Below are 67,733 nucleotides of genomic sequence, written 5' to 3'. Positions count from 1 at the left end.
CCCTGGGGACACTGTACAGCCTCCTTAACCTCTCTGGGTCCTTCTTATCTGCTGAATTCATGCAACTGTGATGAGCAGTGGGAGAACATGCATGCTGGTGACATGTAAATCCTGACACAGGAAAGGGTCCAAGATCATACTGGAGAGAAAAGCACTGGTCTCAGACCCTAAGTTACAGTTTTGAGACCTGTCTTTGCCACTTACCTTTGAGTAAGTCAGCTGACTTCACTGGGTCTCCAGTTTATAACCTCTCAAATGACACAGGGATTGGTAGGGGGATACCTCGCAGGGGTTTTGCCCTCTGTGAGCCCAGTGCTTATCTGAGGGGTTTTTACTGAGTCCCTGGGAGTGGCTCCGGGGCTCAGCTGAGGAGACAGAATCAGGTGGGCGTTAGTGATGGACACAAGGCTAGCTGCTGGCGCCTCCAACAGACCTCGTGTGGTTGTCAGGAGCTCTGGACGACGGCTGAGGCCAACGGAGTCTTCTGCTTGGTGCCCAGGGTGATGCAGTGACAATGAGCGGGTGTTTTCCAGTCACTGGTCTCCGATGCCTGTCTAGGGTAAGTGGGTACTTCCAGGGGTCTCTGAGGCTAAGGCCTCAACCGCCTTCCCATCACAGGGTGGAAGGAGCCCTCTCCAGCCCCTTTTAGGCCTACCCTCATCTCTACTGGGCCTCCACTAACCTCTGGAAGCTTCCATCCCAGGTGTGGGTCCTGATGCTTTTACAACCTCAACTCCAGGGATCCTGAGCAGCTAAGACTCCCAGATGGATGTCCATGAGACCTGAGTGTGACTCTTAGGAGGAGCTTGAAGGGACCAGTGTCTATTAGGGAGCAGAGAGAGAGACTTAGGTTCAACACCTCCAGCTCTGACACTGGAAGTCTTGGACGTTCATTTCAACAACTGGGCTCAGGCCACAAACTTCACGGATATCTCGGAAGAGGCGAGTTAGGAAAGAAGCGCAGGAGGAGGATGGTTCTGTCGGGACTGCAACTGAGTGGGAGGGGCCGGGAGGGTGAAGTGCAGTGTGGATTGGGTATTCTGAACTTCTGTGACTGGCTTCTGCCCCTCTGCCAAGCAAAAGGGGCCTCCACTCGCTTGCTTGTGCCTCGCACTTGCCTTCTTGGCCTCCACCTCTCCCAACAAAAACAATTCCTCTGTAGGTGGGACTGTGGCGGAGGTCTCGGCTTCCTGGAGCCCTGCATCCCCACTGTTCTGTCTCCATGCTCTCCCCCGTGGGCAATGCCTTTGCTCCCTAAAGCTTTCTTCTCTTTCCCTTCCCTGCCGCCCACTCTTTGGCTCCCGTCCTGCTCTGCCTTTTCAAATCCCACGCTGCTCTCTCTCCTCTCCTCTCCCTCACCTGTCTCCCAGGTATTTTCGGCGGCCTGGCACGTGAGACGCTTTCTATCTCCCCAAAGTTCCCCACTAGGCTTCTTTCTGCTTGCCCGGCATTCCACTCCTTCGGCGACATCTGGCCGAAACCACACCCGCTGTAACGTGTTTTCCTCCCAGGGGAACTGGCAAGTGATTAGTGATGAGCTGTCCGCACAGGGGCCCTAAAACGCTCCCTGGAGAAGGCCTCGTGTCCCATCCTTGACCTTTTGCCCATTGCCATCTGGCTGGAATCCAGCTTCCCAGAGAGCCTTCCTGGTTCAACGCAGTGACCCTGGTGTTTCCCAAGAAGTCTAAAACCCAGTTCTCTTGCCCTGTGCATGAGGGTTCCCGACGCGTAACTCGCCCGGCCCCAGACCTTAGAGCCATGATCCAGGGCCCTAGGACCTGGGCATTCTCGCGCCAACGAGTGTTCCCCGGGGAGACCTGGGCTCCTTATTGGTCCACAGTCCTATCCGCTGTGCATGGCCCAAAAAGGTAATAAGTATGGCTGCCTTCATCATCTTGGTGAATCCCGGTTTCCCTTGCCTACATAGTTAGGGAAGAGGGGTGGAGAGTGGCTCCAAACCCAGACACTGGTGGTCAATGGAAGTCTCCATAATGGCCTCGTCATACAAGCATCCCTAAAGGGGTGACCCCTTGGAAGCTGCTCCTCCCTCCGTTAAGCTGACCCTGTTAAGTGCCCCAGTTTGGCCCCACCAGAGGTTAGCAGAAATAGGTGCCAAGGAAGCCCCTTCTGGTTCAGGAAGAGGTGCTGTGCTTTCAGGGATAAACCCCAGCACAGTTTTCACTGAGAGGTGGCAACAACAATGGTGGTGGTCAGGCAAAGCTGTGGCCTTGTTCGCGGTCGTGGGGTCCGTCTAGCCTACTTTAAACCTGCCCTTGGGTCTCTCAGGTCTTGGAATGTGCCAGCGCCTATGGCGTGTTGCCTGCTAACCCTCCTGCTTCCCTGTCCGGGCTCGTAGCCGCTCCCCTCTCCGCTTTGTGCTCCCTCCTCCTCGCTCCTCCTTGCTCGCCTCTCCCCCCCTGCTCCCCAGACTGCTGGATGGCCACGCAGGTGCGCGCCGCGCTTCCTCCCTCCTTCCTGACTTCGACTTCGACGAGACCATCGTTGGACTAAAACAATGCTCACGACTCCATCGTGCCAGCCTCGCCTGGCCCAGCGGCCTCCCGACAGCCCTGCTGGCCCCTGAACCACCATACCGCCGCGAGGCTTCTACAGACGAGTACATGCAGCGCGTACTTCCCAGTAACCTTGGCGAACAGGGCGTGCGACCGCGGGACCTGCGCGCCATCTACGAGGCCATCCCCTGTCGCCGGGCCATGAGAGAAGCGACCTGCTCAAAAAAGTTTTTTGTGGGCCAAGCAAGGCCTCCTGCTCTCGAGGTGATCCTCATCTCGGATGCCAACACCTTCGGCGGGAATAGCGCGCCGGCGCGCCGCGGGCTTTCTCCTTGTGGCCTGTTCCGCCGCATCCTCAGTCAACCCTTCGTGCCGGCGACGCGCTCGGTTCTTGCTGGCGTCTGCGGCCCTTCCACACGCACAAGCTGCGCGCGCTGCACCGCCAACATGTGCAGCACACAATGTGCTCAGCTACTACAGTGCCGCGAGGCGGCCCATGCACGGCGTGCACTTTCGAGCGCCTTTTCTACGTGGGGCGACGGCGCCACCGACTTCTGCCCCATGGGGCTGCTGGCGGGCTGCGAACGTGGCCTTCCCGCGCCGCGGCTACCCCCCATGCAAAACCGCCTTATCCAGGAGGGCGCAGAAGGCCGAACCCAGCTCCTTCCGCGCCATCGTGGTGCCCTGGGAAACGGCCACCGACGTGCGCCTCCAATTCTGGCAACAGGTTCTGGAAGAGCGTGCTGAGGACGGCGGCCTGCAGGGGGCGCGCCCAGGCGGGGTGGTGGTGGGGGACAGCGGGAAAGACAAACCTAGTTTTTATTACTCCCTTTCCCTCGCTCTCGCTTCGGTATGTCCCGTCCGGGAATCCCGGACTCGTCCACGGGGGGGCTGGGAGAGGGAGTTCGGAGCCGTCTCTGTCTATGCAGTTAACCCCAATCGGCTGCCTCTCTGCCCCCACCCCACCCCCACCCCGTCCCCGTTTCACTGCAACGTTAAATTTTCTGGAGTCCGGCCCCCACCGAGGTGGTTTGGTGCACATCCCTGGGAAGGCAGCTGGTGTTTCCAAGATCCTTGTCCTCGGAACTGAGAGGAAGCGGTTCCCACGGCTTTCACTGCTCCCCTGAACTGCGGAACCTTCCCATCTCCCTTTCTTTTCTTCTGTGAAGGGAACTCACGACCCCCAAAGCCTCTCCGACGCGCCGGGAGTCCCAGCTGGGAGAGAGATGAAGCTCTGCACCCACGACCTCAGGCCTAGATCTTGCTTCACCCTAGCGCGTCTTCACACACTTACAAAACAAACCTTTTTCTTCTGGCCTCCCTCCCCGCGCACAAATCCCCTTCTCCCACCCCACCCCCACCAGCATCCCCAAAGGGGTGGGGGGAAGCCAGAGGGAACAGTCGCCTCCTGGTGGTGGAATGAGGTAGCACACTGTCCGGCTCGGGTCCGTCCAGCCTGGGACCATCGCAGCGCGCGATGGTGTCTCTCCCTTCACCCCAACCTCTTCTATGCAAGCAAGAGACCAGGGACTTTACCAAAGTCCGCCCCTGCGGGGCTGGGCCCTCTGCGCCTCGCCTCCGTCCTCTCCCCCGTATGGAACAGAAAGCCATGATGTTTTTAAAAGCCGAGCCAGCGAAAGCCAAGCCCAAGCCCCTCCTCCCTCTTTGGTGTTCTAGAGCTATAAAGGTGGTGAAGGGGAAGAGCTGACTGAGATCTCTCGCGCCGCCGATGTCTGAAGGGTGAGGGTGAGGCGATTTTTCCCCTGGCCTGAGAGAGCCCCACATAAATGGGAGAGTTGGTCCCCCCCGTCTGGGACACAAAAAGCAAGCAACAAGCAAAAGTACAGGTTTGCACTTGGTCGTTGCCCAGCGTCAGGGGTCTAGTGCAGGGGGCACTTAGGACCAAAATGATGGGGAGAGACAGCTGCTCTGGGCAGAGCAGTAGAGGGTCAATAATAAGCAGGAGCCTTTCACTCTCTCTCTGGCCCCCTAGCCCTGCAGGGCAATCACCAAGGAGGTCATCAGAGTTTTATTCGATTTCGAAGTGGACATTTGCACCTGGAGACCCGATCCTGCATGGACTGGAGAGGGGGGATCCTCTGTGGACAAAGATCACCCCAAACTCTTTGGCTTCCAGTTCTTTCCCGTCCACAGCAGGCCTTTGGGTACATCCTCTCCCCAGAGCCCCCTTCCCACCAAAATGAGGGGAAGGGACAGACCCAGCTCCCAGGCCAAGAGGTGGGCACACCTAGTCCAGCCTTGACCACGGAACTGGCTTTGTACTGGAGCTCCAGAGGCTCGATGAAGGCTGTGCCTGGGTCGGGAGCTCAGAGAGCCGCAGGCTGTCAGCAGCTGGGCTGCACGTAGTTCCCTGGGAAGAATCCAGTCCCCTCTGAGCTGACGCCCTCACACCAGCCATCGGAGTAGCGGCGTGTGATGCAGATGATGGTCCCCTCAGTGAAGGAGAGCTCGTTGTCCTTCTGGCGGGTGTATGGGTACAGTGTCACCACTGCGGGATGGGAGGAAGGGTTTCCATGAGATGTGCCTCCCACCCTACCATGGGGATGCCGGGAAACATCTAAGGGGAATCCCGGCTGCGGGGAGTGGGGCTCCAAAGCTCTTAGGACCCTCTCCCCAGCTGGGTTTAGTAATACTCTGCCAGGTCAGCTGCCTGTCTTTCCAGCTTGATTCACCACTCCTGGATGAATATTTGGTCAGTTCATCAGAAAATAGGTGTGTGTGTAACAGGTTCATACCTTTGCAGGTTCTACAGTAGAAGCGGGGTGGGGAGCGGGGGCATCCCTAGTCCCAGGAGTCAGGTACCTTTCTCCAGGTAGGAAGCAGGAACCCAGCTAGGCTCTTCAGGGCCGAAGTCTGGTGGGGGCAGAAGTGGCAGCCCCAATTCATCTAGATCCCGGGGTGGAGGAGGGGGCAGATCCAGGGGCGGAGGCAACTCTGGTGCTGGGAGGGAAAAGGGAGAGCCCTGCAGATGTGGCACAGGGGACCCCCCTCCAATGGCCCCCCCCCGGAAACTGCTGTTCAGTCCGGGCTCTGGCATCTACCGATTTTCTGTAATCTTTCTCCAGCCCCGGCCCATCCTGACCTCTACCACGATGCTTCTAGATCTTCTCAGCAAAACACACAAATGTTGAGCAATGTGGGCTATTGAGGCACTGCCACTTTAGCTGGGTGACCCTCCTTGCCAGCCTCTAATTCCGGCTGTTAAATCAGTGTGTGAAGATCCTCTTAGGGTTGTTAAAGTTCAACAGTGCGAAAATGGATGAGAAGCTTGAACACAGAACCTGGCAGAAAGCAGGCGCTAAGTTGTTAGCCCACTTTGGCCCCTTCCTCTCCGGTTACCCCCTACCTGGGACGAGGCGGGCCAACAGGAGGGAGAGGGAGGTGAGAAAAGACCCCGCGATAGAGCCAGGAGAGGGCGGAGCTCCTTACCCGGCAGGGGCAGGGACACTTCCTCCAGCAGAGGGGGCGGCAGGAAGACCTCGGAGGCCGGTGGAGGGGGTGGGGCCGGGGGGCTGGGGAGAGGTGGGGGTGGGGGGGCTGCTGCCTGCCCCTTGGTCGTGGAGACCCCACCGACGCTTCGCCGCTGCTGAAAGACCAGAGAAAGCGGGACTCGGCTAGGTTGGGGGACACCTTCCCTAACTCAGCATCCCCCCCCACTGGCCCCGCCCCCTCAGTTGTGCGCCCCAGGCCTGTGATGAGAGTTCTCCCTACCCTAGCAGTCACCCTGACAGCTGGCAGGAGGCCCCCTCATTACCCCCCCCCAACTTGGACTCTTGGGGCTCACCCTGCCGAGGCCAGGGAAGAGGCAGAGGAGGCTGCTGAGAGTTTGCCCTCGGGCACCACGGGGAGCAGCACCGGCTCGGGGATCCGGGGTGGCCTCCTGAGGAGGGAGGGGAAGAAAGGCGCGGGGTGTCGTCATTTGGGGGAAAGAAGGCTTCGTAGAGCAGGGGTCAGGTGCGGGGAGGAGGAAGTTTGGCTTCTCTGCGTTGAGAGTGGGGGGAGGAAAGTTTCAGGATCGTGAGGTCTCACCCCAGGGTGGCGGAGGCCGGCGTGGCAGGCGCCTTGATGCTCTTTCGCGAGAGGGTCCCTGTCCGCGACAGCTGCGTGGTCAGATCCTGCGGCGGAGGAGGGGACTAGGCTGACGTCTATGACTCCCCCCGACCCCGCTCCCCCGGGTAGCCCCCGTGGTCCCACAAAGGAAACAAGGGAGGGGCGGGAGGGGCGGCAGAGAACTGGGAGGAAGAGAGCAGGGACAGCAAGTTCCCACTTCCACTCCCAGCCCCCTCTCCTACCCCCCCACCCCACAGTCTCCCACTCTGGCTGCCGCCAGGCCCCGGAGCCTCTGGTCCCCCAGCCGCAGGCGCTGCGGAAACCTGAAGCAGACACGGTCTGAAGGCCACTTCCTCTGCACCGCCTAGCAGCCGCACCTCGCCCCCAAAACATCTCCATGGCCAGCCTGGTGATCTCTAATTCTGATAGACCCCAACCCCAACGCGGGGCTGAGGAGGTGGGGGGATGGGGGAGAGGACCATCACACTTAGAAAGAGCCCACCTGCCATTTATTTTTTTTCCCAACCTGCCATTTTGATGGGCCTGCAGAACCGGCTCTGGACAGAGAGGGCCAGAGCTTTCCAAATGCGCAAATGGCCAGGCCAAGCCCACAGGCAAGGGAGCGTGTCTGTAACTGGTGGGGTGCCCCCTGCGTGGGGCACATGGGGAATGCTGTCTTCCGCTAACCTCCCCTGGGCACAAGACAAGAGGGACCCCAGTAGAGTCATAAAGAAGAGAAGCTGGGGAATGAGAACTTACTGGTGCCTGAAGGAGGGGATGGATGTTGCTGGACAGGAAGGGCTTCCAGGGATCAATTAGACCCAGGGGAGCTTTAATCTAATCTGGAAAGTTGGCAAAGGGGGAACTGAGGAAATGGGGCTGGGGGAGTGTCCTCTCCCACCTCTCAGGGAGAAGGAAATGGCAGTGTCTTGCTCCCCTGTCCTCACCAGGCCCCCTTTGAGTGGCTGCACCCCCATCTGTTCCCACACAAACAGCAAGCAGCTGGGGTGAGCGCTGAGTGTTGGTGACCTCAAACCTCCAGGACCAGAGGAAGTTTGCCCTTCTGCGGCTGGGGAGCCATTCTCATGCACACCCTGACACCCCTCCTCCCCCTCTTCCCCTTCACATGCACCCAGCCCCCACGGAAGGGGCTGCTCAGATGCACCCTCAGCAGATCACCCGAGGACATGGTCAAGGCCGGCTGTGGAGGGGGGAGGGGTCAGGAAGGACCTTCAAGGAGTGAGGCTTGGAGAGGAGGGGTCCGCTTAGGGTGATGGCTTCCGGGGAGTCAGGAAAGATGAGGGCGGCAGGTTGGGACACACACAGGGATGTACATGGGGAAGAGAAACTGGGGACCTGGGGTGAAAGGAGCCTTGAAAAGGAGACAACGGTGGGTTGTGGGAAGGAGGAGGGCCCCTCTCCCTACCTTGATCCCATGGCCAATATCATCCAGGCAGCCAAAGTTGAGGGGTCTCCTGTAGTAGGGCGTGAGGGGTGGGAGGCTGTCAGGGGCAATGACCTTCTGGCCAGGGGGCAGCCGCTGGACCGTGGCCAAGGTGCCGATCTCCCTTCGGGCCACCTTCTCCATGTGCATGTTCACCATCTGCCACGACAGGGTTTGAGGCAACAGTGGGCCAGGCTCTGTACCGCGCCCTTCCTCTGACCAGAGGAAGAGGATAGAGACTTTGGGATGGGAGATTAGGGGCCAGGGGAGGCTGTGAGGTCCAGAGAAAGAGTAAATGCTGTCCCGGGGTCACTTGGCGTTTGGGAAAAGAATTGCCAGGGGAGGATGGGGCCACTCTGGAGCAACTTCCTCGTGGAAGAGAATGAGGGTTATTATTAGCTGAGCAGGAACCAGAGGAAAAGAGAAAACACAGCTCCCTGGGGCTGTCGGGGCTGCACTGGGTTGGCTCTGAAGCGGAGGTGGATAACGTGGAGGGTGGCAGAGCCTGGTGGCCAGAGAGCCTGTCTCTCTGGCCGGGACAAAGCTGTGAATTCACCATCTCTTGGAATGTCACGTGGGGAGACTCGCAACCCGGAGAGGGTGGAACTCCGGTCTGCTGGGGCGAGAGGAAAAGGCCCCGCCCACAGTGAACACGCCAGGGATGTGCGGGCCAGGCCCCTGGGTTGGGGGACGGGTGCACGTGGTTTGATGGGGCAAGTCCTCAGCCAAGGATCCAGGAAGGAAGGACGAGGGTGTGTGTGCTCTCTAGATGGGTGGGGAGTGAGGGGGGGTGGGGGGCATGGCGCAGTGCCTTCAGGGCTGAAGATGACCTTGCCAGGCACACACACACACACACACACACACACACGCTCTGGGACGAGGACACTGATTAAGTCACTGCCTGTGTTTAGCGGGGAACAAGATCCATTTGCCTCTTTCCTGTTCCAGCAGCCTCCGCGGTTGTTAAATTCTACTGTATCAGGCAGGATAGAATTCAGATGGAAGTCAGAAAGGGAAAGGACTGCCTTCCAGGAGTTCCTAGTCTGGTAGGGCAGCAAGGCTCAGCACAGGGACATACCACTGAGATAAGGAGGCTCAAAACCCTTGGGAAGTGCAAGCATTTGGAGGAAGGCAGGAAAGAACTTTTTGCCCGAGAACATGACCGAGCAGAGCTGAAGGACGGGCGGCCAGGGCAAGAAGCCCTCTTCCAGCCCTCACCTGGCCCAGCGTGTTCACACGGGCTTCCACCTGCCGCAGCGAGGCCGCCTGCAGGTCCAGCATCCGCAGAGTGTGTCCCGCCAGACTGCCGACTTGGTAGGCCACACTGGCCAGTGCCTGGGTGGTAAAGGCCATGGTCTCCTCCAGCGCTTTCCGCTTGTCTGTGGCCTGAAATACACACAGCTCTGGTGGGAGGCCAGTCCGGCTCCCTAGATCGCTGGCTGGGTGGGAAGGATGGGAGAGGGAGAGCGTGGGGGCTGAACTGGGAGAAAGCGTTAACTCCAGATGTTTGACGTGGTTTCCCTGAGAGGGACCTGGGAACATTAGGAGGGCAAATCTGTTACCCTGAGGAATGGGGGGTGCCAGGGGAGGGAAAGATCTCCCTCCTCCAAGACTCAAGCTGCAGATTGACCCCACTACCTCCAGCAGACCTTTGGGAATAGAGGGTGAATAGTAGAAAGGAAAGAGGAAAGTGTACTTTCTTTTTTTTTTTTTTTTAAAGATTTTGTTTATTTATTTGACAGACAGATTACATGTAGGCAGAGAGGCAGGCAGAGAGAGAGGAGGAAGCAGGCTCCCCGCTGAGCAGAGAGCCCGATGCGGGGCTCGATCCCAGGACCCTGAGATCATGACCGGAGCCGAAGGCAGAGGCTTAACCCACTGAGCCACCCAGGCGCCCCGGAAAGCGTACTTTCAAACTTAAAAAACCAAACCAATCGATGGCAGCCCCCCCTATCCTCCCTGTCCCCCCTCTAACCACAATCCCCTCAGGAGTGAGGTCAATGAATCCATGCCTTTAAAAAGCCCCCCCAGAGGACTCTTGTGCTCCTGTCTTTCTCCAGTCTGCAGAGCAGTGTTTAGGAACCAATGGTCTAGTCCATTTTACCAGATTAGGAAATTGAGGCCCAGAGAAGAGTCACTTCATTCATTCCTTCCAGTAGCTTCCCAATACGCTGAGAATATAATCCAGACTTCCAGCCATGACCTGTATAGGGCTCCACAGGGCTGGCTCTCCTCTACCACTCCCTCTCATTCCCCTCCAGGCACTGTGGCCATTAGATTCCTGTTGTTGGATCAAGCTAAGATTGTTTCTACCTCAGGACCTTTGCACTTGCCGTACTTCTTTCTAGAAACCTTTATTATTAAGTCTCAGCTCCTCAGAGACACATTTCATCACCACCCTAAGATTCTCCTAGTCTACTTCTGTATTGACTCTCTACCATGTTTACCCTGTTCTCTTTTCCTCATAGAACTTAGCCACTACCTATTGGAAATTATCTATTTCTCCCCACAGACTAACACGTTAGCACTGGGAGGGCAGAGAAACCTATCTTACCCTGTATCCTACTCTGAAAGAGTACCCAAAACACAGACAATATTTAATAAATATGCATTTGTGAGTTAATTAATTAATTGAATATGAACCCACACACTTGCTGGGCCTCTCCTTACTGTACACCAGGCACTGTGCCAGATGCTGGCCAGAGTCACAGTGGCAGTCAGCGGTGGAAGGGTGGGCAGGGGGAATGGCTGAAGACAGAAGAAGTTTTTTTGTGTGTTTTGGTTTTTGTTTTTTCAGTTCCAGTTGAAACCATGGGGCTAGAGCAAAGCTCCTCTGGTCATTCGGTTCCCCAGGCAGCTTCCTCATCTCAGGTCGGATCATGGAGGTGCTGCCATTTAGCCTATAGCCTTCTCTAGGGGGTATAGGGGTGAGTCCAGGGCAAGTCTGGGCCAGTCCCACACATGGACAGGCAGGGCTGCCACCACATGTTCTCCTTGCGAAAGGCCCCTGGGTTCTCCCCCAAGACCTATCCTACAGAGAGCAGACCTGGAACCTCTCAGGGCAGGGTGCCTCCGAAGGAGCCTGAGCCAGGCTGGAGTCAAAGGGCAGGCCCAGAACCTTATGGGCAGCCCTTCCTCGCCTTTTCTGCTCCAACACCTGGATGCTCATTTGCATGTGATTTACATCTCATCAGCATATGTAAACAAGAACCTTGAAAAGGCAAAGAAATCAACCCAGGATGTTTAAAACCAGAAAGGAGAGCATGTCTTGTTCTAGCTCAAGATCTTTCTTTAGTAGGCGAGAGGACACGAAGGCCCCAGAACAGGCTAGAGACCACTCACTCCTCCTTTGGTCTGCACCCAGATTTCCCTAGCTCACCTCACCATCACTGTCCCTTGTTTGGCCTGCCATGTGGAGCTGTCAGCCCCAGACAGGAGAATGTCTGCTTGTCTGCTTGGGCCCAGCTACAGGAGGCTGGAGCCGGTGGGTACCTACTGACCCCCTGGTTTGGGGCTTGGCCCGGGGTTAGGTCAGGAGGTACAAAGGGTTGTGAGATCCATTGTCATGGCTCCCTGCTTATTTGCCATGCAAATTATCTTGTCTGTAAACTCAATGGACTCTGACTGTGAACTCTGTGAACCCCAGCCTGCCCTCCCCCATTCCCCATGGGTTTCCTGACACCTGGTTGGGGTGGAAGGAGGGGGTGGGGGGGGAGAGACGAAGGGCGTGGGAACCCAGGCCTTGTTTAAGGGTGGTGCTGAGAAGTCATCCAAACCCTTTGTAGGCATTTGCTCCCCAGACGGGGATCCTCAGAGAGGCCGGGAAAGGTAACTAAGGTCAATTAGTTAGCGTTCCACATGAAGGAAGCAGGAGCCCGGGGGCACTCTGACCTGCGTGTTTTTCCCAAGGGCTGCTTCGCCTCGCTAGAACTGACTTTTCATTATCCCTATGTGCCTTTCATCCTTCCGACGGAAGATGATGATGGTGATGATGATGATGGCAGTAAACGGTAATAGTTTCCATGCATCCTCCCGCCCCTCCCTAAGGGACAGGCACTGGGTTAAGTGCTTTAACACCTTCTCGAGTTTAACCCACGTGACCCCCCTGAGAAGGTGTAAGCATCAGAGGTGAGGGGCGACCCTCCTTGCCGTGGGTCCTGTAGTTGCTAGGAGGGACGAGTTGGCAACTGGACTCAGGTCTTTGGGGACCCCAAATCCTGCGTGCACAGAACCGCTTCTCTCCTTGTCCGTAGGAGAAGCCTGCTTTGCAGCAGCCCTGAGAACCTGGCAGGCTTACGAGCCAGGTCCATCTCATCCACGAGCGGGTCACTCAACATCTACACGAACAGCAGTTATTTAACTAGAGGTTTGGGGGCTGGGCTCCAGAGTCAGAGTTCTGGGTTCGAAATCCCAATTCCACCACCAGCTCAGAGACGTTGGGAAAGGGGAGGGGGTCTGAGTGAACTTCAGCTCCCTGGCTGTGGAGTGGGAGTGGTTCTCCCCTCTCAGGACTCGGGGGAAACACTATAAGAGGCCATCTGGGCAACATGCCTGCCCAAAGGAAGGGGGCACCAGAACATTCTCACTGGTATCATCACTGACTTTCTTTCATCTGTCATTTTCCCAGAAACACTTGCTACTTTCATTATTTTTTTCATGCTCTTACTGAGGCAGGAGGTCCCTGGGCATGCCAGTGCAAAGAAACTGTCCTTAAGTCCTAAGGCATGTCAGGGAAGGAGAAAGGTGGAGAGGAGAGAGAGCCTAGCTCCAGAAGTCAGCAGGCTGGGGCGCCTGGGTGCCTCAGTGGGTTAAGCCTCTGCCTTAGGCCTCAGGTTATGATCTCATGGTCCTGGGATCAAGCCCTGTATTGGGCTCTCTGCTCAGCAGGGGGCCTGCTTCCCCCTATCTCTCTGCCTACTGTGATCTCTCTCTCTGTGTCAAATAAATAAATAATCTTACCAAAAAAAAATCTAGAATGGCTGACTTAGCCCAGCACATTTAAAAAAAAAAAAAAAAGAAGAAGTCAGCAGCAGCTCTGCCAAGGCTAAGCCGTGTGTCCTTGGACGAGTCATCTGGCCTCCCTGCACTGCGAGTTCTTCATCTATGAACAAGGAATAATAATACTTGTCCTCATAAGGCGCTTATGAGGATTAATGAAAAAACAGAGGTGCTCAATCATTGCTAAGTTTCCCTTTCCCCTCTTTCCTTGTTCCAGAAATCGTGTTCATGGTCCTCCCTAGAACAGCTATACAACTTAGGAGACTGTTCTGGGCGCCTGGGGTGGCTCGTTCGGGTTGTGAGTATTGAGCATCTGCCTTCAGCCCGTGTCACAGTCCCAATCCCAGGCTCCCCAATCCCAGGTTCCTGGATGGAGTCCTCATGGGGCTCCCTGCTCAGTGGGGAGTCTGCTTCCCCCTCTCCCCCTGCCCCTCCCTCCCGCTTGCGCTCACTGGCACTTTCTCTCCCTCAAAACAAATAAAACCTTAAAAAAAAAAATTAGAAGACGGTTCTAAAACGCCATGGTTGCCATCTTTTGCTGCTGGTGGGCTGCTCTCAGCAATCATGTAGTCCATCCCCCCCTGCCTCTGTGCCAGACCCAGCCTCGTCTGATGTCTCTCCCCTGTCGCGCAAAAGGTCAGGGAAAAACAATTCTCTCCCCTGGTCCCTCTCCAGTTTGTGAACATTGTGTGGGAAGTTCGCAAGTCTCACCTCGAGTCAGCCTGCAAATGGAATGATGAGGCCAGCATTTGTATAAGACAAATCAGGGGGTCTCTGCACCCGAGCGGGACCCAGGAAGGAGATGCAAAGTACTGTGAGGCCCGCTAACAGGATGGAACAGCGCTGCGTTGCCTAGGCGTCTCTGAGGCTCTGGTGAGAGGGAAGGGGCATGATGGGGCTCGGTTAGCATGGGGTCGGGCCCGAAGTCTGGGGGGGACCGGAATGAAGCCAAGTCCTGGGGTGAAGGATTTCCCAGGCGGGCCCAGAATGAGCACCTGTCAGGATGGCTCCCACGGTCCTGCCTGGGAGGTGGGCTCCCAAGGGGCCAGGGTATCACGGCGGGGGACCCGTGGCCTACCTGCACATAGTTGTCCACGCAGTAGTCTGCGACCCGCAGCAGGGAGCTGTGTTGTTGCCCCGCAGGGCCTCCCGGCCCGTAGGGATCTCGAACTCCTGTAGCTGCTGCAGCTCCGCCATGGCCCCCCTGCCTCTGGCTGCCTCCCCAGGGAGCCCGCCGGTTTTGTGCCTCACCCTGCTCTTGATTGGTCGCTTGGCCTCCCCCCCACCCCCACCCCACTGCTTTTGGTTTCCTCTCCGTGAGAGACCCAAACCTGCTTGCAAAGGGCAGGCAGGCTCATTCCGGGACAAGAGGAAGTCAGTCTCCGCTCCCTGGGCCCGCGCCTCTCTGCCCCCTGCCCAGAGGAAGGGGGAAACCAGGGGCCCCTCTGGGGGCCCGGCCCCCCAACCCCTTCCCAGCAGAGGAAGCCAAGGTCGGGGCGCTGTGATTGCTCCCTGGGCCTGGAGAGGAAACTGTTTGGTGGGGCGGGGGCCGGGGGCGGGGGAAGGGTTGGGAGACAGGAGGAAGGGGGCTGGCCTGCTTGGGATGGGAGGGGGAGGTGGATTTTCCACTCATGGAAGGGGAGGAAAGGGCAGAGGGTGGGGGCTTCCTTGGGAAGCTCAGGGATGAGTCACCCAGGGCCAGGGGAGTGGAGGGTGGATAGGATATGGAGACCAGGGCGCTGGGGACTGGAGGGTGGCCCAGCAAAACAATGGAAACCAGCCAATGCAGCAGCAAGAGGAATCGGCTCAGACACCAGGAAGACACATCCAGAGGTCCCCTGAGAAGCGTTAGCAAACCTCCGAGGGGCTGTGCGTGGAGAAGCCCCGGTGCGCATGCTCTGTCCTGATGGAGGTAAGCCCAGCCAGAGCGTGGGGGTTTCGGATTGGACAACAGGAAGGAATTGGCTTTTGAGAAGCACCAGGTTTCAAGTTCCAGGTTAACTGGCTGGTTCTTAGGAAACAACGGCGGACAGAGCACCAAGCTGGCCTCTAGAGGTCTGAGCTCTCGCATCCTGCCTTTACAGGACAGCTGGACTAGGACCCTCCAGGCTCTTCAATTCTTAGCGCTTCCAGGTGTGAATGGGATTTGGAACCCTGGAGTGGGGGAGTCAGGGTGGGCTCCAGGCCTCCTCCCAGCCTCTTCCGGAGCCCCTCCTGTGAACCTAGAGACAGGACAAAAAGAGGATCCCTTACCAACCGTATTGATCTTCTTAGGCATCTGCTTCTCGGGAGGGTCCCCTTGCCATGGGGCAGCTGTCAGCCTGAGCAGGAGCTCAGTGTCTATTAGCCTGTGGGTGATGCTGGAAGGAGACGCGAGAGAGATATGAGGATATGGGCCCTGTGTTAGGTGGTTGGTGAAGGCAAGGCTCAGAAGGAGGCGTTGACGCCAAGGAAGAATGGACACAGCCATTGGAGGTGGCCATGGCCCCAAGGGCTGACAGGCCCAGCATCCGAAGTGAGGGGTCCATTTTTATTGAATAAAGATTGAACTAGGAGAAGCTTGGAAGGTGTAATCACGGGGTTCTAGTGGGAGACACCAGGGCTTCTTGGGTGAGGGAAGTTAGGAGCTGGTCTAGGACTTGCTTCACAGAGAACAGCCTCAGCGCAGGCTCAGAGGTAGCAGAGGGGAGGGCTTGGGAGACAAGGCACGGGGAGGGGAGCGTGTCAGGTTGAGGGTGAGAAACTGGCTAGAAGCCAGAGGGGTCTCGAAAGAAGAGCAAGGGCAGGTATAGGGCGGCAGGGTGACTTTGCTGCTCCAGTGGCAGTGAGGACTTCTTGGAGGCTCAGGCCGGCGGATGGGCTTAGAACCTTGAGCCCATGATCAGCTTAGGCATCAGAGATTTTTGGCTTTTAAAACCATCTGCTTTATCTGAAGACTTTGAGAAGCTGAGGAGCTGGGAAAGCTCAGACATCATCTTGCCTGAGTCGGGGACCAGTGACTTGAAGTGCAAACTCTTTGGCAGGTGAGAGGGGGCGCGCTGAAGTTGCACTGGGTTGGGATTTAGTCTCAGAATTATTAAAATCGGGCAGCCGGCCAGGCCTTCCTGATAACCTTGTCCTCATGATGATGATGATATCAGTAACTGTAACAATAAAAATAATATTATTCTTATTCATTATGTGCCATACAGAGGGTTTAAAGTATTTTATATGCATTATTTTCTTAGGACTCACAAAATCACACACAAAATAGGTACTGTTATTATACCCCATTTTCCAGACAGAGACACTAAGATTCAAGGAGGCTGAGTGACTTGCCTAAGCCTCACATCTTGGAAAGGGCCAGAACCAGGATCAGAAGTGGAATCTGACGGCTCCAGAGCCTTTCTCTTATCCACTAGGGTACACTCTCCCTTGACAGGATCTGCTGTTTCCTGAAAACTTCTACCTGTGCCATTATGTGGAACAATAACCTGGCTTCCCGAATCTTATTCACTGAAAGAGACTTCTTTTCTCTTTCTTCTTCTCCACACTGATTCCTGTTTTCATCCCTAGACAGAGACTACTCTGAGGGCAGAGTCTGTGCCTCCCCCATCAGACTGGGGGCGTCCTCTCCTCCAGAGCCGGGTCTCATGGTGGTGTGAAGTGAGGGGCTGCGCAGGGGAAGTGGGTGGAAGCTGAGGTGTGGAGCGTGCAGGAGGGAGCCCAGGGAAGCCCAGGGCATTTGCCATCCCAGCTGCGGGATCCTTTCCGGAAGCAGGTCTCTCTGGAGCAGGATGGCCCAGGAGCTCAGCGAGAGAGGAGCTCCTGAAGATGGAGAGGTAGAACAGCTGAGGAAGGAAGTCAAGAACCCAAGGAGCCCGGTGAGCCCCCTCTTCCCTTCCCTGCCCTGTTCTCCATCACATCCGGGTCCTCACAGAGCTGGGACCCCAAGGCGGGGAGGGAGGCCGCTGGAGAGAGCAGCACAAGCGGCAGGCAGAGGGAGGTTTGCCCTCTGGGCCAGGGGAGGCCGCAGAGGGAGGCTGGGGTTGAGCCCCGCAGGGGTGCCAGGAGGGAGCCCCACAGCGTGCACAGCTCAGCGCCCCTCGGAGGTGAGACCTCACCCCCCACCCACCGCCTGCCTCTCTCTCTCCTCTCCAGCCTCCGTCCCCACCCAGTCCAGGACCTGTTTTCTTGCACCGAGAGCAATCGTGGATGCCCCACAGATGAACTAGGGCTGGCACCTTTGTTTTTTCTCACAGATTTCCAAGACGGGAAAGGAAATCAAGGATTACGTGGAGGCTGAAGCAGGGAAAAACGACCCTCTCCTCAAAGGCATCCCTGAGGACAAGAATCCCTTCAAGGAGAAAGGCGGCTGCACCCTAAGCTGAGGGCTCTGGAGGCCCCCCCCCACCCCGACCGTCTGCCCCTCCTCAACCCCACTCTTCCCCAGGAAACCCAGGGCTCCAGGGGCGGGGGGACACTCTCCACCCTCTCTCGGCCACAGCAGGAGGAGGAGACCCCCAGCCCGTGCACTGGGGAGCCGTTCCCCACTCCTGCCCTTAGCTCTCCACCACCACCCCTGGGTCACTGCGGGCTCCCCTTGGAGGCCCTTGATGACCGCTGCTCTGGCTCAGCAGCCGTGGCACATTCCATGGTGGGGGTCCGAAGAGCCCGCCACGCCCTGGGACCCCAGACAGCATCCTTAGAGACGTTTGACCCCTCCCTACGGCCCTCCCAGTCTTTCCCTCCACTCTCTTCCTAGGAACCAGCATTCCTATTCATAGCCGTTTGCGTGGAGGGCCCGAGTGGGGGAGGCCCTTCTTCCCCATCTTGTGTCTGACCCTGTGGTCCTCCTCCTAGTCACTTAGATCGCCCCAGAGGGCTGAGGACACAAAGAGTTTGTGACGTCATGAGGTCACGCTCTATTTAATGTTGTGGGGTGTCTGTTCCGTGCTGGGCACTGGGGAGGGCAGAGTAGCAGCGCTGACACAGCGGGAACAGAGTTGGCAGTGAGGTCAGTAAGCGCTTCTGTGCAGAAAGGACCACCAGTGGCGTGGGGCCACACGGCAGACAGACACCCAGGGCCATGGGCAAGGTCCGAGGGAACTGTTGCAGGCCAGTGGGCCGTGGGGAGGAATGGGGCACACGGGAGCCCAAGAGGGAGGTGCGCGAAGCCTTAAAGGACCCCCGTGAACTGTGTTCTCCACCCGCCGTGACAGGCATGAAGCAGCCAAGGGGACAGGATTTTGATGAGCAGGAGGGAGGCTGGCTCCTGGCTAAGGAGGACACGGATTCCTGGGCCTTGTCAGCAAGGAGATTATAGTCTTATGGAACCACAGAAGGCAAGCTGAGAACAGGGCATAAGCTGACACCCCGTAACCCCGGTCACCCCTCCCCCAGGTGGGATCTGTGTGACAATCCCGCCGCCCTAAAGCAAAGGGAAGGAAAAACAAATAGTTACCTTCTTAGAGATCACACAGCCCTGCAAGATAGGAGTCTCCCTTGGTTTACAAGTGTCAGCAATTTACCGGGGGGTGGGGGGGGGGAGCATTCTTACCAAAAACCTAACCTCCAGAAGGAAACTCCAACTGTCTTACTGTCCGTGCTTTCCTAGAGGGAAAAACAATACTCACCTGACAATGGCAAGGCCTCCCATATCTTGTAGGTCCTTTCTAGCACACAAAAAAATTCTTTTGAAAACCTTGTTTTTTCCTTACCCCCAGCTCCCAAGTATATAACCCCGCCACCCCTCACAACCCTGGGCCAGCAGCTCTTTCTGCCCACGGGCCCTGTCCCCGTGCTTTAATAAAACCACCATTTTGCACCAAAGGCGTCTCAAGAATTCTTTCTTGGTCGTTGGCTCTGGACCTCAGCCCACCAAACCTCACCTACATTCAAAAACCAAGTCAGAAGGACTCACATGATACAATGCTTTCAGGGCAAAGACGGGGCAGCGGCGGTGGGGGGGCGGGGGTGGTGGAGAGGAAGGCGAGTTGCATCCTGGGAGAGAGAAACCAGTAAAAGCCTCTAGAAGGAGGTGATATCCAGAGCCGAATCCTAAACACTGAAGTTGTAAATGGATGTGTGTGGTAAATCTGGTTGAAGTGGTCATATCAACAGAGGTATAGAAAGGAGAAGGGAAAGACGTAGGAACCAGGGTTTGAATACAAACACCAACCAGGTTAGAGCGGACTGTCCAGGGAGAGACCTAGATCTTTGGAGGGCCAGATCTAGATCCTTGCTAGAGAAGGTGGAGTTGGAGATAAGCACAAGGGTCTTCTGTCATCCCCCTTCATCTGCTGGGAGTCAGTTGGCAATGTTTTGCGTTCTGGAAGGAAACTGGCTTTTTGAGGAGATTGAAGGGAGAAAGAATGGAGGCAGAGAGAGACAATTAAGATGATCATTAGCTTGGGGGAGGCCGTCTTAAGTCTGGATAGGGAGGTGGGGGTGAGGAGTTCTTTGGGAAATGAAGTTTTCAGATGTTTGACAACTCGCTGAGTGATGGGTGAGGGAGAGGGGGAGTCGTCAGGGATGATGAGCTTCTGGCTTGGGAGATGACTAGATAGATGGCAAGTGTGTGAAACTAAACATAATACAGTGACCCCCCTAGAGCCGCAAACTCGCCCAGCTCAGCAGGCCCCCGCCCGAGGGCATGCCCTGGGCGTGCTGGGGAGGTCATGGGCCACTGGTCAGAATCCAGGCTCTCTGGGGAAGTGTCCGCTCCTTTCCCAATTCCCTCCCAAAAATTCCATCCTGACCCTCCACTCACCTTTCTGCAACCTCAAATAGGTTCAGCCAATCTCATTATACTTGAGAGGGAAAAGAAATGAGAAAGAGAAGATTTAAATACAGTAATTCTTTTTTATTTATTTATTTATTTATTTTTTAAGACCGAAGGGTGGGGCCCCTGGGTGGCTCAGTCGCTTAAGTTTCTGCTTAAAGGTCAGGTCCTGATCTCAGGGTCTTGAAATCAAGCCCTCATTGGCTCCCTGCTCAGCACGGAGTCTGTCTCTCCCTCTCTGCCTGCTGCTCCCCCTGCTTGTGCTCTCTCTCTGTCAAATAAATAAATAAATAAAATCTTTGAAAAATAAAATAGGGATGGGTAAACATTCCATATGGGCTCTAGCTGTAAGAAAGGAAAACCAGGGGACGCCTGGATGGCTCAGCGGGTTAAGCGTCTGCCTTAGCAGCTCAGGTCATGATCCCAGGATCCTGGGATCAAGTCCTGCATGGGGCTCCTTGCCCAGCCAGGAACTGCCACTGCTGCTCCCCCTGTTTGTCCTCGTGCACTCTCTCTCTCTCTCACACACACAAATAAATAAAAATCTTTAAAAAAAAAAAAAAAAAAAGGAAAAGCAGGTGTGGGCTACAGGTCACGAGGCTATGGCTTTCTTCCTCCTCCCCCCCCACCCAGTCCTTGTTCTGCTCCCTCCAGGTGGTATTGCGCTGTTGGGACCCCTTGGCCCTGCGGGGACTCTAACCATTATTCCTGAGGGGTCTGAACCCTGGATGGGGCTCTGCTTACAAGAAACAGCTTCTGCTTGCCTTTTCTCAGTGCACAGCACCCAGAGATGCTCTGGGCGTTCTGTTGGTTTCTCCAATACCCTTTCCGTCCACCCCAAGGTGGGTAACAGTTACAGGACCCCTAAGCCTCAAAGTGAGTCATCAGCCCAACACCCTGAACCCCTCTTCTGTTTCACTCTTGCCGAAGGAGCCTCAAATGGCTGAAGGCAACCTGAGCTTCTGCCCCAAAGGAATTATCATGGCCTCAGGGGACCGCATTCCCTCCCTGAGTGCCCAGCCCTGCAAGAGAGCCATTCAGTGGCCCCAGGGATGATGCTGAGAGCAGGTCCCAGGTTGTCATCTAAGCCGCCCGACCTCACCCCTGTCCCAGAGATCGGGGGGTTCATACCCGACAAAGAGAAGCACCATGTGTTGTTCGTGTTTTGCTATGAAGCACGGGCAGCAGCTTTACTTGGACAATAGCCCCTCATCTTTGCAAAGTGTTTCCTAGTCGGCACCCCACTGGGGCTTGGCCTGGCCAGTCCTTCCTCCTGCAAAGCCAGCGGCTCCCAGATGATGGACTCATGGTGAGGTCAGCAAATCCCATCAGCATTGACCCCTTGTCTTAGATTTACAGAGAAGTTGCAAAGCTAGGACAGGGGGTTCCCATATCCCCCCTCACCCAACGTTAATGTTTCATAAAACCACATCCTTGTAGTAAGGCGAGGAAGTTAACATTGGGCTGATACCAGGAACTCAAGTCCAGACTGCAACTTGGATTTCCCTCATGTTTTCACTAGGCGTCATTGTTCTGTTCTAGGACCTACATTCCACTTAATGTCTTACTTATTTTTCAGGGAAGGGCTTCTTTTTAAATTTTTTTAAATTTTTTAATTTTTTATTTTATAAAGATTTTATTTATTTATTTGACAGAGGTCACAAGTAGGCAGAGAGGCAGGCAGAGAGAGAGGAGGAAGCAGGCTTCCCGATGAGCAGAGAGCACAATGCAGGGCTCTATCCCAGGACACTGGGATCATGACCTGAGCCGAAGGCAGAGGCTTTAACCCACTGAGCCACCCAGGCCCCCCCAGGGCTTCTTTCTTAAAAAAAGATTTTGTTTGGGCGCCTGGGTGGATCAGTCAGTTAAGCATCTGCCTTCAGCTCAGGTCATGATCTCAGGGTCCTGGGATCGAGACCCACACCAAGCTCCCTGCTCAGCGGGGAGCCTGCTTCTCCCTCTCCTTCTGCCTGCTGCTCCCCTTGCTTGTATCTCTGTCTCTGTCAAATAAATAAATTAAATTGAAAAATAAATTTTAAAAAAATAAATTTATTTTAAAAATAAATTTTTAATTTTAAAATAATAAATACATAAAATCTTTTAAAAATTTAAATAATAAAAAATACATAAAATCTTTTTTAAAAAAGATTTTATTTATTTGAGAGAGAACAAGAAGGGGGAGGGGCAGAGAGACCAGCTGAGTGGGGAGTCCCATGCTCAGAGGGGAGCCCCATGCTCAGCAGGGACCACCACACAGGGCCCAATCCCAGGCCCTGAGATCGTGACCCATGACCTGAGCCAAAGTAAGACGCTCAACTGACTGAGCCACCCAGGTGTCCCCAGGGAAGGGCTTCTATGTGGAGTTAGTACGTCTAGGACACCATGGCCACCTAGAAGACATTTCATGAGTATAGACAGTAGCACTGACAGAAACATGACAAGGAATACAAATCTGATTCCTGAGTAAGTCCCTACTCCAGTGACTCTGTCCCCTCTATTGACCTGCCACCAGAGAACTGGCTGGTTGTCCTTGAGGTCTGGATTGCATGAGGGGCTCAGGGTTATCACCATCACTGGCTCACTGACAGACCTGTCAAGAAAGCCTTGACTGCTCCACTCTTGCAGAACCTCTGTTTCTGTCTCTCTGTTGCTTTGTTTCATGACTGCCAGTCAGCCCAGGGCTCACCTTGTCCAGGTTTTATCAAGAACTTCTGCTGGGACACCTGAGTGGCTCAGTGGGTTAAAGCCTCTGCCTTCGGCTCAGGTCATGATCCTAGGGTCCTGGGATCGAGCCCCGCATCGAGCCCTGCATTGGGCTCTCTGCTCAGCAGGGAGCCTGCTTCCTCCACTCTTTCTCTCTGCCTGCCTCTCTGCCTACTTGTGATCTTGGTCTGTCAAATAAATAAATAAAATCTTTAAGGAAAAAAAAAAAAAAAAAAGAACTTCTTCTGCAGGGGCAACCTTCTGGTAAACCTGTTCATGACACTTGAATATTTTCAGTCTCACCCTAAGGGGACCAGTCACATAGCCCTCCCCAGATGTCCTTGTCTCTTCCAGTCCTTCCGTTGGCCTCTAAGACCTTGATCATCTGACCAGAAGCTGAATTGCTTCCCCAGGATCAGAGAGGAAGGAATTCCCTTTCCTGCTGACTTTTAGGTCACCCGAGAAGGGCAGTTCCCAGAGAAAGGGGAATCACTGGGATGCAGACATTCAGACGTGATCAGGGCCTGAGTTGGGGAAGTGGAGTCAGGATGGAGAGGAGGGTGATGAGTTGGAGAGATAATTAAGAAGTAACATTTTCAGGGGCGCCTGGGTGGCTCAGTGGTTTGGGCTGCTGCCTTCGGCTCGGGTCATGATCTCAGGGTCCTGGGATCGAGCCCCGCATTGGGCTCTCTGCTCTGCAGGAAGCCTGCTTCCCTCTTTCTCTCTTTCTCTCTCTCTCTGCCTGCTCTCTGCCTACTTGTGATCTCTGTCTGTCAAATAAATAAATAAAATCTTTAAAAAAAAAAAAGAAGTAACATTTTCAGGGCTTAAAGATTGCTTGAACGTTGGCAGGATAGGAAGGAAATGTCACACGTGACTTCAAGTTTCTGTCTGGGATGACTGAAGGAATGGTGGTGTCACTCATCAGAAGGCCCTTCTCAACAGGTGATTCTAGGTGATTCCCCTTGGCTTCTCCTCCCTCCGCTTTGGCCCTGCTGAAAACCACTGGAGGTGACAGCTGGTAATACGGAAGGAGGGGAGTCCGAGGAGGATGACAGTGTGGGGCAGCATGGGGAGAGGTCAGCGATGGAGCTTGGAGAACATCAGTGACTCAGGATTAAGTAGAGAAGGATGGGCCATGGACAGGACCAAGTAGGGAGGGTCATGGTGTGAGGAGGCTAAGCAGAGACCGGGCCATCGAAATTCTAATGATTCTGAGCCATAAAGTGATCCAAGTCAGGAAAAGGACTCTTGATTTCCCAGTCAACAAACAAACAAACAAACAGCTGAATCGTTTTTAAATTCTGTCACCTTCAGTCCATGCTCCATCCGCACCAGAGTCCCTGGGTGGGATCCCTGGACCTTAGAAGGAAAAGAGGGGAAGAAGGGAACCGCTGTCTGGTTAATTCAGGGCTCAGCACTTAGGACTTGCAGCTGCCCACAGCTAGAAATCCTTCTTAGTGGATCAGGCAGCCCAGCACCCCCAACCCTCCACCCCCCCCCCACCTCCCACCCCCCCCACCCCGTCTTCCGGGTGTTATCCTTGTAACCTGGAGGAGTTGGGGGTGGGGAGGGGAATAGGCTGCTTAGCATCTTGGTGACTTAGGCAGAGGATATTACCCAACCCTGATCTCAGTGCCTCTAGGAAAATCAGTCCAAGCCCCCCTGGCCTGCCCCTACCCCAATTCCCTACCTGAGCTTGGGGTTTTATGGGTGCTTTCAACCTGTGCTGTCCCATAGGGCCTCCTACTGAGAAGGGCCCCGCGCTTGGTGTAACACTTTCCTTGAAATTTTTTTTAAAAGATTTTATTTATTCTTTTTTTTAATAAGATTTTATTTTATTCTTAAATTTTTTAAAAAGATGTTATTTATTCATTTGAGAGAGAGAGAGAGAGAGAGAATGGGGCACGAGCGGCGTGGGGAGAGGCAGAGAGAGAGGGAGAAGCCGACTCCCCGCTGAGCAGGGAGCGTGATGCTGGGCTGAATCCCAGGACCAGGAGATCATGACCTGAGCCGAAGGCAGAGGCTTAACCCACTGAGCCACCCAGGTGCCCACTTTGCTTGAAATTCTTAATGATTTTTTAACAGGAGCCCCACATTCTCACTTTGCTCGGGGCCCCCCATATTCCATATCTGGTCCTGTGTAGGGAGGCAGAGGCTCCAGACTGATGGAGGAGGCAGGATGCTTACTGAGGAGCAGAGTTCAAGGAGAGGTTCAAAATAACACCCTGATCACCTACTCCCCGCCCTCCTCCCTGATCTCTGAGGGTTACAAGAGGAGGTGGGGGAGGCAACTCTGAAGTGGTTTCTTAACATGCCCTTGGCCCCTCTGTCTTCTGAGTCCCTAATGTGTCCCCCGTACTCCCCCGCCTATTACTTTTCGTCTTACACCCTACTTTATTTTATTATTATTAATCCATTAACAGACAAGACCTACAGATTTATTTCTTCTTGGACACACCCACCATGTACACCCTACTTTTTTTTAAATTTTTTTTTTAAGATTTCATTCATTCATTTGACAGAGAGAGAGATCACAAGTAGGCAGGCAGAGAGAGTGGGGGAAGCAGGCTCCCCGCCGAGCAGAGAGCCCGATGTGGGGCTCGATCCCAGGACCCCGAGACCATGACCCGAGCTGAAGGCAGAGGCTTTAACCCACTGAGCCACCCAGGTGCCCCTACACCCTATTTTAGTCCTCATTTTATCAGCCCAGATTTCAAGCACCCTGAAGGCTGAAGTCGAGTCTCTGATTTATGTATTTCTGGCAACTTGAGCACAGGTGCATGTTAAATGACTGTGTGGATCCCGTAATTTATAGACTTTGTATGTGTCTGGCATTGTGATAAGTGTTGTATCCACATTATCTCAGGCACCAACGAATACACAAAGAAAATAATAAACTGACAACTCTGCGAATCAAGCATGAAAGAGAGGCCAGGCAAGGCACAGACCTGGCTTCCCTGGTGGCTTGGCCCTCTGCCCTCTCCTGGTGACTCTGGTCAATGACAACGTAGGACAGACACTACCTTCTGGAAACTGCTGCCTTTGGGGGGACCTTCCTGTGAATAAAGGCCTTGGGAGGGGCCCCTCAGACTGTTGGAGGAGAGAGAGGTTCTTTCCTGAGCTAGCAGGGATAGAAAAAGATAGAAATGTGGAGAGGCTCTCAGAGAATCTTGACCTAGGAGGGGAAGGACGGCGTGGGCTGAGGTGGGAGTGGCAAGTTTGTAAATGTTTTCCTAACTGTGGGTTGAGACAAGAGTTATGAAATCAATGTAGTGATTTTACTGAAGTTAGTGAGTTATGAAACATATTTAGTAGATCGAGACCAGGCTTTAGAAATCGTCCCACACCTCTCAGTGACAATGACCTTTGAGCACCCCCAGAAGACTTCCACGCATGAGACGATCAGAATTCCTCAGCCTGTTCTGCAGGAATTGTTAGAAAGTTCTTCCCACTGCTGCTCTAACTTCCAGCCACAGGTTCTCATTCCCTGCCTCTGTTGCTACCCTTCAAGTTTTGTTTTCCTCCCCCACAAAAGCAGGTGTTTCTTTTCTCCGGAGCCTGAGCTTCTGTAGTCCTCACTATTCTGATTCTTTCTAGCAGTTACCATTATAGAGCCTATCTTGGCTCAGGTGCAGAGAAGAGGACTCTTGCTTACGATTTTACTAGTTCCTGCCCCCACTGCTATGCAAAAGGCACAGCTGCTGTCCCTTTTCCTTTACAAATGAGGCTCCTAATATTTCTTTCCAGATTTATTGGGATGTAATTGACATGTACGATCATATAAGTTTATTTAAGGTGTACAACAAAGTGATGTATTTTACATGTGAATTGTGAAATGATTACCACAATATGTTTAGTTAACCTTTCCATCACCACATAGTTACGATTTCAGAACATCCGGATTGCTTACCCAAATGCACCCAGACAGCTAGTGACAGGATGATATTCATCAGCGTTTTCCTGCAATGCCCAGGATTGAACCTTATCCTTAGAATGCCCTTGGGCTGGCTCAGGGTAGAGGGATCTCTATCCTGACTCCCCAGTCTGTGGACAAACTTTTTTTTTTTTTTTTTTAAGATTTTATTTATTTATTTGACAGAGATCACAAGTAGGCAGAGAGGCAGGCAGAGAGAGACAAAGAAGCAGGCTCCCCGCCAAGCAGAGAGCCCGATGCAGGGCTCGATCCCAGGACCCTGGGATCATGACCCAAGACGAAGGCAGAGACTTTAATCCACTGAGTCACCCAGGCACCCTACCATTATGTGCATTTTAACAAATTTTTGTCTTAAATAAGCTCTGTAACCTCCACCCAGGACAAGAAATAAAATAATACCAGTACAGGGTATCTGGCTGGCTCTGTCCATAGAGCTCATGACTCTTACTCTTGGGATCCTGAGTTCAGCCCTGCACTGGGCATAGAGATTACTTTAAAAAAAATAATAATAATACCACTACCCCCCAGAAGACTGTTGTTCACCCTTTTCCAGTCATGGCCCTCTCTCTTCTCCAAAGATCCTGGATATTCTCACTCACATGGGTATTTTTGCTTTGCCCGATAGTTGTACCGTCTAAGTTTACAGTTCTAAACAATATACAGTAGTTATTTTTGCCTGTTTAGCAATTTTATATAAATGGAGTCATATATTATTTACTCCTTTGTATCTGCCTTCTTCTGCTCAATACTTTTTTAAAAAAGAAGACCCATCCATTTTGTTGCTGTATAATATTCTTTCGTATGGCCTTACAATAAATTATTTATCCATTCTACTGCTGGACATTTAAATTCTTTCCCATTTTTTGGCTATCATGTTGTCAAAACCACTCTTATACATGTTCACCTTTCTACGGATATAGGTACAAGACTGAAATTGCTAGATTATAAGATATGAGTATCTACAGCTTCAATAGTTAACATCAAATTAGTTTCTCCAGTTTACACTCCCATGAGAGTTCATGTTATTCTCTACTCTTAAAAAGAGTCAGCATTGTCATTCTGGTGAGTGTATAATGGTATTTCATTGACATTTTATTTTTTTTTTAAGATTTTATTTATTTATTTACTTGACAAAGATCACAAGTAGGCAGAGAGGCAGAGAAAGCGAGAGATAGAGAGAGAGAGAAGCAGGCTCGCCGCCGAGCAGAGAGCCCGATGCGGGGCTCAATCCCAGGACCCTGAGATCATGACCTAAGCCGAAGGCAGAGGCTTAACCCACTGAGCCACTCAGGCGCCCCTCATTGACATTTTAATTTGCATTTTGCTATGATTAATGATGCTTTACATATTTTCATATGTATATCAGTTATTTTTTAAAGATTTTATTATTTATTTATTTATTTGACAGAGAGAGAGAGAGCACATGGTGGGGAGGGGCAGAGAGAAACTCAAGCAGGAACACCCCCCCCAATCTCTGCTGAGCACAGAGCCCTATAGGAGGTTCCATCTCAAAACCCTGAGATCCTTATGGATATTGGGGAGGGTATGTCCTATGATGAGTGCTGTGAAGTATGTAAACCTGGCGATTCACAGACCTGTACCCCTGGGGCTAATAATACATGTTTATAAAATATATTATATTATAAAATAATACATGTTTATAAAAATTTTTTTTAATTACTTTTAAAAAAGGGGGGCACCTGGGTGGCTCAGTGGGTTAAAGCGTCTGCCTTTGGCTAGGGTCCTGGGATCAAGCCCCGTGTTGGGATCTCTGCTCAGTGGGGAGCCTGCTTCCCTTCTCTCTCTGCCTGCCTCTCTGCCTACTTGTGATCTCTGTCAAATAAATAAATTAAATATTTTTTTAAAAACCCCGAAAACAAAACAACCCCTGAGATCACCAACTGAGCCAAAACCAAGAGCCTGAGACTTAACCCACTAAGCCACCCAGGTGCTCCTTAAGACTTTACTTTTAAGTAATCTCTACACCCAACTTGGGACTTGAACTCACAACCTCAAGGTCAAGAGTTGCATGCTCTATCCACTGAGCCAAGTCAGGTGGCCCTATGTCAGTTATTTGGGATTTCCTTTTTTTGTGCAGTGCCAGTTCAAGTATTTGCTATTTTTCTAGTAGGTTGTCTTTATTCTTACTGATTTTTTTTAATTTTAATTTTATATTCTTACTGATTATTACAAGTTCTTTGCCAGTCATGCATTACAAATATCTTTTCTTATTCTGAGGCTTGTCTTTTCACTTTCTTACTGGGTTTTTTTTTTATATAAAGAACAGAATATCATATTAATATAGTGATGTAGACTAAGCTTTTAGAACTTTTTGTGTCTTGTTTAAGAGGACTTTCCCTACCCTGAGGTCATAAAGATATTCTCTTATGTCCTCTTCCAAAAGCTTTATTGCTTTTCCCTTCCCGTTAAGGTCTATGATTCACATGGAATGTATTTCTGTCTTTAGTGTAAGTTGGGAGGAATCTGATATCATAATTTTCCATTTGGACACCCAATTCTCCCAGAATAATTTTTTGAAAAGTAGATTCTTTCCTCTCCTGCTCTGCTGTGCTACTTTGTCCTGAATCATTTGTCCAAATACGTGTGGGGCTGTATCCGGCCCACCCCCTTATGTGCCATTGGCATGTTTGTCTCTCCTGCACCAGGACCACACTATCTTAATTGCTATAGTTTATAGCTGACAATAACCTTTAATGTCTGGTAGGCAAGCCCTCCCACCTCTCATGCCTACGTATTTTCGAGGCTGGGATCTTTCATACACACAAATTCATTCAAACGTATTTGCAGGGTATGGGGGCGGAGGGGTGGGGAAGAGAGGTGCTCAGGGGAAAGCCGAGCGAGGATCCTGTTTCCATGGCATCCTCCCAAGGGGCGGGCACGTAGAGCCACAGTGCCAATCACCCTGTGGGGAGATCACAAATGCGTCAATGGGCTCCCTCGTCACTCATCCCAGGGGGCCAGACAGCTCTCAAAAAAACCCAGATACAACTCAAAAGAAGACAGCACTCCAAGCGCGCCTCTTCCCCTCCATCCCAGAGACACACCCCTGCCTGCAAATCAGGCGCGGCTGGCCAGCTCCTAAAATACCAGTCCTGGACAGATTCTCCAGGAGACGTGCTCAGCCCTGTGGTGAACCCCATAGAGATTCCTACCCTCTAAAGGATCAACACCCCATCCACGGGGTGAGAAACCGCGTGCGGTGATCCCCTGGCCGGCTGGCACGGCCTTAAGAACCCACATGGACAACCTCACTGCCTACTGCCTGAAACAGACCCACTTCACCATCTGACCGCCTAGACTCACAGGCGGACTGGCCCCAAACACACTCTCCTCTCCCCAAACACACTGCCCTCTCTCCTATGTTTCCCGCGCCCCTTGGCTCCGCCCAGCATTTCATTCCGGGTTGATAAAGGAATAACTGATCGCACTCTGCACATCAGCCAATAGGAAGAAGGGACTCCCAGCAGCAGGAGGAGGGAGGTGTCGGAGTCCCGAAGGCCTTGGTCCCAAGCAGGCTCACCCGGTTGCTGGGCTTCCTCCGCCCTCATGTTCAAGGTAAAGTCACTCTCGGTCTCCACCAACACTTTTCCGCCCGGACTCTCACGCATGCGCAGAGACTCTCAGGCCGGACCTAAACGAAAGGAGGAGGGACCCTAAACCGCGATCCCTTAGGTCACGGGGGTAACGGCACAGCCCAAAGTGGCCGCCGCCGCCAGCAGTCCTCAAAACAGTAATTGTAGAACCAAAAGGCTCAAAGAGGTCCCACCGAGATTTGAACTCGGATCGCTGGATTCAAAGTCCAGAGTGCTAACCATTACACCATGGGACCTGCTGGCGACTTGAGGCGGCCGGGAGGCTTCTCAAGCCACATGGCACGCTGAACAGCCCTCCCAGAGCGGCGGCGGAGGAGGCCCGGTTCCCCCGGCCCGGGCTGGGCGCTGTGGGACCAAGGCCGCTCAGGCGGGCGGAAACAGCAAGGGCTGCCGCGGCCCCGATGTGGCCAGTGCCGGGGTGTCACCTCTTGTCGCCGATCTTCCTGCTCTTCTCCCGAGGTCCTGACCTGCGCCCGGGGAAGCCGGGAGGACGGCGGGCTGGGGGCGGAGACGGCCGGCGGCGGCCCCTGCCGGGAGCGGAAGGCGGGGCGCACGCAGCCGGGCTCCGGACTCGTTTATTTATTTATTTCCACAAAACGCTCTCTGCGTGGTCCCTGTGGCCAAGCGGGGAGGGAAGTGGGCTGGTACGTGCCAGGACAGTGGTTCAAAGCCCGGGTCTCTTTAGTGGGAGCGATTGGGTCGCGGAGTTGAAACCACGGCTTTCTGCGGAAACCTAGAACATTCTGTAGAGGGACCCTTGGTGGACCCTACGGTGGTGGGTGGTACATTTCAACCTGTAGGTATTGATGAGTGGGGGACAATCAGACCGTTTTGGGGTTTTTCCAGGTTTTTAACCTTTTATAAGATTTGACTCAGCAGTTTCACTTTTTTAACTTTATCCTAAAGGACAACGAGGACCAGTGCCAAGTGTTCAAGGATGTTCTCAGCGGTGATGTTTCACAATGGTAAAGAAGAGAATATAAAAGCCAAAATCGATTTAGTAAATATTGACAATATCTATATGATTAATACTGTGCAGGAATTTAGGGGATGAGTTTTTATTGTATTGACATTATTTTGATGTATAGGACTACATTGATTTATTGTATTGACATGAAAAGAGCGATAGGTCTACCCAGATGGAACCAACACCAAAAATCTACTTACCAGTTAGTATGCATAATAAAGTCTCACTTTTCTACAAACAGAAAAATTCATACATGTGTAATAGACATTTGTCATTTATTTGTCCCATCACATCTGACTGGCTGCCTTTCTTGAGGGATCCAACATGGTGTGGGTCTGGGTGACAGCACAGTGACTGTATGTCCTTTAGCCTGGCCAGCTGGACTTGGAATCCAACGCGACTGATGCCCAGAAATGGGGACATTTTAGAATTTGTTCTGCTCCTCGTGGTAGCTGTGATACCCAGTGTCTCAAGGGCAGTGACAGCAGCCGTGCCTTCTCGACTGGCAGCAGAAGCTGGGTCCTAATCAGACTGCCCTGGATCCTGACCTTGGCTGGGTTCCTGGTTGCTTAGGTCCCCTTAGTTCTTGTCCGTTTTCTTGAGTTGCTTTCCCTCATGCTATGAGCTATCCGACTTTCTTCCAAGGAGTACAGTTCCTGTTTAAATTACCCGAATCTGTTTCTTTTCTTCTGTCAAAAACCTGCTTGGGGGCGCCTGGGTGGCTCAGTGGGTTAAGCCTCAGGCTTCAGCTCAGATCATGATCTCAGGGTCTTGCGATCTAGCCCGGCATTGGGCTCTCTGCGCACCACCAGCACCGCCCCCCCCCCCTACTTGTGATCTCTATCAAACAAATAAATAAAATCTTAAAAAGAAAAAAAAAAAACCTGCTTAGCTCAAATCCAAAAAGGTCTGCTGTGGACAGATATCCCTGGGAAATACATTTATGAGGCCCCTTTCTTACAGTTTATGATTTACTGTATTGCTTGAGAAAGTATTTGATAACTCTTGTATATTGTCAGAAGAAACATTAAAGCTTTTCCATTTCGAGGAGTGAACCAACTCCCATTGGGTTCCCATGGTGAGATAAGGGTGTCTCTTCATTAGGCTGGAGTAACAACACCGAATCGACTTGATATCAAATGGCTTTAGTCTCTCGTTTTCCCCCATCTATATCCTTCTTACAAGCGCTCTGTACCCGTGAAGGTATATTGAAATTAATTTTTCAGAAGCTACGTAGAAATCCTACAGAACTGTGATTATGCCTTTTTTTTTTTTAAGATTATTTATTTATTTATTTGTCAGAGAGAGAGAGGGAGAGAGAGCGAGTACAGGCGGACAGAATGGTAGGCAGAGGGAGAAGCAGGCTCCCTGCTGAGCAAGGAGCCCAATGCGGGACTCGATCCCAGGACGCTGGGATCATGACCTGAGCCGAAGGCAGCTGCTTAACCAACTGAGCCACCCAGGCGTCCCGATTATGCCCTTTGAAAGTGTACAGGAGGTAGTTCCTTCTGTCTAGTAGGAAGACTTCTCCCTCCTCCCATTCCCTAGTTCTTCCTTTCCAGTTCCCTCCATCTTCTCAGCTTGAAACATCTTACCGGCCCAAATGAGACCCTTCACTGAAATCTCCACTCGTGAATTCCTCAAGTTACGCAGAAGGATCCTCTGCCTGACCGCTCTTGTCATTATAGGTGTTTTTATTCTGTGGCTCAGTCTCTCCCCTCTCCCCTCCTTCCATGTCCCCTTTGGTTGGACCGTGAATTGCTCTGGGGTCAAGGCCCCAGGACTGGCTGATTTATAAATGTGGCTAGTGCCATACCAGAACTCAGGAGGGAGAAAGAACATTCTTTTTTTTTTTTTTTTTTTAAGATTTTATTTATTTATTTGACAGAGAGACACAGCGAGAGAGGGAACACAAGTGGGGGAGTGGGAGAGGGAGAAGCAGGCTTCCCGCTGAGCAGGGAGCCTGATGTGGGACTCGATTCCAGGACACTGGGATCACGACCTGGGCTGAAGGCAGACGCCCAACGACTGAGCCATCCAGGTGCCCCAAGAACATTCCTTTTAACTTCACATTGGTTATTTTTGAGACAACAGAGAAAACAGAGACAATATGTAATCCCTCTGCCTGCCCATCACTCGTTTCTTTTAACATAAATCCGTAATGCATGACACCCCAGAGATGGCATCCCATGAAGGCTCTGAGCACAGACCCTCAGCCTCCACAAGGGGGCTCCTCACGCGTGGGGAAGTCTGGGCTCTGTGGGAGGGCGGGGTTCGCCTGGCTTCAGCGGTGCCACCCGGGATTGAGGGCTGAACAGAGGCAGAAAGTGGCCCAGAAAGTTTAATAAGGTCAGAGGTTAAGAAAAGACAGCTCAAGGGGCGCCTGGGTGGCTCAGTGGGTTAAAGCCTCTGCCTTCAGCTCAGGTCATGATCCCAGAGTCCTGGGATCCAGCCCCGCATCAGGCTCTCAGCTCAATGGGGAGCCCGCTTCCCCCCACCCCCCGCCGTCCGCCCCCCCCCACCCCGCGCCCTCTGCCTGCTTGTAATCTCTGTCAAATAAATAAATAAAAATCTTTAAAAAAAAAAAAAAAAGACAGTTGAAGTCCGGGATTAGGGAGTTTCAAGGTATTCTCCCAAATTTCCTGTGAGCCTGTAAATGGCTAGCGAATGGGACAATAGGTACAGTAATGCTCTGCGTGAAGTGGAAAGAATTCAGGTTCACTGTCAAATCCAAGTCAGTTTCCTTTATCCATGCTGATGCTGCTCACAGCTAGCTGCAATAGAATCAACCTTGCTCTGTGTCCTTGCCACACAGGACACATGAATGTGCCACAAATCCCCTACTTTGCCTTGGGAGCCCCAGCTATGCCAGACAAGCCATAAGCGCCACCTTGTGCCAGGTGACATGTGAGGCCCTGAGTCTCTGAGCGTCCCACCCTGCCCCTTGCTCTGGGCTTGGCATTACAGACGCTCTGACAGGGCAATCTGGCTGCTTACTTTCTTTGAACAAAGCAGCATCTACATTTTATCCTTTTCTTGAAAGTTTTCACTTTCTCCTCTTGAAATAATTATTTTATCTTTTCAGATTATAAAGGTGAAGCATTTATTATGGAAAATGTAGAAAATACAGCACAGCAGAAAGAATTTTAAATAACTATAATTCCAACAAACACTTTTTTTTAAAGTTTATTTTCTTTAGTAATCCCTCTACAAATGTGGGGCTCGAACCCACATACCTGAGATCAAGAGTTCCATGCTCTTCTGGCTGAGCCAGCCAGGCCCTCCCCAACAAGCACCTTTGACACTTGATTTTTTTTTCCACTTTCTGTTTTAAAATTCATTTTTATGTAGTCTTCATTGTAAAATTTTATGTTCTGTTTTTGTGCTTAATATCACAATGGCATGTTACTTAAAAACCTTGTTTCTTAAAAAAAAAACAAACACCTTGTTTCTTCTTTGCTTAAAAAGTTTAAAGTATTACGTGGGTAATACATGAGCACAATACAAAATTCACATGGTTTAAAAGGAAATGCACAGACAAAACTTCTTGACTATAATTTTTTAAAAAATATTTTATTTATTTATTTGACAGACAGGGATCACAAGCAGGCAGAGAGGCAGGCAGAGAGGGAGGAGGAAGGAGGCTCCCCACTGAGCAGAGAGCCTGACATGGGGCTAGATCCTAGGATCCTGGGATCATGACCTGAACTGAGGGCAGACATCCGAAGGACAAAGCCACCCAGACACCCCTTGACTATAATTTTCTGCTCTCAGAGGCAATTTCTTTTTTTTTTTTTTTAAGATTTTATTTATTTATTTGACAGAGAACACAAGCAGGCAGAGAGGCAGACAGAGAGAGAGAGAGAGAGAGAGAGAAGCAGGCTCTACTCTGAGCAGAGAGCCCGATGCGGGGCTCGATCCCAGGACCCCAGAACCATGACCTGGGCTGAAGGCAGAGGCTTTAACCCGCTGAGCCACCCAGGTGCCCCTCAGAGGCAATTTCTGATGCTCTCCTTCTAGAGATATTTTATCCTTACACAAATATACATGAATATGCATACTCCTTTCTTTTTCCCACCTTTGAAAAAGTAAGCCTTATGCCCAACGTGGGGATTGAACTCACAACCCTGAGATCAGGAGTCTTATGCTTTACTCACCAAGCCAGCCAGGCACCCCATCTTCCTTTTCTTTTAAAAAAAGTAGAAACACTGGGGGCACCTGGGTGGCTCAGTGGGTTAAAGCCTCTGCCTTCAGCTCAGGTCATGATCCCAGGGTCCTGGGATGGAGCCCAGCATTAGGCTCTCTGCTCAGCAGGGAGCCTGCTTTCCTCCCACCGCCCCCTTACTTGTGATTTCTGTCTGTCAGATAAATAAATAAAATCTTTAAAAAAAAACAAAAACAAAAAACTAGAAACACTGTTCCACACTTTGTTTTACTCACTTAGCACTGGATCTTGAAGACTGTTCCATAATAGAATAAAAATCTAATTAAATGGTATTTTATTGAGATGTCATTTACATAAAGTAAGCACAAACCATTTCCCTGATACCTAATGATGTTGAACCTCTTTTTTACATGCTCCCTAGCCATTTGGATGTCTTCTTTTCTAAGTGCTTCTTCAAGTATTTTGCCCATTTAGAACAACTGCCCTTATCTTATTGATTTATAGGAATTCTTTGTATATCTGGGATATGCATCCTTTTGCCAAAGATTTGTATTACAGATCTTTTCTTTTCCCAGTCTGTAGCTTTTCTTTCTTTCTTTTTTTTTTTAACATTTTTATTTATTTATTTATTTGCCAGTGAGAACAGGAACACAAGTAGGGGGAGTGAGAGAGGGAAAGCAGGCTTCTCGCCCAGCGGGGAGCCCAATGCGGGGCTCGATCCCAGGACCATGGGAACATGACCCAAGCTGAAGGCAGATGCTTAACGACTGAACCACCCAGGCACCCCTTCTTTTCACTTTCTTAATAGTGTCCTTTGATTGGCAGAAGGCATTAGTTTAATTTCAACCAAATCAAATATATCCTTTTGTTTTCTTTTTATGAATCATGCCTTCTGTGTCCCTGCATGCAGAGAGCTGGGATCCTTTGCCAAGCACACGGGATAGGAGAGGGACAGATTATTCAGTTACATAATTAAAACTTTGGTAATCTCTTGGTAAAATTTCAAGTGGGATAAGAGACATACATTTTGTATGGGAAACTTGTTTGAAGCCAGAGCAGGAAGGCTGAAGGGCATGAGGCCCGCTGGAGCATCTAGGCAAAGGATTAAGAAAAAGAAAAGCCGGGGCACTTGAGTGACCCAGAAGGTTAAGCCTCTCCCTTCGTTCAGGTCATGATCCCAGAGTCCTGGGATCAAGCACTGCCTCGGGCTCCCAGCTTTTCGGAGAGCCTGCTTCTCCCTCTCCCTCTGTCTGCCACTCCCCCTGCTTGTGCCCTCTCTCTCTGTCAAATAAATAAATAAAATCTTTAAAAATAAATTTTAGGGGCACCTGGGTGGCTCAGTGGGTTAAAGCCTCTGCCTTCGGCTCAGGTCATGATCTCAGGGTCCTGGGATCGAGTCCTGCATCGGGCTCTCTGCTCAGCGTGGAGCCTGCTTCCTCCTCTCTCTCTTTTGCTGCCTCTCTGCCTGCTTATGATCTCTGTCTGTCAAATAAATAAATAATCTTAAAAAAATAAATAAAAATTAAAATAAATTAAAAAAAAAAAAGAAAAAAGAAAAGAGTTGCACTCAAATATGACTCCTCTGTGAAAGTCATTCGATATATGGTTGAGTGGAAGAGATGGGGTAGAGATAGCGACCAAGTGGGAAACAGGTGATTCTGAAAATTGCTGGTGTCCAGAACAGACTATGTGCCTATCAAGACTCTAGAATATCAGGAATGAGAACTGGTAGGAAAAATTAGCATGCTAACATGTTAGTGATTTCCTGCAGTAGTCTTTAGGATGGTCCCATAAGGAAGACAAGCTTCAGGCTGAAGGTGCCCTGTTTTAAAGCCGGTGTAAATACGGTTTCTTTAAGAGTGGCTTGCAATCCTAGCTTCCTGGAAGTCCTGTAATTTGGAGCCTTGCGGGTCCAGAAGAGCTTAATTTTCTACCCCAAGAGAAAGCACCAACGGAGACAGGAGACTTACCAGGAGACCAGGTTAAGCAAAGGACCAGCCTATTTACATTGTGATGTTTTCATTATTTTCTGTGCACAAAGAGGAAAAGCCTGGGAGCAAAGAGCCGATTGCAGTCTCTTTGTCCTTCAGAGGAAGGTTTTGAACAGCCTCAAGGCAGAAGCCATTTAACTGAGTGCCAGAGGGCAAAGGAGGCACGGAGGTGCATCCTGGTGTTACCAGAATGGGTTTCCCAGTCTCAAAGACTATGTCTAAGGAAGATTTCTGAAATTGGCTGGAAATGACAGAAAAACCTCTTAAGTTTTAAGGAATTGCTGACAAGATTTCATTAGCAATTCAATTCCCTTAAAAATCTCACTGATAACTTCCAATGAGTTTTACCTCACGGCCATCCCTGGGCACGTGAAGGGCACTAACAGGAAGTGGGCAGATAAAGCTTTGACAGGCCACAGAAGGGTCACCCTTCCCCAGGACCACTCAGATGGGGATATGGATGATAATGGACAAGGTTACCCCTCCTTGAGAGAAGAACCTGGAACTGCCAGATGGGCTGAGCAAGGCACCCCCTCCTCTTGTCAGGCTTGGAATCCCTGATCTTCCTCCTGATTTCAGCACACCTGTGGTCTGCCCCCACGTCTTTACCCCACCTGACACTGTTCAACACAATTTTAAACTTGGGTCAAGTCTCTGGTACTTGTAAGTAAAAGCATTCTAATAGATAACCTTTTCATAGCAGCTTATATATACTTTCTGTCTATGAAAAATCAAAAACAGGGGCATCTGTGTGGCACAGTAAGCTTCTGACTCTTGGTTTCAGTTCAGGTCTTGATCTCAGGGTCGTGAGATCAAGCCCCACCTCCGGCTCTGCACTCAGCACGGAGTCTGCTTGAATTTCTTTGTCCATCTCCCTCTGCCCCTCTCCCACTTGCGCTCTCTGTCAAATAAATAAATAAATCCAGAGAACTAACAGTTGGGGCAGGACCTTCCCGGGTGGAGGAGAGAATATCCAGAAGAAAGCTGATCCCGGTCCCATTTCCACTTCCGGCCACGCGAAACAGACACACCCACACATGCCTGGTGGCCTGCAGGTCCCTCTTTACTGAAAGTCACAGAAGCAGTTTTCCTTTCCTGAGCCGGGGATGTGGAATGAACCGGTGGAGGGGAGACAGTGAGAGCAGAGGGGAGACAGCCTCGAGCTCCCCCTGGAGGCCTGTACAATGATTTACACCAACTTGTCCTGAAATTTGGGGTTTGGCCAAAGTCTCAGGAAGGATGACTTCACTGTCCTTTATTGTCACTTTCCTGTAAGGGATACTTCACTGTCCTGCAGTGTCCTGGAAGGAAACCTCTGTCGTCGGTCTGGTCTGGGCTGCTGGGTTTGTGTCTGAAATGCAAGACTGGAGGGAGGTCCGTGTGACTCTTATCGTCTGTTTCCTGATTTTTGCTTCCAAACCACCCAAGGAGTAAACTTTTTAGTTACGCTTTTCTGTTTTGAAAACAGGCAGACACACAGAATGGTCGTATTATTCGGAACACTGTGGTTATAAGTAACAGGAGCCAACTCAAATTAGGTTAAGCAAAAAGGAAGAATTATAAGGGTATAGTGTTTCACAAAATCCCAGGGCAGGACTGTAGCCAGACCTCAGGAAAGAACCAGAAGGCTGTCAGGAGGCTCTTGTTTCAGCTCCTCTTTGTGCATATGTTGCTTTTTTCTTTTCCTTTTTTTTTTTTTTTCTTGGCTGAAGGCTGGCTGTCTCAGCTCCTGTCACATGGTGCAAGGGACACGTCGTCAGCTCCTGAGTGTGATGTCTGAAGTCCAGCCATCCACAGAGACTTGCTTTGCAGACCCAATTCAAAAAAATTTTTTTAAAGATTTTATTTATTTATTTGACACAGAGAGACACAGCGAGAGAGGAAACACAAGCAGGGGGAGTGGGAGAGGGAGAAGCAGGCTTCTAGCTGAGCAGGGAGCCCAATATGGGGCTTGATCCCCGGACCCTGGGATCATGACCTGAGCCAAAGGCAGAGGTTTTAACCCACTGAGCCACCCAGGTGCCCCAGAGAGGATATTTCTGACTACAATATCATTTCTCCCAAATAACCCTCAAAAACCCCAAAGCCATTCCTAAGGAATGACTACGGAAGCCAACCCATACTCTACTCTTTTGCAGGAGATCCAACAGGGGATGTGCAGGTAGGTGTTCCATAAACGGTACTGCATCATACAAATAACGATTGTTATTGATGGGCTTCTGTCGCCCTTCTCGGGGACTCGTCCATTTCTTTTTTTTATTTTTTTTTAATTTCTTTTTTAAAGATTTTATTTATTTGACACAGAGAGAGAAATCACAAGTAGGCAGAGAGAGAGAGGGGAGGAAGCAGGCTCCCTGCGGAGCAGAGAGCCCAACATGGGGCTCGATCTCAGGATCCTGGGATCATGACCTGAGCCGAAGGCAGAGGCTTTAACCCACTGAGCCACCCAGGGGCCCCGGGACTAGTCCATTTCTAATGAGCCTCTGGTGGGTATTTGTAGTGACTGAGCCCCACCCCCTGCTCCACCACCCACTAGCTTGTCCTAACTTCATCTCATCAGGTGGCCCACCCCCAGTTCCACTGTCTTAGGTACCCAACCCCAGTAAGCCTAGAGCTTTTCTGATGCCCAGGCGCCTTCATGAAGAGCACAGGAGATGGTTCTTGAAGTAGTGGAGTGCCAGCTTGAACTGGACCTGTTCCTTGGTGTTGGTCCGAAATGCGCTGTAGGTCTTCTCTAGTGCGGCCAGCTCTGGGTCGGTCACCGGAGACCGGGCCTGGTGACCTATGATCACTTCCGGACATGACCCCACGAGCAAGCTCCCGAGCCCGTCGATAAAGAACTCTGCCAAGAGAGGGAGAGCATAAGCTTCAGCCAGAGACCCCGGGGCCATATTCCAGGTCTGGGGGGAGAGGCAGGTGGGGAAGGGTGCGGTGTGTACCCATGGGGAAGTTGAGCGTCAGGCAAAGCCCCCTGCCCAGGCTGATGAGTGGGAAGGAAATAAGTAAGCACATTTATCCGAGGTGTGGCCAGAGAGGCAGAAAGACCCAGAACAGCCAACTCCAGAACTGAAGGAATCAGAGGGGAGTGAGGGAGGGGACAGAGCTGCAGGGGAAGGTGTCTCACAGGGGAGCAGCAGACAGGAGATAAGAAATCACAGTGAGAGGAAGGAGGGAGGGAAGAGAGACCCTGAGCTCCCTGATGGGAGGAAAGGGAAAGGGAGACGAGCCCACTGTTGCTGGCAACGACCATGATCAGTGACTCGCAGCTCTTGGAAAGGACAAACTGCTGAGGTTAGTCCATGGGCCAGCACCTTCCCCACTCAGCTTGTCCCCACCTGAGTGAGCCACCCGCTGTAGGCGGGGGTCGAAGCCAACTCTCTGGAGTCGCTCCGTGTGGGCCAGGAAGAAGTTGACAACGCCACTGGTCACCACACAGCGGGGGAAACCATCCAGGGGTCTGAAAGAGCCTGGCCTCCGGTGAAGACAGTCCCCATTCTGACTCTTCTCCAGCAACAGCTTAAACTGGAACACATTTCCAAGTACACTGCCACCTACCTAACCGGTGGGCAGAGAAACGCATGTTAGAGCACATAGAATTGATATCCACGTTGCCTCTGCCAGGAAGCCTTCCTGGACTGAACCTGAGTTATAACAAGAATCACACCTGTTCTGTATCTACCCTCCATACCAGTCCTTGGGTACTCTCTTGTTGCTGTTGCAGCCACCATCTTCCAAACACCATGGCTGGGGTCTCTTGATCTTTTCATCCTGCTCACAGCAGAAAATCTCCTTGGTAGAAGCAGAAAGCGCCAAGTCCAAAGGGCACACGACTCTGCTCCACTCACCCAACAGCAAGTTCACTTTTTCCAGAAGGTAGGTCACTCCCTTTCACGAGGAGGAGCAGTGTTTGCGTGCAGACAAGCAGCAGCCTGCATGCACACGGGTCCTTTTGTGGAGTCCCCACGGCCAGGCTTCTTGCAACAAGCCATGTGCCGTGTGTCTCAAGCTTGCCTTCCTCCCACTCCTCTGCTCCTGGCTCTCCTCCCTGAGCTGTCTGTCCACGCACTCACGGAAGATCTGTGCATTTCTACGTGTGAGCCCCAGCACAACAGGATGAGTCCTGAACCCTCATAATCCTCTAGGGTGGCTCTTAGTCGCCCCGTCACTAGTTCCTTCCTTCTTTCTTTAGCAAAGAGACCCTCCGAGTTAAGTGGACTAAATGAAGAGAGCCAGCTACACCAGTAAAGACGGACTCTTTCGGGGTGCCTGGGTGGCTCAGTGGGTTAAGCCTCTGCCTTTGGCTCAGGTCATGATCTCAGGGTCCTGGGATCGAGCCCCACATCAGGCTCTCTGCTCAGTGGGGAGCCTGCTTCCTCCTCTCTCTGCCTGCCTCTCTGCCTACTTGTGATCTCTGTCTGTCAAATAAATAAATAAAATCTTTAAAAAAAAAAAAAAAAAGACGGACTCTTTCCCATTTTCCTTGTGAGGTCTGACCATGTGTCTAAGTCCTGGCTGAAGGGATGTGAATCTTCAGAAGGGATGTCTGCAACTTCTCGCACATTCTACAAAGACAAATGCTTGTCCTTCATGTTCTCTCCCCCTTTCTTCTGGCCACGCAGCCGAGGACTATGAGGACGGCGTAGCACCAAGGGAAGGAGGCTGGTCCAGGAGGATCCTGGAAGCAAAGTCAAGGGCCAGCTTGGATTTTCACACGACGGGAGTTCTGCTTTCTACCTCACTGATGTACTGTGATCTGCTCTCTGGAAGAGTAGCTAGGAGATACCCTGGTCTTTTCTTTTTGGTAGGTTTTTTTTTTTTTTTTTTTAAGGTTTTATTTATTTGACAGAGACAGCGAGAAAGGGAACACAAGCAGGGGGAGTAGGAAAGGGAAAAGTAGGCTTCCCGCTGAGCAGGGAGCCCAATGTGGGGTTCAATGCGGGGTTCGATCTCAGGACCCTGGGATCACGACCTGAGCCAAAGGCAGACTTTTAACGACTGAGCCGCCCAGGCGCCCCTAGCCAGGAGATATCTTAGTCAATACAGATGCCTTGGGGACTGTCCTCCTGGAAGACAGAACTATGATCTCCATGCCACTGATTTTCTTATCTATTTCCTGTTTTTCTTTTCTTTTTTTTTTTTAGAAACAGCTTTTATTGAGCTATCTTTAACACATTAAAATTGTACATATATTTTTAATCCTACATATTTAAGGTGTAGGGCTTGATGTTTTGATATGTGTAGACCACATATCTACACATTGTGAAACCATGTGTAGTGAACCCATGATTGTGAAACCACCGCAATCAAGCTAATTACCATATCCATCACCTGCCTTGTAACCATTGTGCCCTTGGCCAGAAGACTGAAAATCTGTTCTCTTCACAGATTTCAAGAATACAATACACTATTATTAACTGTAGCTGCCTTTTTCTTTTCTATGTAGCAAATGACTTTTGATGTTCTCATTCTTTTCTTCTTTTTTAAATGTCGTGAGGCCTATGTGTGCTTTTTAGAACTTTGTACCATTTGCATATAAGGGCCTATTCAGCCAGAGCAGCCCCACCCCGGTTGAACTGCCATTTTGCTGTAAAGCTTAAATTGACCCTGCGCCCCACTAGGGGAACTTATTTAAAAGCAAGTCCGGGAAACCAGTCCCAGGTAATAAAGTCCAAATACAAGGGTGGGTCAGGCCAGGTGGAGGTATTCAGTCAGTGGGGGGCCATACTGTCTCCTAGCTACCAAGGAGTATGGGCCCCCGCCCTTTGGGAGCCTTTTGGCACCAATCCTAACCAAGGTGTGATAGGCTGGTTCAAGTGTCTGCTAGGGTAAACTGTAATTCAGTTGATCACCTAGCATCACTGTGGAGTTTCCTGTGTGTGTTACAATCTCATTGGCCACCTGTGTGTGGCCAGGCCCAACCACATGGCCTTTGCTCTATAAAAGTTAGTCTGGAAAGCAGGGAGGGGTTGTACTCTCTGGAGGGGCGGCCCCACCCGTCTTTTTGACGGTTGGTCTGATTCCTGATGCTTGGCATGAAATAAAGCTTTGCTTGACCTTCGCTTTGTATCAGTCTCGCTCCTCTAATCACGGACCCATTATTGGGGTACCCAATTTTGGGGGACCCAACATGCATTTTTTTTTACATCAACACACCATTTTAAAGACAGAACGAGGATTAATATGGTGGGGGGCGGGGGATGTAATTTGCCCAGAGAAAAGAAAATTTGGAGGTAGAAGCCGAAGCCACACAGCTCCTGATTCCCACCAAGCTTATTCCTCTCCTGCCCCAGCCCCTCCCCCGACCCTTCCCCGACTCCCGCCACCCCCTTTCTCCCCCTTCTTCCCTTTCCCTCTCCTGGCTGGCTCTACAGGTTGCAACTGGGGTGAAACTGGCCACTCTCCCTTACCACGTCCAATTCTGTTTTCTCGAGGACATCCACCAGCACCTCAATCTTGGTGTCGTTGTTGAAGAGGAAATCGTCGTCCACCCAAAGAACGTATTTGGTGGTGACCTGAGAGATGGCCAGGTTCCTACCAGCAAACCAGCCCTGCGGGTATAATGAGGTCAGATCAGCGGTTGCCATCCCCCGCCACATTTTAGAATCACCTGGGAGCTTTTTAGGCTGGGCGCCTGGGTGGCTCAGTGGGTTAAGCCTCTGCCTTCGGCTCAGGTCACGATCTCAAGGTCCTGGGATAGAGCCCCGCATTGGGCTCTCTGCTCATCGGGGAGCCTGCTTCCCCCTCTCTTCTCTGCCTGCCTCTTTGCCTACTTGCGAGCTCTGTCAAATAAATAAAATCTTTAAAGAAAAAAATAAAATAAAATAAATTCCCCACTGCCAGGCTGCACCCCAAACAGCAGTTGAAAACCACTGAGTTCAAGGGAGCTCGTGTCTCAGAGACACAGGAGGAAGGACAGTGACTCCCTGAATCAAAGGCTGAGGTGGGGAAGGGCTAGGAAGTTCTCCCTTGGTCCTAGGACCAGTGTGGTAGTGATGAGGGAGCAGGAGGCTGGCACCGAACCTGACTTAGGTTCTGGGACTTCATCAGTAGGATGGAAGTCCTTTTTCACCCGAGTCTCTGTGGCTCTCTTTCCATTTCCCCTGATGGAGCCTGGAAGGTGATGGAGGGTGGGGAGCTACAGTTTGTATAATATCCATTTCCTTGTGTGTCCTGGAGGAAAGAGGGGGTGTGTGTGGGAGGGAGAGAGAGAGAGTGAGCGCAAGCCTCTAGCCTGGGAGGAATCCTAGGGATCACAAGTTTTTCTGTCTGTGAGGAATCCCTAGAATGTCAGACACCTCAAGTCACATAGAAGGACCTCAATTAATGTCTGTACCAAAGACAGATTAACCACTTCATCCATGCAGAAATGTGAGGGTGGTCCGATTTCCCTGTGAACTTGGAGTCGGCGAAGGGACGCAGAGGAAAGTCGCATCCCCTCTGCTCTGGCATCATGCCATCCTGGGAAAGCCACTCAAGCATCCCCATCCGGGGCGGAACCTGACTCCAGGGAGCTCTTTCCCGGGACCCAGACACCTCCCCATGTGGGCGGGACGTACCTTCCCGAAGGGCATGGGGTAATACTCCACATGGTTGTCATTAATCTTCAGGGGCTCCTTGCTGTCATCGGCCACGATCACTGTCAAGTCTGGGTAGTACTCACGAAGGCTCCGGAGCATGGTCATGAGCTTGTGGGGACGGAGGAAGGTTTTGGTGGCAACGGTCACCAGGTCTCTGAGCTTCCTCTCTGGACGAGAAAGGGTGGGGTATCAGAGCGCTGCCTTTTGGGAAGCCTCACTGACTTGACTTGAGCTGTTCTGGTGATTTCTTTATGCCACACCCTCGTGCTTCTCGTATCAAGCACTTGGTAAGAATTTGTTAGTTGGAACAGAAAATAAATGTATTTAAAACACAGCCAGCTTGTTGAAATTGTATGTGTCTTCTAGAATTTCTTTCCCTGGTTCTGTTGGCTTGACTATGCCATCTCCTCCCATCAGTGTGAATGCTCTGTCTTACCGAAACTATTTGGATCTTGCTGTCGTGTTAATACTAGGAATCGAGATGCACAGAGCTCTGCCCATCAAGGGGTTCAAGATCAGGGTCAGGGGAGGGGAGAAAAGCTCTAAAGGACTTGAGACCTATGCCCCATCATCAGCTGCACTCCTAGAGAGAAGCACACTTAGTCTCCCTGCTCAGGAAGACATCAGTGGAAGTAGGTCTACTTGGAGAGTGGAAGGTCTGGACCAGACAGTCCAACTCAAGGCATGTAATCAATATAAAAATTTGGAAAAGGAAAAGCTATTCTGCAGAAAAGTCTTCATATGAATCAGCTGGAGCTGTGGTGTGTTTTTGGGATTTAGTCACCAAACGTGGAGGCACGCCCACTGATGGATGCTGTGGGATGTCTGGGTGGGGTGGGCTCTGTTGGAGTTAATGCTGGCTGAAAGCCACAACCCTACCAGTGGCAAGTGCTCCAGAACACCACCACAGAGCTCCTTCTCAGAATGACAGAAGTCAGACGTCCTTCCAGAATCCTCTTTTTAATACCTGTTGTACCATTATAGCAGCTCCCCCGGGGGGCTGAGGGCATGAGGGAAAAATGACTGGTGGGAAGAGTCAAGTAAATTGTGTTCAAGGGCATGCCAAGCGAATTATATCCTCCCTTTTTTGTCAGAGGCTGGCCCCTGGCCAGGGCGGCCTCTGCCATTAAAAGATGGTGCCTGGCTAGTTGCCAGGTAAGGATTGCCTCGTGAGACTAAGCGAAATGCCCAAAGAGGAAGTAAACAGCATTGGTTGCTAGTGAAGTTGTTCGTTTAGGTGCACAGCCTGATTCGCTCCCTCCTGTACCCTGCTCGCTGATTGGTCATGTAAACGTATATAAGTGTGTAGACTTGCGGAAATAAAGAGAGAGAAGATACATCTGAACTGGGGCTTCTTGTTGTCCTTGCGGGTCGAGGGCGACACCTTTTCTTGGGCCATGTGCCAAGTTGGGTTCTTTTGTTACAGTAAAGAGAGAACCAGGAGCGTGGATGTAGTCAAGATTGGGGGACTCCTGGCTAAGTTGGTGGTGTAGCTTTCTGTTTGAGAGTCCCTATTTTTTCCAAATATACAGCAACGATAAAAATACAAAGATAGAACGATGCACAAAAATACACATTACTTCCAAGGAATAAAAATAAAGATCAGTGAGCAGAGCTGGGACCTCCTGCATTCTGGGATCAGAAGTAACAGAGGAGGCTGATTCTGAAGGATAATGAAATTAAGATATCTCACGGGATGTGTGGGTCCAGAACCAGGCTTTTTGCTTGAAGTCATGGACTAGAGCTAGGTGGCACACCCTCCACCCCTCACCACTACCTGCCAGGCAAGAAACCCCAGAACAGCCATCACCCCTGCACACACCTCCAGGTGCAAACAGAAATGACATCACTTCACAGCCACGACCTGTGCCAAAGCCATCCTCAGGCCCCAGCAACGGGCTCTTTCATAAGTCTGATACCACCATGAGACAGGAAATCCCGAGCCTCCAGTATCAGAAAGTAGACCAGAAGGCTGAGGAGACAGGGATCAGATCCAAGGCTAAAGCTGTGAGATGGGAAGGAGCCAGGAGAGAGAAGGGGAAGAGAAGAAAACAAACAAGCACAGCCTCCTACTCACGATGAGCTCACCCACAAAAAATTACAGAGCACTTAAAGGAAAATTAGCATGAACGACAGCCAATGAATCTCCCGTATACAGATGTACCCACTCCAGACAGATAGAAAATGACAGAGAACTCCAAAACCGATTTAAAATAAGAATGTTCAAGCAATGGCATATATATATTCTTCCCCCTCTTTCTTTTTATGGAAACAATAGTTTCCTCTTCCCTCTCTCATTTTGTATCAGTATTAAAAAAAAGCCTTCCCCTGTGTTTTCTCCTCCATCCTTCTGAATGCCTCTGCACAGAATTTCGTTATATGGATGGACCACAGTTAATCTGATCGGTGCATCCCACTTCTAAGGTTTTTGTGCTTGCAAACAATGCTGCAGTAAAGAACCTCGAGCAGACATCATTTCACACAGATAAAAATATCTGTACGATAATTTGTAGAAGTACAATTGCTGGGCCAAAGGGAATGCACATTCCAAATGTTGATCGGTATTGCCAAATTGCCTCCGGAAAGGCTGTGCCCATTTCCATTTCCCAGCAGGAGTTTGTAAGAATGCCTGCCCCTCCCCACTCTTTGTCCAGTACTTTCTGATAATGAATGTATTTTTCATTTGCACTTTTTTTAGTATGAGACTGAGCATATATTCTAACAGCGAAAAGTACCATTGAATTTCATCTGTTGCCAACTGTGCATTTTTCCATTGGCTTACTAGGTGTTTGGCTTTTTGTTTTGTTTTGTTTAGGTGGTTTAAACAAAAACAAACACATTTACTTATTTGGGATGCCTGGGTGGCTCAGTCAGTTAAGCATCTGCCTTTGGCTCAGGTCATGATCCCTAGGATCGGGCTCCTTGCTCTGTGGGGAGCCTGCTTCTGCCTCTGCCTGCTGCTCCCCTGCTCATGCTCTCTCTCCCTGATAAATAAATAAATAAAATATTTTAAAACATTTGCTTATTTAAGTACTCTCTACACCCAAGATGGGGCTTGAACTCCCCAATCCCCAGATCACGAGGTACAAGCGCTACTGACGGAGCCAGCCAGGCACACAAGCCTATTAACTGTTCTTATGGATTCACGGGCACTTGAAAGTAAAAGTATACCTTTGGGGGCACCTAGGTGGCTCAGTGGGTTAAGCATCTGCCTTTGGCTCAGGTCATGATCTCAGGGTCCTGGGATCGAGCCTCTCATCAGGCTCTCTGCTCTGTGGGGAGCCTGCTTCCTCCTCTCTCTCTGCCTGCCTCTCTGCCTGCTTGTGATCTCTCTCTGTCAAATAAATAAATAAAATCTTGAAAAATAAAAGTATACCTTTGACTTTAACATGTGTTGAAGATATTTTTTTCCCCAATTTGTTCTTTGTCATTTGCCTTTGCTTTTGGTGAGTTTCTGCCCAAACAGAATTTTAAATTTTTATGTATTTTATGTGTGTGGTCTCCTCTTTCTGGTCTTTGTGGTTTTGGTTTGTTTGTTTGTTTTTAAGATTTTATTTATTTATTTGACAGAGAGAGACAGCGAGAGAGGGAAGACCAGCAGGGGTGTGGGAAAGAAAGAAGTAGGCTTCCAGCTAAGCAGGGAGCCTGATGTGGGGCTCAATCCCAGGACCCTGCCCAGGACCCTGGGATCATGACCTGAGCCGAAGGCAGACATTTAACAACTAAGCCAACCAGGGGCCCCCTGGCCTTTGTGTTTTATGTCATATTTAGAAAGGTCTTACACTCTAAGTTTTTTGTTTCTTTTTTTTAAACTGCACATGTTTGGGACGGGTGGGTGGCTCAGTCGGTTAAGCCGTTGCCTTCGGCTCAGGTCATGATCCCAGGGTCCTGGGATGATGTCCAGCATCGGGCTCCTTGATCAGCAGGGAGTCTGCTTCTCTGCCTCCGCCTGCCACTCTGCCTGCTTGTGCGCTGTCTCTCTCTCTCTCTCTGACAAATAAATAAAATCTTAAAAAATTAAAAAAATAAACTGCATGGGTTTTGTTTTTTTTCTAGCACTTAAAATATGAGATAGTTGGGGCACCTGGGTGGCTCAGTGGGTTAAAGCCTCTGCCTTTGGCTCAGGCCATGATCCCAGGGTCCTGGAATCAAGCCCCACATCAGGCTCTCTGCTCTGTGGGGAGCCTGCTTCCCCCTCTCTCTCTGCCTGCCTCTCTGCCTACTTGTGATCTCTCTCTGTCAAATAAATAAATAAAATCTTTAAAAATATATATGAGGGACGCCTGGGTGGCTCAGTGGGTTAAGCTGCTGCCTTCGGCTCAGGTCGTGATCTCGGGGTCCTGGGATCGAGTCCCGCGTTGGGCGCTCTGCTCAGCGGGGAGCCTGCTTCCCTCTCTCTCTCTCTCTGCCTGCCTCTCCGACTACTTGTGATTTCTCTCTGTCAAATAAATAAATAAAATCTTTAAAATATATATATATATATGAGATAGTTGATCAGCTTGGAATTTGTCTTGGTGTGAGCTATAAGACAGATTCATCTTTCTATCTTCCTTTATCAGTGCAGTTGTCCCATGTGACTTCTTGAATCATCATCTCTGCACCCTTTAATTTGGAAAGCTACCTTTCTCACAGATACTCGTTGGAGTTTCTGAGTTTCCAATTTGACCCCAACGATATTATCTAGCCATGGTCCAATACCGCTCTGTGTTTATTACTATTACTTATTAAGATGTTATAATGGTTGGGTTTTTTTTTCCCAGAATAAGCACAACCACATAATAAGTTAAATACAATTAAGCAATATGAGAATATTAGAATTTTTTTCTCATTTATCAGGAATCATACCAGAGTGGTTATTTTCATCAACTCTCCTCCTTGGCCTCAAGAGCTGATCTCTTCTGAGATTCACCAACTAGCTCGACATGACTCCACCCCGCACCCCCCAGGAGCCAGGGCCTTACCTGGTCCGGGGTCGTATAACTTGGGGATGACAGGATAGCGGATGGTCACTGGAAACTTGACCACCGAGGACTCGGACTCCAGACTCACTGGAGAGAGAAATAAGATCAAAGAGGGTAGCATGGAGTCTAGGTCACTCTCCACACTGCCCCAAGGTAGACGACCTGCAGCACGTCAGTGAAGGTTCAGTAAAGAAATGTCCTGCCTGGAATGAGACCCCACTGAGTTGACAGCATTCTGGCTCCTGACTTGTTGTGTGTCCCTGGGGTAACTGGCTGAGTGCTTTTTATTTTAGTTAAATAATCTCCATGCCCAACGTGAGATTTGAACTCACAACACTGAGAACAAGAGTCGCCTGCTGACTCTTGACTGAGGCATCAGGTGCCTCCTGCTGAATGCTCCTTAACTCACGTTTCTTCCACTGTGAGAGTCTGGTGGGGTAGAGTAGGCTTCGAATCAGAGGGCCTGGAATAAGTTTTACTTTGCCATTTATTATCTGAACTACTTGGGTAAATCAGTGCTTGCTTCGGCAGCACAAATACTCAAATTGGAAAGATACAGAGATCATCATGGCCCCTGAGCAGGGATTCCACACAAATTCGAAATGCCTTGGGTAAATCACTTACTCTCCTTCTCCAGCTACAAAAACCAGGATACCACCACCCGCCCTTGTTTTATCTCACAGGGTCATTTGGTGAAGGGAGATGTTTGGGAATCTGTAAGTATAGAGGGTGCTCTCTTTAGTTCATGGTCATGCATAATCTATCCCGTGTTTCATTTTTCTGCTGGTGTCCTGGGAATGCATCTTAGGTAGCTAGTCAAAAGAGAAAAGAATGACTTTAATTCCCCCACATCCCTCTTTTTCTGTTAATGCCCAGGACGAGATATTGATGCGCAGACTGGGTCCCTCCTCTCTCACAGCTGAAGTCTTCAGCTCTGAGAGCTACGGATAATGGGGAACAGAGCCAGCTGGTTTCCAGGTGCAGAGCACAAAGGATCTGCCCTCATAGGGAAATGCATTTTCTTCAAGTCACGCTATAGGGTCAGTGGCAGAATGGGAGTAATGTTGGGGACAGTAATTGAGAAGTTGGATGTCTACAGTTGGAAACAAGAGTAAGTGCAGAATCCTAAATGCTGGCAGGCTTCCTGGAGGAGGAAGACTTTGAGAGGGCCCAGTGGTGTTTTCCCACTCCCTAAGCATTTTGCTTAGGACAGGCTCTCACCCACGTCCACCCTGCGGTGCTGGTACACCGTGCTGGTATAAGTCACGTGCTGGAGGATGAAATTCAAAAGCTTCCGGTCACTGGTCGAAATGGTCAGCCGCTTCTGGCCTCTGCCCTGCACCACACTGTCTGGGATGTCAGCGAGGGTGTTCAGTGTCCCCAGAGAAGCGGTCAGGGTGACCTAAGGCCGGTGAGGCAGAAAGACGCTAAATGCGAGGGAAGGCACATGCCCAGGATGGCCAGCAGGGGGCAGAGAGGAGGCGCCTCTTAGCGTCCCTGGGAGCTGGAGTCTGGCGCCAAAGCCGTTTGCTGCTCTGTCCCCAGAGAAGGACAACCAAGTCCTGGGGACTCGTGTGTTCAAAGGTCACTGGTCTCTTAGGTCTTGGCTTACAGGATCCCATTCTTCTAGATTTCTCCTTACTCCTGCTGGCTGCTCCTTTTGATTTCCGACTTCGTCCTCCACCTCTGTCTAACCTCCCAAAACAGTTTTTCTGGGTTTGGCTTCTGCCCCTTTTCTCTTCCTATTCAACACCTTCTCACTAGAGGTGGCGGCTTGAAATACTATTCATATGCTAATGACTTAAATGTGTGTCTCCAGCTCTCCTCTTAAGATCCAACTGCCTGGCCAGTTGCTCCGCTAGGAGTGCCACAACTACCTGAAATCTTCACGACTGATCGGAGCCACTGATTTTTCTCTATACACCTGTTTGTCACCCTCTTCCTGGTTCCCCCTGCCTTGTGAATGGTACCTTCATCCATTCAACTGTTGCGTTCCCTAATGGAGGTCATTCCTGCTCTGCATGAGTCCCCTTGCGTCTACTTTCAACATGTAGCTAGAACTGCTCCCCTCGCTCCATCCCACTGCTACTCCCTAAAGCCCATCTCCTCTCCTGCCTTCTCGTCCTCTGGGCAGCTGGATATTTTTATGAAAAGTACAGTGGGTTCCCCCACACCTGCTGAAAACACTTCGGTCAGCCAACAGGTGTTTTCTGAGATGCAAATTATAGGTCCTGGGAAAAAAGTAGTGAATAAAATCAACTCCCCACCTTCAAGAGGCTTATATTCTAGTTGGGGAGAAAGGCGGTTAAGTATATCTTGATGCATATAAAATAATTCAGGTACAGACTCATCACCCACTCCAACCTCTGGTGTGCAGAGTGGGAAAACTAAAACTACATTTCCCAGACTACTTTTTAGATTAGGGTTCTAGTTGCACTTTGCCTCCCTCTACCCCATCAGCTCTACGCACAAGGGCTGGATTTGGAGCTACATTAAGCAGGAACGAAAGGCAGGGCACAGAGCCCCTGTGTTGCTGGCCGGTGCTAAACCCGATGGAGGTAACAGGCACCGGAGCCAGGGCTGTGGCAACAGCTTTTTCCTGCAGCAAAAACAGAAGCCTCTGCACTGACCTGGGTTTCTGGAAGTCCTCCTTGGAGCTCCGGCCACTCAGACGGCCGGAAAAATCATGCCTTCTGGAGGCATCCCTACCCCATCTCCCCAGCTCGGACTCATGGCAGATATTGAATCTGGATGAGCACTCTGTCAAAATCTGAGACCGGCCACCACTGGGGACGGACGGGGCTTGGGCAGTGATGCCAAGTGCAAAAGGGGGCTGGGAAGGGGACTTGCCTCATAGATGGGGGCCTCTGGTCCTTCAAACTGGAGACCTGGAGGACACAGGAGAAAAGGATAAAAAACACCATTTGAGAGAATGCCAAGGGCTCCCTGATGCTCACTACTTTCCTGGTGACTCCCTTACATCCTTCCAGAATCCCTTCCAAGCTCATCTCCCGTGCAGAGTGTTTGCTGACCACTCCCTGCTCCCTGGGGTCCTGCTGGGTGGTGTCCCATGGTCCTTTTCAAATTCCAGTGGATCTAAAGCCTCCGATGCCCATCCTTAGCCCTGGACGGGTACTGTGAATTAATCCCGCCCCTTCCGGATATCTCTGTTATGGAACGGAAGGCAGCAATGGTTAAGTAATGAAACATCTTTATATGAGGTTACTAGAATAGTCAAACTGGTAGAGACAAGATAAGACATTCTACAGAACAGTGGTTGCCAGAGGCAGGAGGCGGGAAGGAAGGCAGAGCTAAATGGGTACAGAGTTTCAATTGGGGAAGATAAAAAATTTCTGGAGCTAGATGATGGTCACAGTTGCAGAACACTGAGAAGATACTTAATGCCACAAAACTGTGTGCTTAAAAATGATTAATATAGTAAATTTTATGTTATGCATATTTTACAACAAAAAAAGGACTCATCCAAAATGGTGAATTACTTTTTAAATGACTATTCAATTCATTTAAATGACTAAAGCAATTCATCCAAATGTATGTACTTTAGAATCTATCTCTGTGCTCATAATACGTGAATTCAAGTTCTACTTCAAATAGAGCCTCCCTATGGGGCCTTAGATAACTTACATCATCTGTGAAATTGGCAAAATAACATTTACCTCCCAGGAATGTGGTGCTGACTAGAGAAGTGTGTAGAAATCCCTTGTGGAGGGGAGTTTTAACCAACATTAAATATTCTTTTCAATATGCTCTCCCAGGAGATGGGCACATCTTTGCCCGATCTCATGATGCTGGAGGACACCAAAAAGCCAATCATGTGCTAAGATTCCTTGAGACACACAGATTTCTGTCCTCTTCTGTGTGATTCTGGATCCCCCGGGACATCATAGTACCTAAGCGTGATCCCCAATGGTGGAAACTTTGAGACTAACCACTAAGTGAAATCATGTCAAGCTTCCCGCATTGTGCTGAGTACACAGCAGGTACTCAATAAACGACTGTTCCCTTCCACTCCCCCATTTTGCTTAAGAAGAGTTAAGAAAGTTGTCTGGCTTTTCTCCACATGGAGAGCTACGTACCTGGAATGGGAACTGTATGCAGGGGAATCACCTCTACCCCATGGACTGGGTATCCAAAGGGGAGGTTGGGCTGAGCCAGCAGTGGCGGTGGATGGGGCAACCCTTCTCTGCAGGAAACAGAACCGGAACTGTCAGCAGCTGCTCTCACACGCCTCCCCGGTTAGTTCTGAAAGTGGTACCTGTACCCGGAGCTCTGTGCTGCCAATGGGGAGAAATTGAAAGTAGACTGCCTCATTCACCCCTCTATTCCTTCCCTCCTTTATTCACCCTTGAATTCCCTCCAGCCTTGAATTCCACAAGAGTCCAGGCCCTTTACAACAAAGCACATACAAAATTAAAAACACAACCAGCAGGGGAAGAAGAAACAAAGTAAAAGACCATCTGGGCGAACCCAGTTGCATCAGATGAATGCCAGGGTCACAGGTGAACTTCCTGGTAGTCAGGGTGTAAAGCTATGGGCGGTCAATATTCCGGTCTTATCAACAGGACAAAGCAAACAACTTCAGAGGCAAATAAACCTTTTCCTGGCGCTGAACCCAAAAAGAAAATACATCACAAGAAGTGTGATTTGTTGCCTCAGTATTTTCAGAGCAAACACGGTGATGATTTTCATATGGTTTTGTGGTTATAACAACCTCAGTCAAGGGTAAGCACATCCCGAGCCAGTGAGATTGATTCTTTGGCGGACTAAGGTAATACGGTTAAAATGCAGCCCTTGGCGATCCAGTGTAGCCAAATGTATCATTTAGATCCCCTGGAAGAATGATTGGACTACTGTAGTGAATATTTATGGGAATACAAAAGAGATGAAATTTTAAAATGGGAAATGATGTAAATAGGCAATTAAAAGAAGGAGAGCAAATGGCTAACGCATAAATGAAACAAGCTCAGCTTCAGAATTAACCTGGGAAATACAACTTTAAAGACAATGAACTGGGGACAGCTGGGTGGCTCAGTCGGTTAAGCGTCTGCCTTTGACTCAGGTCACGATCCCAAAATCCTGGGATCGAGTTCTGCATCAGGCTCCTGGCTCAGTGGGGAGCCTGCTTCTCCCACTGCCTGCCACTCCTCCTGCGTATATGGTCTCTCTCTCTCTTGCTCTGACAATAAATAAATAAATAAAATTTTAAAATAATAAGAAAAATACAAATACAAATAAATTACAAAATAAAAACAATGAACTGGAGGTGCCTGGCTAGTGACTCCTAATTGTAGGTTCAAGCCCCACGATGGGTGTAGAGATTGCTTAAAATAAAATAAAATCTTGGGGCGCCTGGGTGGCTCAGTGGGTTAAAGCCTCTGCCTTCGGCTCAGGTCATGATCCCAGGATCCTTGGATCGAGTCCCACATCGGGCTCTCAGCTCGGCGGGGAGCCTGCTTCCTCCTCTCTCTCTGCCTGACTCTGCCTACTTGTGATCTCTGTCAAATAAATAAATAAAATTTAAAAAAAAAAATAATAAGGGGCACCTGGGTGGCTCAGTGGTTTAGGCTCCTGCCTTTGGCTCGGGTCATGATCTCAGGGTCCTGGGATCAAGCCCCGCATCGGGCTCCCTGCTCCGCAGGAAGCCTGCTTCCTTCTCTCTCTCTCTCTCTGCCTGCCTCTCTGCCTGCTTGTGATCTCTGTCTGTCAAATAAATAAATAAAATCTTTAAAAATAAATAAATAAATAAATAAATAATAAAATAAAATCTTTAAAAAAAAAACAAGGAAAGACTTTTTTCATTAATGTTTCAAAATGTAATGATAAGGAGTATTGGTTAGGTAGTGGGTATCTAAGATACCCACTTGTCATGAGAATGTGAATTAATGTAGATACTCTTGAATGCTATTTGCCCGTATTTATTAAAAGCAGAGATAAGCACCTCTCATGAATAAGGGATTCAGATGCTAGTTAAGGGGGAAAACACCTGCCGGTGTAAGCAACAACATGCATAAGGAGGTTCATTTCAGTTCATTTGAAATGAACATCTTTATACACATCTGAAGAAAATAAGGAAAGAATGTAAATATAACATAAGATGATTATTATAAATTATGTAAATGTAATAATGAAAATTCCCCCCAAATTTGAATATCATTCAATAGGAGAATGGCTTAATAAAATTCATTGTATTCATATCTGTATAGCAATTAAAAGGAAAGAACTAGGGTGCCTGGGTGGCTCAGTGGGTTAAAGCCTCTGCCTTTGGCTCAGGTCATGATCTCAGGGTCCTGGGATTGAGCCCCGCATTGGGCTCTCTGCTTGGCGGGGAGTCTGCTTCCCCACCACACCCCCCACCCCAGCCTGCCTCTCTACCTACTTGTGATCTCTCTATATACATCAAATAAATAAATAAAATCTTTTTTTAAAAATTTATTTATTCGACAGAAACCACAAGCAAGCAGAGAGGCAGGCAGAGAGAGGGGAGGAAGCAGGCCTCCCACTGAGCAGAGAGCCCATCTCCATCCCAGGACCCTGAGATCATGACCTGAGTCGAAGGCAGAGGCCCAGCACACTGAGCCACCCAGGTGCCCCTAAATAAATAAAACCTTTAAAAAAAATAATAAAAGGAAAGAACTAGACATATAAACAGCTCTTAAAAATGTACTTAACCGGGGACTCCTGGGTGGCTCACTGGGTAAAGCATTCAACTCCTGGTATTGTCTCAGGTAATGATCTCAGCATCATCAGTTTGAGCCCCGTGTCCGGCTCCAAGCTCTTAGTGGAGCCGGCTTCAGATTCTCTCTCTCCCTCCCCTTCTGCCCCTTCTCCTTCTGCCTCCTTCCTTTGCTCAAGCAGTCTCTAAAACAAACAAACAAACAAAAAAACTTAAAAAAAAATAACCAAATTGAATGAAAAAAAAAAAAAAAAAAACAAATTCTAGAGAGATTTGTTCTTAGGGTGTCAATTACATTAAAACCATCCGCGCAGATGTGTGAATCAGGAGAAGGGGATGAAGCAGGGAGTTGTGTACAGAGTTGCTGAAGCGCTGTATTGTATTGTACGCCTGAAACTAAAAGAACACTGTGTGTCAACTACACTGGAATTAACATGAAATTTAACAATACACACAAAACCCCAAGAGTATATGTTTATGTGGCTATAGCTACACTCACATATGTATGTGATTATGTGTGTTTGTCCGTGTGTGTTGCTGTGTAAAACAGTGTGAGGTAATCTATACCAAACTCCCAAGGGCAGATTGGGTTGGCAAGGGAGCCTATCATATAAGGCAGGGGAGCAAGGAGAGTTGAGGGGGTCGCTTCAAGTGGACTTTTTTAAAAGGAGCATTATCTGGGGTGCCTGGGTGGCTCAGTAGGTTAAGTGTCTGCCTTTGGCTTGGGTCATGGTCTCAGGGTCCTGGGATCAAGCCCCGCCTCAGGCTCCCTGCTCAGCGGGGAGCCTGCTTCTCTCTCCCCCTTTGCTCCACCCCTGACCTGTGTATGCTAGCTTGCTCTCTTTCTCCCAAATATATAAACAGAAAAGCATTATCTGTGTACTACTCTTTTTTTTTTTTTTTTTTTAAAGATTTTATTTATTTATTTGACAGAGAGAGATTACAAGTAGGCAGAGAGGCAGGCAGAGAGAGAGAGGAGGAAGCAGGATCCCCGCTGAGCAGAGAGCCCGATGCGGGACTCGATCCCAGGACCCTGAGATCATGACCTGAGCCGAAGGCAGTGGCTTAACCCACTGAGCCACCCAGGCGCCCTGTACTACTCTTTTTTAAAAATATATTTTATTAATTTATTTAAGAGAGTGAGCATGAGAGGGGGGGCGGTCAGAGGGAGAAGCAGACTCCCCACTGAGCAGGGAGCCCCATGGGGGACACGATTCTGGGACTCCAGGATTATGACCTGAGCCCCAGGCAGTCCCTTAACCGACTGACCACCCAGTTGCACCCCTGTACTACTTTTTAAGTGAAGTAGCATATGGAGCTGATCAGACTCAAATGAACCAGAGATCTGACCCAGCATCAAGCGAGCTCATGATTTCAAGGATACAAACAGGTGGCAGAGACCAAGCACACAGGGGTGGTGCGTGCACCAGGGTGGTTCCCACGCCCACCTTCCCACATCAGACCTGCGCTCCCCAGCCAAGGATAACAGGTGTGATCTCCAAATAGGGTTTTGCCGGGCTCCCGCACACAGCAGAGAGCATGTAAGTCATGAATCATCTCCGTTTTTACACTCACAGAGAGTTGTCAGCTTATGTGACATTTGCCAGGGGCCAAAGATTCTGTGTTATTTATTCTATGTGATCCCTTTGCCCCTGTGCTAAAGTGGGCACAAAGAGACTAAGAAAATCCCATTCCTGGAGGGGGGACAACCCAGACCAAGACACCAAGAACTAGAATACTACATCACCCGTTCAGGAACAGGAATGAGGCAGCTCTGAATCCTACCTTCTGGAACATTCCTTTTGTAAAATTCTCAGAACTGGAAACTGCTCTCCCTCCTAAGACCCACCACAGCACTTCCCCTGACTACTATCACAACACCGAGCTTTGGACAGAGTTCCTGGGTTCCACACCGTTAGCTGAACACACCCTGGGGGCCACGGAGCGCCCACAGTCACTCCGCAGCTCTTGGTATATTACAGTGGCGGCAGAGAGGGCGATGCGGAGAGTGGAAGGGACACAGGGAGGACCTGCTGACTCCACCCTCTTGGTTCTGTTGTGAGCTCCCTGGGAGCAGGCTCTAGATCAGCTCTGTCTCTGCATCTAACTCAGCGCCTTGCTAGGGGTGTTCTGGCTGTTTCTCTGGCTAACGGAGAAAGTAACGGAGAAAGATTCGAGGCTGAGGGGTGGGGAGGGAGCTGAGCATCTTCTTTCCTGGCTACAGCCATGATGACAGGAGGCCTGGTTCACATCACTGGTTATTACTGGGCTGTTTGTTCTGGTACCTGCGTTGCCAGGTATAATCCCAGGAGAGCTGGGCATTTCCCCAAGCAAAGGAGGCCAAGTGAGGACACGACCAGCTCATAGCCTTCCCTGCTTGAAGTAATGCTCCTTCTTATAATTAATTCCTCTGCCCAGCTCCCTCCAGACAACACCCCCTCCTATGAGTCCTCTGCTTCATGTTTTCCTACCTCCTCCGTTGCCCCATCTCACTGTCTCCAGTGTCTTCCAAGCTTCCTGCCTCTTCTCCCTTCCCCCACCACGCACCTCCTGCAATAGGTACACCTGCGATGTTCCTTGCTGGGAACAGTCCTGACCTCCTTCTCCCAGCAGCCCCACACTGCCCAGACCAAAGACAGAAGCCATCGTCCTGCAAGAATGTGCCTGTTTCCCTCACACCTTTCATTACATGTCGCAACAACTCTCGGTATGATTACTATCCCCTCCCTTTTTTTAAGATTTCATTTATTTATTTGACAGAGATCACAAGTAGGCAGAGAGGCAGACAGAGAGAGGAGAGGAGGAAACAGGCTCCCCATGGAGCAGAGAGCCCAATGCGGGGCTCGATCCCAGGATGTTGGGATCATGACCTGAGCTGAAGGCAGAGGCTTTAACACACTGAGCCACCCAGGCGCCCTTTTTACAGAAGAGGGTAGACAGCCGGAGCAAGGTCACCTGGGATGTGGAGGATGCAGGACCCAAACGCAGCCGGTCAGCCTCCCTTGGCCACACTGTTAACTATGGAGCCCTGTTGCTCCTCACACAGCTACGTGGGGGCAGGGTTCAAATCCGCGCCAGAATCCTCTATCTAACCCACTGGTTCTTTGACTTCCAATGCTGCCTCCTGTTGGTGCCCCCATTTCTGTTCTGTGGGGTCTCCCATTTGTATGTAGTTGGGGGGCGGGGAGGTGGTAGTTGAGTCCCCAAATCAACCCTGGAGAGCCCAACTCACCCTTTCTCTTCCTTGATTCATGACTCAGGCTCAGCCAACTGGGCACCTGGGGACGGTGCATCCGAGAGGCACAAACACCACTGTTCCAGCAGTAGACGAACCTTTACCTTCCCACCAACTAAGCACCGGGTCTCCCTGCCTCCCCTATACCTTCCTATGATGTAATTCTCCACGAGAAACCAGAGCGATATTTTACGAAAGTATCTCTAAGAACTTGCCACTTCTAAAAACCATTCAGTTCTTGGGACGCCTGACTGGCTCAGTCGGTGGGGCATTGGACTCTTGCTTTCAGCTCAGGTCAAGATCTCAGGGTTGTGAGATCAGCCCTGGGTTGGGCTCTGCATTCAGCGTGGAGTCTGCTTGACGTTCTCTCTCGTCCTCTTCCTCTCCCTCTGCCCCCCCTCCCCACCACTCATGCTCTCTCTAAATAAACAAATGAGATCTTTACCAAAAAATGGTTCCATTCTTTGCATTACTCAGAAAGCAAAACGTATGCTCCACACCTCCTGGCTTACTGGCCTCTCTCTGGGGCTCATCCCACCAGCCCTCCCCTGAGCGACCAGAGCTCCGACAGCCATCACCTGCTTGTTTGTCATCCCAGCCATCATGAAAGCACCCCATGTCCAAGGCTCTGAGCCCCTGGATTAACTCTTCCTTCAGAGCTTCTCCTTTATAGGAGGTGGTGGGGACTCCTGATTGATATACAAATATCAGAGTTCAAGGTCACCTTCCTTCATCATCCCATTAAATTTTATGCCATCAAGAAACATTCTACCACACCTATTTTTAATTTACGTCTCCATGAAGCACTTACAATGATCTAATATTTAGGTGATTTGTGTATCTCTTAATGAATTATGTGTCTCCTGGGAGAACCAGCAGAGCAACAATTTTAATAGCAAACCACAACAATAGCAGCAGGTGATATTTTTGTAGTGCTTGTATATTTCAGGCCCTTCATGAGTTACTAGGTCTTTGTATGTTAATACAGTGCACACTACAAAGCCTTCAAAGGTTATGAAAGAAGTATCTTTATTATAATTTCCATATGAGGATGGTTAAGTACTAGGAGGTGAAGTCACTTGCTATCTAGCCTATTCTAGAGTTCAAGTCCCTAATCATGGTGCTCTTATTTTTATTTTTATTTTATTTTTATCTTTTTTAAGATTTTACTTATTTATTGGACAGAGAGAGAGATCACAAGCAGGCAGAGAGGTAGGCAGAGAGAGAGGGGGAAGCAGGCTCCCCGATGAGCAGAGAGCCCGATGTGTGGGGCTCAATCCCAGCAACCTGGGATCATGACCTGAGCCGAAGGCAGAGGCTTAACCCACTGAGCCACCCAGGCACCCTTATTTTTATTTTTTATTATGGCATACCTTCTGCTATGACTCATAAATGATTCCAGGAAGGAAGGAAGGAAGAAAAGAAGGGAGGGAGCAAGGGTGGGCCTGTCCAGCCCTTCTGTGCTCCTTGGTTCTTGATTTCTTAGCCTGGTCATCCTATCACCTATGGTTTTTGAGGAGGTTCCAACATCCTTCCGACAAAACACCCTTTTGATATAAGCCCCATCAGAGCCGATCATCGCTCTTTTCAATCAACAACCCTGGCCTATACACTCCAGGTGTGTCATTCTAGGCCCTGCATATAGCACAGGGAAACATGCTCCCAACGTAAATGAATTAGAGGTGCACCTGCTGCAAAGTCACCTGCTGTGAAGGTCTGGATGCCGGAGTTGTGCCACCAACACCACATGGACATCCCAGACTATTTTCATTCCTTTGCTCTGTTCTTACTATGAAATGTTCTAGACATCCAAAGTTTGGTAAATCTTCACTTATGGGCCATTTTTCTCTGTTCTCTCTCCTTGCTTTATTCCTAACAGTGTCCCCCAGGGACTCCTGCAAGCGAGGAGCTCTTCCCTGTTTTCTTGGGACCCACACCCTCAGGACACAGTAGAGAGAGCTTTTGCTCTACCCCAGCACCACCAAAGAGCCCTCACAGTCTGCATTACCTCCTCTGGAAGTGTTCAAATTCAGCCTGTCTCCTTGCTTTCACCGCTGGGAGCTCAGTCTGGTCATAGGCATCCTGAAAGTTGTAGCTTCCTGGCTGTGAGGTAGCATCGCATTTGCACTGGTTTTTCGGGAAGAGCCTAAAACCAGAAAAGGGACTGTGACCATGGAGTGGGCGGGTGGGCTGGTGGGTGAGAGACCCCGGGGCCTAATCAGTGTGAGTTTTCACCCTGAGAATCTCCTTTCCCATATACTCACTTTGCTTTACTCAGGAGGAGATTCTGGAATCCCAGCAGTGCTCCCTCCCAGGGATACAGGGGTCGGGTGGAGAAAGGGGAAGGGGAAGAAAGCCTGCTCTCTAGAATTATCTCCAGCACCAAATGGCTTTGAACTTGAGTCATGTGAATGCTCATGGCATCGGGGCCTCACCAGAAGAGGAGGCCAGCAGGACAGAAAGGAAGCATCTTTCTTACAGTTTTAACCAACCACACCCTTTGTAGTTTAAAGGGACTTTGCTCGGTGCTGTAGAGAGCACACAGCACCCTGCAGACCAGCCCTTCTCCAGGTCCCCCCAGTTAGGATCACTTGAACAACAAGCACAGGTTCGGGAAGGGCAGGGAACTGGCAGTAAATTGGGCACACAGTAAACTGTCAGAGGAACAAGGGAGACATCGGACCAATGTGGAATAAATTGACTCTCACCAGATTCCTTCGTAGGTAAAGAGGTTCTTGAGTCGTTCCTCAGGTAGAAGCTTCGGGATCTGGTCGGCCAGAGCAGAATGAGGGAGCTCTGGCGTGGGGCTACTGAACTCCACACTTCTGAGTAGAAATACAACAGTGCCAAGTCCTAAGAGTAACCCTGAGATCTTGAGAAGAGCAAGGAAACTCAGACCTGTTAGAAGACAAAAAGACCAAATTCCGTTAACATCTTTTTTTTTTCTTGACCACCTAATAAATGACTCGACTGTGTAATGTTCGTGGGAATAATAACTTGAGGAAAAACGTAAGTGAAATACCTTATACTGCTTACCAAAAGTGATTTCTTATTTTAAAAAGAGAGTGAAGAATCAAGCCGCAACAAAGAGACTCGGAAAAAACCACAAAGCAAAAGAATGGGCAAAAAAACACCCCAAGGGGGACAAAAAAAAAAAGTAAGGGTTTGCAATATTTATGTCAGCATAGTTGAATTCAAGGCCAAAAAAAAAAAAAAAAAAAGTATTAAATAGGACAAAAAAGATCACTTACAATGGCCAAATACATGACCCACAAAACAGATGTAGTGGTCATGAACTTTATCCCACTAAACAATAGCATTAAAGTACAGATAGCAGGGCACCTGGGGGGCTGAGTCAGTTAAGCATCTGACTTTTGATCACAGCTCAGGTCTTGATCTCAGTGGGTTCAAGCCCCGTGTTGGGGCTCCACGCCGGGTGCGGAGCCTACATTTAAAAAAAAAAAAAAAAGAAAGAAAGAAAAAAGAAAAAAAAAAAAAAAAAAGGCAGAAGGATTACAAATACAAAGATAGTCTTAGACTCCAACATTCTCACATCTACCACCTAACACTCTTGCAGGTCAGTGCTTCACAAATCAAGTCTCCAAAATATATAAAACAGTATAGCAACTAAATGATATAATTCATATTCTGTCAAAGAGCTCTTACAACACTTACAAAAATGGGGCCACGCAAAGAAAACTGTAATCAAGTAGAAATAGTTCAGATCATATACTATGACAGCACAATCAAAAATGTAACCTCACAAAAAGCCCGCTTCCCCAACAGCATGGAGATTTTAGAAAGGCCTTCCAAAGCAACCCTTGAATCACAGACCTCGGAATGAAAATATAAAGATAATAAAGACATTACCTTCCAGAACTATGGAACACACTCAAACTGTCCTGAGAAGAAAAAATGGAAGTTTTAAATGCCAATTTCTCTACAACTATGAGACACAAAATTAATAAATTAAGCAATCAAATAAGAAGCTTGAAAAAAAAAGGAGTCCCCCTGGGTGGCTCAGTGGGTTAAGCCTCTGCCTTCGGCTCAGGTCATGATCCCGGGATCCCGAGATCAAGCCCCACATCGGGCTCTCTGCTTGGCAGGGAGCCTGCTTTCCCCTCCCCTCTCTCTGCCTACTTGCGATCTCTGTCAAATAAATAAATAAAAATCTTTAAAAAAAAAAAAGGAGTTTGAGAAAAGGACAAAGGAACAAAGCTAAGAAAAGCAGAAAGAGGAACTTAAGAACAACGCAAGGAGAAAGTCGTGAACTAGAGAAACCTAAAATGGAGTCATTGCTAACTCTAAGCCCTGAGCAGACAGCTTTTGTGGTGTCTTCCCAGTTTATAACCTCTCTTCTGTAAGACTTTTCTCCTGACCCCCACACCGGGGACACCTAAGATCTTAGCTCACTACGCGGGTACCTCCGTGGCCATGGTGGATTAGACCAAGGGTGAACACCTGGTCTGAGCTGGGCCAGTCAACCACAATTTCTTCCCCAGGAATTAGAAATGAGATCAGATTATTCTGGTCCCCTGAACCAAGAAGAGAAGGGGAAATAGAAAACAAGAGACACAAAGTGAAACCTGGATCTTGAACACCCCAATGAAAGGGATGACTTTCCAGAAAAACACAAATGACCTCAACAGACCTGTGATAAAGCCTTTGAGAAAATTATCAAAGGCCTATCTACTCTCCCTTTCAACAAAGTCTCAGATCCATGTTTCACCAGTAAACAATTCCAGCCTGATTTATAAATAAAAGCTTTACAGTGATACAGACATGAGTACTCATGAATAGCTATATACCTATGCTAAATACATATTAGGAACTAGAATACAATGGTAGGTTACATGAATGATTCATCATCAACAAATGGGAGTTCTTTCTAGGAGTTCAAGGATGATTCAATATTATGCAATTTATTAATAAAATTTCACCAGGTGAAAATTCAGAATATGGTATATTGACAGATGATCTTAAAAGCATTTAATATGGTGGTTCAGTGGGTTAAGCCTCTGGGGTGGTTCAGTGGGTTAAGCCTCTGTCTTCAGCTCAGGTCGTGATCTCAGGGTCCTGGAATCAGCGTTGCATTGGGCTTTTCTGCTCAGCAGGGAGACTTCGTCCCCCTCCCTCTGTGCCTACTTGTGATCTCTCTCTATCAAATAAATAAAATCTAAATTTTAAAAAGCATTTAATAAAATCCAACATCCAGGGGCGCCTGGGTGGCTCAGTGGGTTAAGCCGCTGCCTTCGGCTCAGGTCAGGCATGATCTCAGGGTCCTGGGATCGGAGTCCCGCATCGGGCTCTCTGCTCGGCAGGGAGCCTGCTTCCTCCTCCTCTCTCTCTCTATGCCTGCCTCTCTGCCCTACTTGTGATCTCTCTCTCTGTCAAATAAATAAATAAAAAATCTTTAAAAAAAAAATAAAATAAAATCCAACATCCATTCTTCATTTGTTTAAACATTTAAGAAACCAGAACCCAGAAGAAATGACACTTCACTAATAATCACTAGCACATCTAACACCTAACACCTGTATTTTGGTCTCTAAACATTCTTCCCCTCTAAAGGAAATAAGAGCACCTGGGAGAGACTGGCCCAGTTCTGGGTTTGGGGTAAGGGAAATGTAAAGTGAGTGAAGGAGTGCCGTTAGTGCCAGAAAGGACAGGAGCCCTATCTAAGAAGACCACAGTCATCTTCAAAGAAATACGAGCCAGTTTATGGGGCACACCCTGGGTGGCTCAGTGGGTTAAGCCTCTGCCTTTGGCTCAGGTCATGATCTCAGGGCTCTGGAATCGGAGCCCTGAATCAGGCTCTCTGCTCAGCGGGGAACCTACTTCCCCCTGCCCTCTCTCTGCCTGCTGCTCTGCCTACTTGTGATCTCTCTCCTCTCTGTTAAATAAATAAATAAAATTTAAAAAAAAATAGGAGCCAGTTTAGTCTTCCACCAGCCATATTTGGGACAAACTGAAGCATACACAAGAACACATGGCTACACATGAGCTACACCACATTGAATAAAATAAAATCTGGGGGGGGGTGCCTGGGTGGCTCAGTGGGTTAAGGCCTCTTTCTGCCTGCCTTTTGGCTCCACAGGTCATGATCCCAGGGTCCTGGGATCCAAGCCCTGCATCGGGCTCTCTGCTCACCAAGGAGCCTGCTTCCCCTCTCTCTCTATCTGCCTGCCTCTCTGCCTACTTGTGATTTCTCTGTGTTAAAATAAAATAAATAAATAAAAATCTTTTAAAAAAATCTATGAGTCTATTCGATACTTCAAGGGGGAAAAAAAGTGCAAGATGGGGTCTTGTACTTTTTTTTTCAAAGATTTTATTTATCTTATTTGACAGACAGAGCTCACACAAGTAGGCAGAGAGAGGGGGGAGGTCGCAGGCCACATGCCCAGCTGAGCAGAGAGCCCTATGCGGGGCTCGATCCCTGGACCCTGGGACCCTCATCGACCCAAGCGGAAGGCAGAGCAGAGGCTCTAACCCACTGAGCCACCAGGGTGCCCGCCCCGAGGTGTACTTTATTAAAAAAAGAGTTTTATTTATTTGGGATTGGGCCCGCGTTTACCTTTTTTTTTGTTTATGAGAGCACAGCGGTGGGATGAGAGGCAGAGGGAGAGAATCTTAGCAGACTCTCATACTGAGCACAGAGTCTGACGTAGGACTCCACATCATGGACCCCAGAGGATCATAAACCTTGAGCAGAGATCAAGAGTACGACGTACGCTTAAACGACTGAGCCACCCAGCCCACACCCCAAAGGAGTGCAACTTGTAATTAACCTTTTTAATTAGAGGAAAATTCTAAAGCAGACACAGAAACATCAAGAGAATAGGTCAATCAATAGTTCCAGGTAACCCCATCACCCATATTCGTATGTCTCCCATGGGCACCCAAATGGGAGCTGTCTATTCTCTTCCTATTACCCTTCCGGTCCCAACCCACCCATTTTTGAAGCAAATCTGACACCATATGATTGCACCGGTGAGAACTTCTTATAGATATATCTCGAAGATTGTATGGCATAGTATGTACTTATGCATTGGACTGAGCCAGAACACCACATTTTCCAGAAACTCTCCTTTCCCTGTGCTGTGATCCAGGTGCCAGGGGACAGCATTGAGAGAAGAACATTTCATACCACTTTGGGAGGACGGAAGTGAAAAAACTGTAGCCATTGTGCTCTGAAAAGGTTGTCCTGTCCTATCCTTCCTTACGAGGCTGTGAGGGATAGGGCACAGGCACTGGCAAGTTTTTTTTTTCTCCATGGACCATTGGTTGCTGTTTCCCACATCCACATCCAGCCCTCCTTCCCACTGACTGGACCTGCTGGACCACACGAACCCCGTTCACTTACCAAGAACAATTCCTCTCGTGAAGCCATCCGGTTTTGCAGCCGATGCCACAAACGAACAAACCGATTTTCCATAAACAATCCTCACACCAACTCTTTATGGGGTTTGCTCTCTCCCAGTAATTGATGGATGCTTCCAAACGTGACTTTGGCTCAAAGCTGGTTCCCCAGGACTTCTCTATGGTCCTTTTTGAGCCCTCTACTTCCCAAGCTTGTCACATAAGAATACCACTCCTGTAATGAATTTTTAATTGAAAATTTTTTAAAGATTTATTTATTGGAGAAGAGATGAGGAGAGCCACACAAAGGGAGAAAGCGGGGGTCTCCACGCTGAGCCAGCTTGTGGGGAGTGATCACAGGACACTAGCGAATCTTGACTCTATAATTAATTATTTTTTTTATTTTTTTAAAGATTAGGTTATTTTGACGAGAGATCACCAGTAGGCAGAGGAGGCAGGCAAAGGAGAGGATGAGAGAGCAGGAGAGCGGGAAGCAGGATCCCTGTGAGAGACAGGAACGATGTGGGACTCGATCTCAGGGACCCTGACGATTCATGACCTGAAGCCGAAAGGCAGCGGCTTACACCCCAACTGAGCCACCCAGGCGCCCCCTACTTAATGAATTTCTTATTCTGTAAATATGCATAGTGTGTTCCTGACTGAGGCTTTGATTGATACAAGTTTCTTTACACACACTGCCCTGCCACACACCCACACAATACTGTATCACAGCTAAACAAT

General features: G+C 49.9%; 3 protein-coding genes, 2 long non-coding RNA genes and 2 other non-coding genes across 8 annotated transcripts; 3 read left to right on the top strand and 4 right to left on the bottom strand.

Moving 5' to 3' along the window:
- Positions 1 to 4,636: 4,636 nt before the first annotated feature.
- LOC123394285 (ABI gene family member 3-like) lies at positions 4,637 to 14,223 on the bottom strand. Its single transcript, XM_045088044.1, is given in 9 exon segments — positions 4,637 to 5,022; positions 5,337 to 5,474; positions 5,964 to 6,117; positions 6,315 to 6,414; positions 6,564 to 6,649; positions 8,011 to 8,187; positions 9,247 to 9,414; positions 14,105 to 14,155; positions 14,158 to 14,223. Coding segments are annotated over 9 exon segments (1,104 nt in total). The 3' UTR covers positions 4,637 to 4,858.
- Positions 14,224 to 14,331: 108 nt separating this feature from the next.
- Positions 14,332 to 15,987, top strand: LOC123394286. Of its 2 annotated transcripts, XR_006609003.1 has the most exons (4): positions 14,332 to 14,516; positions 14,816 to 14,938; positions 15,111 to 15,159; positions 15,962 to 15,985. It is a non-coding gene; the product is annotated as an uncharacterized LOC123394286 (long non-coding RNA). The 2 variants fall into 2 exon arrangements; XR_006609004.1 differs by lacking the exon at positions 15,111 to 15,159 and having other exon boundaries at positions 15,962 to 15,987.
- Positions 15,988 to 15,992: 5 nt separating this feature from the next.
- On the top strand, positions 15,993 to 17,455 carry LOC123394284 (guanine nucleotide-binding protein G(I)/G(S)/G(O) subunit gamma-T2-like). The gene is made up of 3 exons (XM_045088043.1): positions 15,993 to 16,049; positions 16,787 to 16,889; positions 17,268 to 17,455. The coding sequence occupies exons 2-3, from the start codon at positions 16,803 to 16,805 to the stop codon at positions 17,394 to 17,396; spliced, it is 216 nt and encodes a 71-aa protein (XP_044943978.1). The 5' UTR covers positions 15,993 to 16,049; positions 16,787 to 16,802; the 3' UTR covers positions 17,397 to 17,455.
- Positions 17,456 to 28,368: 10,913 nt separating this feature from the next.
- LOC101675956 lies at positions 28,369 to 30,602 on the bottom strand. The gene is made up of 3 exons (XR_200382.3): positions 30,469 to 30,602; positions 29,971 to 30,081; positions 28,369 to 29,352 (listed from the first exon to the last, which is right to left on the bottom strand). It is a non-coding gene; the product is annotated as an uncharacterized LOC101675956 (long non-coding RNA).
- TRNAQ-UUG lies at positions 30,208 to 30,279 on the bottom strand. The gene has a single exon. It is a non-coding gene; the product is annotated as a tRNA-Gln (tRNA).
- Positions 30,603 to 39,687: 9,085 nt separating the features above from the next.
- On the bottom strand, positions 39,688 to 62,531 carry LOC101675259 (beta-1,4 N-acetylgalactosaminyltransferase 2; the record flags this gene model as incomplete). Its single annotated transcript, XM_045088042.1, has 10 exons — positions 39,688 to 40,008; positions 40,502 to 40,721; positions 43,574 to 43,714; positions 44,723 to 44,910; positions 49,705 to 49,791; positions 50,926 to 51,106; positions 52,555 to 52,592; positions 53,802 to 53,908; positions 61,642 to 61,779; positions 62,342 to 62,531. Coding segments are annotated over 10 exons (1,496 nt in total), but the record flags the coding sequence as incomplete, so codon positions are not given.
- On the top strand, positions 50,220 to 50,323 carry LOC123394287. The gene has a single exon (XR_006609005.1). It is a non-coding gene; the product is annotated as a U6 spliceosomal RNA (small nuclear RNA).
- Positions 62,532 to 67,733: the final 5,202 nt, after the last annotated feature.

The sequence above is a fragment of the Mustela putorius genome, unplaced genomic scaffold, assembly GCF_011764305.1.
Source record: "Mustela putorius furo isolate JIRA1106 unplaced genomic scaffold, ASM1176430v1.1 tig00002230_pilon_pilon_pilon, whole genome shotgun sequence".
Lineage (NCBI taxonomy): Eukaryota > Metazoa > Chordata > Mammalia > Carnivora > Mustelidae > Mustela > Mustela putorius.
This window is presented reverse-complemented; position numbering and strand designations above follow the sequence as displayed.

Excerpts from the sequence above, each read along its gene's own strand:
- LOC123394284 (XM_045088043.1), top strand. The coding sequence starts at position 16,803 with ATGGCCCAGGAGCTCAGCGAGAGAGGAGCTCCTGAAGATGGAGAGGTA. Across the intron at positions 16,890-17,267 it reads TCAAGAACCCAAGGAGCCCG|ATTTCCAAGACGGGAAAGGA; the intron begins GTGAGCCCCCTC and ends TTTTTCTCACAG.